Source organism: Lygodium microphyllum, chromosome 28 (assembly GCF_053477565.2).
Source record: "Lygodium microphyllum isolate KBCC chromosome 28, Lygodium_microphyllum_v1.1.10, whole genome shotgun sequence".
In the NCBI taxonomy this organism is placed as follows: Eukaryota; Viridiplantae; Streptophyta; class Polypodiopsida; order Schizaeales; family Lygodiaceae; genus Lygodium; species Lygodium microphyllum.
The window spans coordinates 94,739,305-94,811,393 of record NC_141162.1 but is presented as its reverse complement, the minus strand read 5'-3'; positions in this window follow the sequence as shown (position 1 = coordinate 94,811,393).

Here is a 72,089-nt window from a genome sequence, read left to right as displayed (position 1 = left end):
AGAGTGGGGCTCCAAAGCCCGAGTGGTTAGATGCAGACGACTGGTGCTGACTGAGGGAGGAGGCTACAGATTCGCCAGGACGTTGGAGTCAGCAGCGGGAGGCGACGAGGGCACGAATCGAGGCCGGATCTGTGCATCATCTTGGGAGTGGCGGCCACAGGACATATTTGGAGGACTTTGTAAGTTTCTCTTTTGTTTTGCTTATTTGTTTTTTTGAGATATTATTTGTACTGACAATCATGTTTCTAACAGTTAGCATTTTGTTTTCTTTGCAGCACTCCATTACAAATCGCGATCCGCAAGGCCTTGAGACTTGATATGCAGAGAGGCACGGTCTCAGGGCATTGATCGATCGATTGTATAGACGTGGCGGCCCTGTAAGTCACTCATCTTTCTTGTCCGTAGTTACCATGAGATATTTGAATGCATTATTGTATGGTGGATTAATATGTTGTTTCTTTTTCTGCAAAATCCGTTTGATGCTCCTTTGCGGTGGGACGAGCTTTCGGGGGACGAGGATTTGTAGCTCGCCCTTGGATCCTTAGAGCTCACACACCTTTAGTTTTTAGTCGCCTGATCTATGTAGACATTTTCTATGTATTAGTGATATCGTTTCATGATTGTACCAATCGCATTTTATGCGATCATGTATTTATTTCATGTATCAGTTTTATGATTTCAGTATACATTCTTTTTGTTTGCAAACGCTTTGTATGCAGCAGTGCAAAAACTATTTTGTATGGCTCTCATCAAGCTGCCCTGCCACAAAATTTTTTTTCTCTATTACCGTCGCTATTTGCGTCACAAATTTACTGCTCACGTCACTATTGGCGTCGCTATGAGCGTCGCAAATTCTCTGTAACCGTCGCTATATACGTCGCTATATATGTCGCAAATGCGACACATATAGCGACGATTCTATGGCGTCATCAATAACGATGCTTTTTGCGACGACGGGGGCAAATTTTGTTGTTTGTATTTTCGTCGCTTTAAACGTCACTATAAGGTCTATATCTTGTAGTGGCAGTTTGATGTATGGCATGACAGCCCCACTAGACCTCACAAAGCATTATATAGTGACACACCTGGTATGCCAACATTAGGCTGTTGTGAAGGATTCACAAAGCATTATATAGTGACACACCTGGTATGCCAACATTAGGCTGTTGTGAAGGATATCATGTAATATCTTGAGAGCATTGCACATATGTGCATTGAGAGTCAATACATTTCATTAAGGATAAAGCTAAGTCGAAAGGAGAGCTAAATACGTTAAAAAAACTATAGGGGAGCAATAAACAATAGAGCTAGAAAAGCCAAGATAGACAAAGGAAGAGGCACAATAAAGGAACAAAAAGCTCATGGAACTAGAGAAGGAGCACCAGTCTATTCATGCTACAAATTCTCACAAAGTGGTAGAAGAGAAAGCTAGAGCAAGCAAAGGAGAAGGTGTGCCAATGGGGGGAGAGAAATTCTAAAACCATGTGCAACTTGGCCAATGCAATAAAAAAGGTGATGCAAATGCAAAAGTAAGGTTTTACTAGCACATTGCTTGAAGTGTCAAATCTAAGTGAGTAGAAATTGGAAAATGAGAGGGCAAATGCAATTAAAAAAAGTGATGCAAATACAAAAGTAAAGTTTTACTAGCACATTGCTTGAAGTGTCAAATCTATGTGAGGACTTTATTGAAAACCTTAGAAGGAATATTAACTCACCAAAAAGGAACTTGATATAACTTGAAGTCCAAAATACCCTAGCTAAAGTATAGAATGACAAGGGAAGATCTAGTACTCTAGCTAAGAGAAGTACTCTCAATAAATAACCTAAAACAAATTAGGTGTTTGATTGATTAAGAACCTACTCCAACCACAAAAGAACCACCACTATTACCTAATTGAAATGGAGAAAGATCTAGAGAACCTTAAGAGCCAATGTCACGAGAACCAGAAATCATTGTGAGGGTTGAGGAACCCACTCCTCAAAGGGATGATAGAAGCTATGCAAAGAAGAAGAGAGAATGTGAAAAGAAGCACGAGAAAAATCAATTTTCTTAAAGATTGAATAGAAAAGGGTTATGTTTTGTTAAGGAAAATTCACAAATAATGATATTTACAAATAGGCCGTGAATGCATGTGATATAGAGGGCATACATATAGTGAATTCCCCATGGATATATGCATTATTGCTTAGTAGTATTTCATTTTCTATCTTCTCTCTATTCTCATTATCTCAAAAAGTGTTGTGAAAATTCTACTAATTTTGTGATGCATTTTGTTGATTTTATGATTGTTACCTTGGAAATTAATTGTTGTTTTGTATAAATGGATTCATCATCTACAATGGACAAGGAATTGTATAACATTAGGAAGTTTGATAGTATTAACTTCAGTTTATGGAAGGAGAAAATCCAAGATGTTGTTATTCAAAAGAGGTAGTTAAGGCACATAAGAGACATAGATGTAAAACCAACTCACATGTTGAAAGATGATTGGGCAACCCTTGATTCATTTGCCAAATCCACTATTAGGTGACATTTAGTTGAATCTTTGTATTTCATAGTTGTGAATGAGACCACTAGACCAATGGAAGAAGCTATGTGACACTTGTGAGAATGAAATAGCACCTAGCAAGGTTTATATCATGAAAAAGTTATTTGATTTGTAAACAAAGGAGGGATCTAGTATTGCCTCTCACCAACATATTCACTCAAATTTAGGCTCAAACATTGAAGTATGAAGATGAGATAAAGGAAATCTTTTTTATATCATTACTTGCCTTGTGGGACACCTTTAGAATAGCCACCATCAGTAATTCAACTCCAAATAGTGAGTAAAAGTTTAATGTTGTTGAGGATAGTTTGTTAGTTGAAGAGATACATTGAAAATCCATCAATCAAGGGAGAAATGGTCAAGTATTAGTTGCTCACTCTCCCTCTGAAAGAGACATTCTGATATGGACCCCAAATATCAAAATGTACCAATTTTAAAGGATAGCTGCTCACTCTCCCCCTCTTTGGAAATGGGAGTCTAGACTTCTTGCCAAACTGACAAGCCTCACATACATGATTAGTATTTACATATCCAACTATGGAAGGCCACAAACCACTTGTCTAGAATGCATCTTTTTAAGCCTTTGCCAATTCACATGTCCAGTCCTTCTATGCCATAGTTCTACATCTTTATCTTGTCCATGCTCTATCTCAACATACATAAAGCTTTGAATGATGGGAGTTCCTGCATCTGAAGGAAATAACTTGCCTTTCTTTCAACCAAGAGCAATAAGTGTGCTAGGTTTTCCATTCTTGAAGTCCTCAGTGAAACAATAATACTTGTTAAACCTCACTTGCAATCCTTGATCAGCCATTTGACCAATTGAATCCAAATTTTTAGTGATAGTGGGCACATGTAAGACAAGCTTATTTTCTGTTGCATCTTTAGTCAACAAAAGCACACTCCCAATATGAGTTATCTTGTGCAATGTCTCATCTCACGTAGCCACATACACTTTAGTTTGCATTTGCTACTTTCTATAAAATCATTTTGAATGGTGAGTCATATGGTTTGTAGCACCTGAATCCAAAAATCAGTCATCCTCTCCAAGAGGATGCATCATACTACCAAATATATGCTCAATGACAAAGAGATGACCTCTAGGTGATGAAGCACCTCTAAAACCATAGCCACCACCATTGTATCCACCTATACAGTGCCCAAACTCGATCCTTCCTTGACCCCTCAACATAGCATTTTTATTATGAAAACACTCTCTCAAAGTTACCAAATTACCCAGAATAATGACATGCACCATCTCTTTGTAGACTAGAATATCCTTTGCCTCTAGAGTAAGCCCCTACCTCTAGGCATAAAATCACATTGTCCAAAGGTACTACGGTCTCCTGCAAAAGTGTCTCCATGGCCATAAGATGGTCCTATAAGTATTGATCCTTTATATGGATGATATGTTGATAGCTAGGAAAAATATGTACAAGATCAATTCCCATAAGAAAATGTTAATAGAAATCTTTGTAAATGAAAGGTTTGGGACATGCAATCACATTCCTAGCATGCACATAATCAAGGATAGGATAAAGAGATTCCTTTGTATATCCCAAAAGAATTATGCTAACAAAGTGTTGTAGTACTTCAATATGGAGCAAGGGAAGGCAACTAGTACTCCATTGCCTCGATATGTGAAACTTAGTATTAATGATTATTCCAAATATGGTGTGAGGAGCGGCCTCAAATGGGCAAGGTTCCATATTCATCATGTGTGGGACAATCCACTCTAGCCAAAATCTTCTCAAAGTCAGCATTATTATTAGCAATAAATTTTCAAAATCCTTGCTCATTTAATCCCTCATATTTTTCCTCTTTTGTATACCCTTTTATCTACATGTCATCCGAAAAAGGCATACTCAAATGAGGCATGTAATGCCTCAACACTTTGTTCATGGTATTCATCATGTGTGGAATAGAATTCATTGCTCCATATGGTAGAGTGCACATGCACACAAATCCGAATGGTGTCTTTATGGTGGTAAGATCTTTGCTTCCAAGTGCAACTAGAACTGATCATAAGCAAAGTATAAGTCAGTCAAGAGCATACTTCTCTCCCAACAAAAGCCTCAGCAAACTCATCAATAACAGGACCTAGTCCCACATTCTTGATGGTCACTTTAATGGCCTAATACATATCTTATTTAAATTCAAAGGCTCATTTTTCTTCAATAGTATAAACCAACTGTTCAAGTAAGGTGATGCAAAAGGCTCCAATATCCCCATATTAATATTTCTACAAATGCTCTTTGGGCATTGGAATTGGTTGGCAAGTTCCATGGTACATGTGGAATAGTAAAAATAGCCATAGGAGCTTCTATACCCAAATCCACAAGGTCAATCTCATGTGGCTAAAATGCAAAAACCTTGCCATGCCTAGACAACATCCCCTCAAAACATCATTTCTTTGCAAGTAAAAGAGAATAATCACAACCAATTTTCAGCTCTTTGAGAGAATCTGGAGTAAACTTGTGACCAATCTTCTGAAGAAAAAGTTATTGAGTATGCTAGATGGGGCAAGAGCTAGGATGGTAAGAGGACTTGTGGCTAATCCTTAATCTAAAAACTTTGTTTTCATAAATAAGTCAATGATGTATGACTATCCAAGAATAATGGGATAGGAAGATGAAAAAAGTGCTACTTATCTTGGACATCACCTATAGTAATCTTGACATTTAGGCAAGTTGCATACAAATCCCCTAGAGAATTTTTGATAGCCCTCATCCTCCATCCATGATCTTCACATTAGTCGTGTCGACCGGCCATTTTCCAAACAATCTCATACAAGTTATTGACCACGACATTGATGTCAAAGACCATGATCACAATATGTGCAATACACGGAATTTTAAGATCTCCAACCTTAGCAGTTGTCTCAATAGTCACATGAGCCCAATGATTACATGTGTAATGGCCCCTAGGTATCACATCTAAAGTCTTCTTATCACTTTACTACATTTTTTCTACTCCCCTTTATGTATTTTTACAAATCATTGCTTTTTCAACCATAATAACCAAATTTCAAGCATCAAAAATATCATTTTCAACATCAACAATTTCTATTATAGCTCCCACATCATTATCATGGATTGATGTCCATGGTCCTCTTCACCTTCCATCTTAGTATGCGTTGTCTCTCCAACAAACTACCTCTTTCTCTTGAAAATATTAAGGGTTTCCTTATGAAACTCTCTCTTGACAATGCCAAGAATCTCTCCTAAGTGAATTCTACTATGCTATTCAAAATGAGCTCCTCAAGAAACTTTTTCAAATCATTTTTTGTTTCAATACCTGATTGCAGTTTATACCTCAATTGTTTCCCCTTTGCCTTTGTATGCTCCTAGTTTTTCTGTTTTGCAACATCCTCCATTAGTATGCTCAAGTGTAGGCCTACTAGGAATGCATGAGGTGGCTAATTTGAATAAGATTTATCACTTCCTCTAGTGATCCTCTTAAATATTCCACGATTTCCATCATCCCTCTTCCTTTTATCTTCCACAATAAGATATGTACTACATGATGTAGAAATGTATGTATATATAAAAAAAGACTCCACTGGAGCATCCCAACCTAACATCTCGCTATAATACTCTTACTTGCATCATTCAATTTAGCTTGAGGGTTGCATAGCATTAGACCTTATTTTAGCTTACTTAATGGACATAGCAACACAACCACAATCTTTTTCAATCTGCAAACCAAAAGTTGTAGCTTCCACTATAGCATAAGCATTTTTTACAACCATATCATCCACCAACTTCTGCATTTCACCCTTTCCAAAATTTGGATTGAGAGGTAGACTAGTCTCCTATAAGTGGATCTCACCATCCTTGAAGTAAATCCCATTCTTTTCTAATGCATCCCCGTAAGTCTAACAATCCATATGCTCATGCTCAATGCTATCACACCAAATACTTCATTAGACAAAGCCTTCCCAAAACGGGGCTCTTGGTGCAACAAATTGACCATGTTCTTCCATACTTTTAAACTTGAATCGCAAGTCACACATGCCCTTTGACTAGTTCATCCATTACATCCTTTTTTACTAGAGTAGCTTTAGAAATAGGTTTCTTTTCTACATGCTATGTGACCTTGCTAGTGGCCGAAGGCATAGGCCCAACAGGCATCTCAGACTTTCTTTGTTGTCTCTTGTCAATAATAGATACAACATCCTACCACTCTATTTTTAAACATGCTCAATAGTTTCATCCTCCAAGAGCTCTTCCAAGCTCAACTGTAAAGTAGGATCTATGGCAGGAAGAGACAATTCTATTTCCTCATATTCTAGAGCTTTTGAGTAGTATTGAATTGGTCAAATCTACACTCAAACTAGCGCAAAAGCTCTATAGCTGCAAGATCTTTATTGGGTTTCATAACCCACTCCATGAAATCCCTATTAGTAATTAATCTTGCATCTTCTATGAAATAATCTTCCTTCAAATCTTTCTTAAAGACATCCCATCCTACATCTTTCACATAAATTTCATTTATACATGACTTCAACTCATGTACTATGAGCTGCACCAAATAGTGGCTCATCCTATATAGACATATGCTATAGAAATCCATATTCTCAAGTATTTGAAATTATTCTAACCATTAAGAAATTTAATATAGCTTTCCATAACTTGTAATACATTTGTTCACACATTCATGCTTTGCAACAAACTCCAATGGATGTTGTTGCTACTAGTATGGAGCCCCAAGAGGAACAGCAAGAAAATAGGAAAACTACTACAAGAAAATCTATCTTGTCACACCAAAAAGCTTGTTATTTATGCTTTAGAGACCACATGGAGGAAAAAGAACACCAAGAACAAAGGAACTTTGTATGCAGCATCATATAATGACTCTCCCATGGATTTATCACAACAAATCTTCAACATATTCTTCATATTCCTTACAAAAACCATCAAAGAACCAAAAGAACACAAACTAATGCTCAACTTTGAATGGAATTCATCACATAGTATTCATATCTAATAGTCTTCATAGTCTTTCTCTCAATCTCTCTCATATAGATACAATGTTTCTTCATAAGAATTGACTATCTCTCATACACTATCTCCCTCACATATGCTCTCTCTCAATAATACATGAGTATAACAAAGAATCACACTCAATAATCCTCTCTTGGTCATAGATGCACCTCCCAAAAGTTATGTTTGATATGAAGAGACACCAGAGATACTACAGTGATCTCTCTCAAGGCTCACTACTATCACTATCACTTTAGTCTTCACTTCAAGTCTTCAACAACTACTTTCTTTGCTTCTTTGAGTTAATATTACTCCATTTCCAAAATAGAAAGTTTCACCAAGTCAAACATCCATTAAATAGAACACTCAAAAAAGTATATAGAAGACAATAGAAGGTCAATATAAGAAGTACAAAAAACCATTCTGCTCAACAAACTAAAACCAATCCAAACCATCCATCTAGCTCCCAATCATTCTTCAAATCACTCATCCACAATCACAAGCTCTCAAATAGAAAGAAAATAGATCAAAACATAAGCAAAACAAATCCATTAGAACCAAACAGACACATCAAAAAATCAAACAACACATCATAACTCAATCAAAAACCATCATGAGCTTCTCAAATCTACTCAACCCATTCCAACAAACTCCAACAAACTTCTAAATCATCCAAAAAACAATCAATCAACCACAAAATCAAACAAAAATAACTCAAAATCCAACTAAAATAGCTAAAAATATAGTCATTTCAGCACTCAACATATCCCCACACTTAGATAAGGGAGCATCCTCTTGACCTTGGAAAAAACATAATAAAAACTCTAAACAACCATTCACTCCAGTCATCACTTTCAATCCATCAGCTCTAATTCCATCGGGGCCACAAAATAACGTGAATTTGAACAAATATATGAAAGGAAAACTAGGTAACCAATCCTTTAATTGAGAAAAAGAGAATCCAACAAACTATTAAAGGGTGTAATAACTTTTCTTTCTCATCTGCACCAAATCCACAACTTTATCTTCAATCAGCATCCAGCTTTAATCATCTTCAACTCCAACTTTGTCTCATCACGATAAGGATAAATCACATACACATACACATTGCACACAAACAGAATATCCACAAAACGGTGAACTCACATTCACTAGACAATGTAGTGTGAATAGCATATGCCTCCAAAAATGGAGATAAAAAAGAAAAATTTTCATTAAAAATCAAGATACATCTAAAAGCTAATACACTTGCTTGTGAGAATGAATATATTTCTTTTTAAACTACATACTAAGCTTCAGTCTCTCCAATGATAAGTTGTCATCCACAAAATAGATAGGAATATTCTGAAGAAATTGGAGACAACACATCATTTCCATCAGGACAACAAACCCTAGTAGAAAAACTTTGAGCAAAATAGTACATCATATCCATTTAAGCTCTTGATACATCCTCATTAGGACTGATAAGAAGAGGAGAAATAGATTTCCTTGTATTTAGGTGCGACTATTGATGCATAAAAGCTAAATACTAATAAAAGTGAGTAGCCAATCTCATAGAAACATCTTCTGAGTGAGAATATGTCTAAGCAAACTAAAGATAGGAATGTGAGCATGCAAATGAAGTCTCCCATGATCTTGAAATAATAGGCCAATGGTTTGGTCAAAGAATCCTATAGAGTCCACTATCAACAATAGGGTATATCACTACCAAATCAATTAGTATCCATGGCTGATGGTGGAGAAAGGTTTATATAATTAAAAGGCTCGAGATAAGTGAATCGCAACCAAACAATGGAGAGGAGGATAGGATAAATCATAGAAAGTGGAAACATTAAGCAATATGAATGTTGGAAAAGGAGGGAAAGAAAACAAAAAAATATGAAGAGATTCGACAAAAAAAGTGGATGGAATAGGCTAAACAATTGGAGGATCAGGAGGAATAGGTGTAACAATAGGTTCAATCATAAAGGAACATGGGGCGAATACAGGGATATAAGAATATAATGTAGGGTGAAAAGTAAGCATAGGAATGGAATCAAGATTAGTGTTACGAAGGGAGATATAAATAGGAAGATGTTGAGTAATCTTCTTATAAGAAAGAAAATCAACATGAACAATCAAATAAACAAAAGATCAATAGTTAAAGGCTTGAAAGAAAGCATATGTGAATAAATAATGTTTTGCAATGTAAGAAATGACTTTTGAACATAAGATTGGATATTAGATTTAAAAAATGTACTCCACCATCGATAGTGAACTAGCATATCCTCTCCAAAGGTGGATGCCAAATATAACATTTACACCATGAAGTCTTCTAAACATAGGTCTACAATCCATCTGAAAGGCTAAGCTCCATCGAATGAACATACATGGCTGCTTGTAAAATAACATCCCCCACATAAAGATTGATATCCTCCTTATCAAGAGTCTGTAACTCTCCTATGATATACATGAATGACAATGACTATGCATAATGGCAAACCAAATCATTAAGAGCATGATCAAACATTGATTTTAGTAAGTTAGTAGACCAAACATTATGCCACCTCTCTTCTGGTGCTTTCAAATCAATAGTGCTAAGAGATATATACAAGGAAAAATTCTACTATAGGTATTTAATCCAAAAGGTAGGGGGAGGCGATCCAAGATCAGCAAAGTGAAGGAAGCCTTGATGCAAAAAATCAATGTGTTATTGAATGTGGTCCACCTTAGTAGAAAGAGCATCACTTAATTTGGCTTGTTTCTTTAGGCTTTCCAGCTCCTCTATGGAAGATTGAACAAAAGAGACTATAGGAGCAAGGGGAGGAATAGAAAGTTCAATTACTTTACATTTCAACTCCTCCATTATCTTTTGTTGTGATGCAATAGTTTCTTTGGAATGCTACAACTCACCCTCACAAGTATCTAGCTTAGAAGCTAAAAACCACCATCTCAAAGAGGGCAGAATCACACTTCTATGTCAAGGAAGCTTGAACATCTTGGACAAGAGCTAACTTATCTATCATCATAGTAATAGCTTTTTTCTAGACACCCAACATATATATAGCTTTAGTCATCTCTTTGTAAATATCACTTAGAGTGGCTCTTTCTAATGCTGAATTCTCAAAATCTTTACTCAATTGACTAGTCAAGGAATCCACCTTTTCTTGGAAAGATGTATAAAATCATGTATATGTGGTTAGAAGCAAGAACTAGAGGATAAGTAGATGAGAAGTGATGGAACCTAAAATGGGCCAGCACTGGCTAAGGCACTAGCCGGACCTCATGCACTCAATAGACAACCCCACCACACGGCCTTGCGGGCCAGGAGTGTCTGTCAATGGATACACTATCTTAAACACTAATCATTGCACGTTTATAGTCTGGATGCTCCCTTTCCCCGTCTCCTCAGAGGGAGATTATACATATATTGGCAATAAGTGCTACATATCACAGACACAAGGGCACCCCACCGGCTGATTGCCGTGGCCCTATTGTAGCTCTCCTACATCTTGGGGATTGGCCCCTTGATGTGCTGCTTCCACACATAGACACATTCGAAATAAACTCCCCTCTTAGTGCCCATATATTTAACATTCCAGTAATGCACTTATCCTCACTTATCCATCCCCTTTGACCCACCGTCTAGACCTACAGCCAGGTTGCTCACTCTCTCTACGTAGGTCAAGTCCTAGAGAAACCAAGTGCTATGCATCCAGGAGCTTGTAATTGATACCATTTAATGATGCTTGATGCAAATGTGTATATGATTAAGTGCTCAAACAATTGAAAAACAACCTTGTGCATTGTGCAAATCCATTCTTTTCATGTTTCCATACACTAAGCATAATTGTTGCGATGAGAGAAGACATCAAGCCTTACACTCGTGCTGTGCTTCCCTTTATTTCACTTGACGTCATCCTATATGAATAATGCAAAAAATACATCAAATTTTATATTATATTTCAGCACTCAAACTTCCCTCCTCCCCTACCGTTTAAGGTTTTGCCTCGTTGCATAGGTAAAGGGGGGATTTCATGTGTATTTCGCATGAAATAAGTAGTAAATACTCACAAAAACATATAAATGGGGATAATCTAAGGCAAACCCTCATGCTTTATCCTCATTATACACTCACAGATAGATCCATAATTTTCCTCGTCCATTCCCTATTTTTTTCCCTTTTAAAAAGTATTTTTCCCTATTTTTCCTTATTTTTTATCAATAAAAATGGAAGAAAATTAGCATTATTTCAAAGCTATGGCTCTTGAGTCTTTAAACAGCAAACATGTAGATTTTATTGGTGTTTTGTTTCATGCTTTTCCGATTTTAAGCCCAAAAACCCCATTTTTACTCTAAAAACTATGCTTTTTGGGTTTTTCCCATTTATTTCCCACACTTTAAGTGTATATTTTTTGATTTTTTTATTATGAAAGACTAAAACCAGCAGCAAACAATATATCCATCAATTTTTAGTCCATACGAACATTGCTAACCTCATCAAATTTAGAAAAAGAGCAAATTTCTTTGTAAAAATGTCATTACAGTGTATCTTTTATTATTTTGGGTTTTGAAACTTGTTGCAGGTCTGCAAACCAGGCCCCATTTGATGCTCAGCCCACCTCCACACTGCCATCTTCAGCCCACCTTCGGTTCGGAAGCAATCCAGTACCGCGCCGGATGAGCATTCACCAACCGGGCTTCATTCTTCTTCACACACAGGAACTGCCCCTTGCAGGAGAGAGAAAGACTGAAATCTGATTTCCACAACCAGGCAGCCATTTGACGCGCGGTTTGGAGCAATGGGAGCGAACATCAAGTGCAGATCATGTATCCAGTCAGTTGGGGGGGTTGCTTACAGCCCCCATAGCCCCCTCAATCATTGGCAGGATAGCGCCCTCTCCTTACACGTCGCGTGAAAATTAGCATCCCTCTCCCCCCCCCCCCCAAAATCTTTTTTTTTTAAGGGATCTCTAAAGGGAGTCCCCCAAGGGTCATGCCCTTTGGCATCCTTTAAGTCCTTTTTCACTTGACATTTGGCCTTCGCCTCCCGGGCACTCCCTCTCCCGCATCCAGTATCCGAATTGAAGTCTGAAAAATCATGGACGTCCTCTTAAAGTCCTCCACTACCAGGCATCTCCCAGGGTCTCATTTGACACACTAAATAATTATGAAAAATCATCAATTGTCATCAAGTGGGTCTTTTAAGCCTTTTTCGGGCATTGCCACTTAAAATCGTATTGATTGCAACCGTTGCCTTTGAGAAGTCTATTTTTTCCCTGAAATTTAAAATTTTTGGCTATTTTTAAGCACTTATCGGCATCAAAAATCATATGTCATTGGCGACCATGAGATAGGGCGACTCAACCCGTCGAATCCCACGAACAAATCTGCACATAATCACAACCATAAAGAGCATCAAGCTGATACAAAATAGATACACAACAAAACACAACACAATTCTCACCCTATCCCCTTGTCAAAACCAAGGAATGAAATCCACGAGGAGTAGGCCTAGCATAACCTGACAAAAAGTCAAAAGCTAGTCATTAACCAACTGCTCCAACATAGTCAAGCTAAAAAGATCTATCAAAGAGGGCATCCTTAATGGTGGTTTGAACTACCTACCTAACTAAGGACAACTCAACTAGGAGCTCCTACTAGGTGAGGACTCCTATAGCATGATCAACAAATATTATCATTTAGCACATTGGGTCTTTAGCCTCTTATTTTCCATATTCGGGCATTTAAAATTGAGCGAGCTGAGCGTAGTGACCCAAGGAGAGCAAGGCATTGGTCTTAGGTCCTATCTCAGTACCCGAGAACCTACCAAGCCCACACAAGGCGACACTTAATCCTTTTCTAACGCTCACTTTTTTTTTTGCTCCAACCTTCTCATTTTTTAGCTAGAGGCCACCCCTTGGAAGACAAGGCATCGGCCCTGGGTGACTCGTCCCCAAGAACCTACCAGGCCTTCGCAAGGCGATAAACAACAGCTGAAGGATTTTTCTTTCTTTCCATTTCTATTTTTATAGGGGTTAGAATCCCTTTTTACAAACCTCTGTATATTCATATATTGTCTTTCAGATATTTAGGGTTTTGTCTCTTTCCATCATTATTTTAGTAGGCTTCTCTAACTGCCTTACAATTAACAGGAACTCCCAGAATGGCCACCTAGCACATCAGCAGAATAGGGTCACTAGAATTCCCATCTAAAATAGGTCTTACAATGCCGGACAATGCCTTGCAGGAGGCAATGAATGCTCAGGCCTCCCCCAGACATACAGAGCCTAAACCTGGGGCTTCATGCCTCGAGTGCCAGTCCCCACCAAAAAAAAGAAAGCAACCCTTACACGCACATATATCATTAATTGTTTGAGGAAAAAGACTCGGAAAGGGGATGAAACCACTTGGAATGGCCACAAGAAGCTCATTCCCAACAAAGGTTCCCTCCAACGACTTCGTCAACCTGTTTGATGCAATCACTACAACAAAAAATCATTAACTGTACCCGCACCAAACAGACAAATGACCCTCTTGGCCTAAAGAAATAGAACATTTCACTACAAACTAGTTGTCCCTCTTGGCCTAAAGAAATCAAGCAAACCTGCTCATATAGATCCCTCCTTGGAAGAAGGCAGATATACAAACACATGCTCCACTCCAAGGGGAAGAAGGCAGATATACAAACACATGCTCCTTGGAAGAATGCAGATATACAAACACATGCTCCAAGGGGAAAGACAGGGTGCTCAGTCCTAAACTAAATGCATCAAGTTATGACCCATACCTCCTGCATATACAGCAAGAGACGTACGCATAACATGTCATCGAATTAACCTGTGGGTCCAAGATAATAGTGGTAAATGGGTCTCGACTACTCTTCTCATTACCCATATCAACCATCGCCTACCATGTAACGTGTGGTCTGATAACATTCCCCACAAGCGACTGGGTCCCATCTCATTATCAATAACAACATCCGAACTAGGACCACAGTTGAAAAAGAGGTCCTCCTCATAAGCAAAATTGGCTAATGAATCTGCAAACTAATTCCAATAACATGGAATGAGCTGAAGAGATATGCTCTCAAGTTCATCAAGTGTTAAGGTTATAGGAGTTCGATCATACATACGAAGGAGAGGATTTTGGAATGTATATGTCCCATTAAGTTTATTTAGGATCAACTGGGAATCCCCTTTTACTAACAACCACCTGATGCCACCTTTCTTGGCAATATTCAATCCCATAATCAGGGCTTTATACTCTGCCATGTTGTTAGTGAATCCCACCCCGAGATAAGCAGCTAATCCCATTGTAACTCTATGTCGGGGATCTCAGATAACTACTCTAACACTCCCTTCTCTATTAGGCCCCTTGGACGCTCCATCAAAGTATAACATGTACGTCCACAATCGGTTTACAGAGTTAGCCATCAGGAACTCCTCTATTCATAATTATGATAATCAAAATTCAACATATTTAGAGGATGAATTGACAGCTCCATCCCACCTTCTTCATTAAACTCAACACGTATGCTTGTCAAGATTTGTAAACAGTGATTTGGCAGAAAACTTTAATCTCCCACACAAAGGTATCGTCTTCTTGCTCAACCACTTTGTATCCCTTGCTCCACCAGATAAGCCTCCCTTGATGATATCTTTGCTCTAGATATGGGTGCTCCAAATAAGGGATTAACCACCCCATCAACCAGTTTAAGCTCTCATGCAGGTCTCAAATCAACCCCATCATGGACCTGCAATGCATTTAGTGCGGTAGCATATTTAGAAATAATAAGGTTTATTCTTATTAAGATTAAACTTATTCTTAAATTCCACTCCTTGTAGATCAGCTAATAAAACCGTGGACTTATTTTTACATATCTGAACTATCTTGTAAGGGCCATCCCATCTAGGTTCCAGCTTTCTTGGAAATAGCTCCCTATGCACATTGTAATAGAGAACTAATTGCCCTTTTTTAAAGGTATACTTCTTCGCCTTTAGATCACGTAACCACTTCATCTGATGTTTAGCTACCTCTTGGTGCAACAAACTTTGCAATTTGAGCTCGTCCAAGTGGCCTATAGTTGTAAACCGCTCAAATAAGGCATCTTCATCACCCAAAGAATGATTGATTGTGAATCTTATGGTCGGCGAATCAATTTCTAAGGGCAAGGCACACTCCTCCCCATAAACTAATTTGAATGGGGTGTGACCAGTGGCTCGTTTAAACATCATATTATACGTCCAAACCGCCACATATAATTTTGTATCCCAGTCCCGTTAGACTATCTTGGATAGGATACCCACAAGCTGCTTATTGGTACTTTCAACCTGTCCATTGGCTTGTGGGTTATAGGGGGTCATCTTGTTATGCTTAATGCTCCATGCTTCAGTCAGGCTTCTAATTACCTTATTCAAAAAGTGAGTTTTACAATCCGATACTATTTCCTTTGGGGGACCAAAACGGCAAATGATCTGCTCAATTAGGAAATTAGCAGTCTCTTTTGCATTGTCTTGCCTCGTCGCCCGTGCTTCTGACCACTTTGTAAAGTAATCAGTTGCTACTATAATGTATCTTTTCTGAGTAGTAGACGATGGGGTAATAGATCCCACAAAATCGATGCCCCACTTCTCAAATGGAAGGATAGCCATAATAGGCGTAAGTGGACGCTTCCTATTCTCTCAACTGTCATGTCTTTGACATGTATCACATCTCTTAACATAGTCAAATGAATCCTAGAAGATGGATGGCCACCAATAACCCGCTCATAAAGCCTTCTATGCCGTCAACCGCCTAGCAAAGTGCCCTCCACAAGCGGAGTCATGGCACTCTTCCAAAATAAATGGAACCTCGTAAGGCATCACACATCGGCGATAGATATCATCAACACCTTGCCGATATAATGTCCCTACGATCAAGGAAAATTTCAATGCTTGTTGTTTAATCTTCCTCTTCTCAAGTTTTGATAAAGTAGCTCCAGTCTATCCCGTACAAAGATAGTGCGTTATAGCAGTATACCAGGAGGGAATAGATGCCATATCAATCTTAAACAATGTTTCCAAGTCACTTCCTTCAGCCACCACGACCTCTTTTGGCTCTCCAAAATCCACAAGACACTCAACAATGCCCTGAAGCTTTGGCGGCTTGCTCTTAACCTCATAATCAAACTCCTATAAAATGATTAACCACTTTGCCAAATGATCAGGCGATTGTAACTTATTCAACAACAATCAAAGCCCTTCTGTCTTCGTATAAAAAACCACCCTCTCATAAAGAATGCAGTGCCTAAATTTCTTGGTCGCAAATACCATCGCAAGGCACAACTTCTCCATATAGATGTAGTTAATTTCCGTTATGCCCAACTTCCTAGCAAAAGCTATCGGATGGTACCACTTTTCCTCCCAAATTTGGGCCAAACAGCAACTGATACTATACATAGTTGCTGCTAAAAATATATAGAACATTTCACCCCTTTTAGGTGCTTTTAAAACGGGTGCTTTGACAAGCTCCTGCTTTACATTGTCAAAAGATACTTTGCAAGCATCACTCCATGAAAACTGACAATTAAAGGACAATAGGTTCGTTAGTGGCAACGTTCTTTCTACCAAGGCATTGATAAACCTCCAATAATACCCTACCGATGACAGAAAGCTATGCACTTCCTTTGGAGTACGTGGTGGACTCATACCGGCTATGACCTTGATCTTTTCAGGATTAGTCGCAATCCCTACAAAGCTGACCACATGGCCTAATAAGAGCCCATAAGGAACACCGAAGACACACTTCCGTGGGTTGAGAGCTATAAATTTTTTTTTGCAACACTCAAAACACTTCTGTAAGATAATTAACTATCTATCCCTTACGGTGGCTGCCCCTAGATCGTCAATGAATACTTTCAACTCCTTGAGGGAAATGTCACCAAAGGTCTTGTCGGCTGTTCTCTGCCACAAACCTGGTGTATTACATAATCCAAATGCCATCACATGGTATGCAAAGGTACCAAAGACAGTAATAAACATCATTTTTAGCTTGTCTTGCTCAGCAATCACCATTTGGTTATATAAACGAATAGATTTCCCTACCCGCTAGTTGATCCAAAATTTGGTCAATAAACGGAAATGGGTAGTAATCTTTAACATTTTTCTTGTTCAACTCTCTAAAATCTACACAAAGCTGGATCTGATTATTCTTCTTCTTCCTGATCACAACTAGTGAGCACCATTCAGTATGCTGAACAAGGAAGATCAAACCTGCTTTTCACAACTTTTGTAGTTCCTCGAACAACCCGTCCCTTAATTCAAAAGGCATATGCCTTACTTTCTGATGTACAGGGCAGGTACCTTCCTTTACATGAATAGTATGCATAGCTAGACTAGGAGGAATACCCCTAAGTTTGTCATAGCTCCAAGCAAAGATGTTGCGGAACTCCTGAATCAGGGACATGTAGTCCTCTCTCTCTTCCAAACTGAGCATAGAACCCAATTTGATTGGCTGCGAATCATTAGGCGTACCAAGGTCTAGCTCAATAACATTCGCATCTCTTATTTGATCATGAGGCTAGGATCATTCAAGGTTATCTAATAAATATCCTCTGTAGTGGACCCTTCCTTAGATCCATCGCTCGATGACGTCTCACTATTAGATGGATCATCTATTGTTTCTAGTTTAGTGGAGGATAAAAGAGCTCTCTCACTCTGAGGAGACTCAGGGTAAGCATCCACTATCACACAATGGGCACCTCGACCTAAAATCACTGGACCAGCAGGTATATCGACTTGATAGTCTGTTTGTAAAATCCATAGCCTTCCTAGAAAAACTTGATAGCTAGGACGTCCTGCAAACCTTATCACCCTAAAGTCCAGATAGCATTCCACACTTGTAACAATAACGTGGACTTTAGTGATGCAACCTTCCGGTTGTCTTAGACTATCATCCGCCATCCTAAGAAGTGTGGAGCTGTCTTTTTGAATTTCGAGACCCAAACTCTCCATCGATTCTGAACTTATGATATTGACAAAGGATCTAGTGTCCACAATAGCGACGTGCTCCACTCATATTCCATCCACATACGCTAGAACCCTAGGGCAATGCTTTTCAGCATGATCGAACCAATCTTCTCCCACTCTAGCTATGCCCAAAGGTTCTACTATATACCCAATACACTGGATTTTCTTGAATTCCTTGCGTACTCCTAGAGAAAGTTTAATCAATTGCAGGAGATTCACATATGGTTTGACTTCGCAAAGAGAACTTGCTAGGTCAAAGTCATGCTAGTTAGCCAAAATTCTCTTCTTGCGCCAAACCATTCTTTCCTTTGGTCGTTGGACTGCCAGCTTTAGTGCCTCTTTTTTGACTTTTGTCTTCTTTCTCCCCCCCGTGCCTTCCCCATGAGAACCCCCCCTAAGAAAAAAAAATTCAAATTTTTTTTACTCCCTCACTCTCCCCCAGCCAACTGCATGGCAGGGAGAGAGAGAGTGAGTGAGTGAGTGAGAGTAATGAAGAAGGAGGGGCATGCAGCCCCCCGGATGGCGGGCACCGTCCTCCCCCCATAACCATCTCCCTTCCCCCCCCCCCACCTTATAAGGGGGCAGAAGCTCCCCCCCCTCGAACGAAGTAGATGGCAGCCCCCCTACTGGCCATGACGCACAGGCGCCCCCTCTCGAGCCTCATGACAGGCGGCCCTCCTCCCTGTCCTACATACACAGGCGGCCCCCTCCATCATTTTCCGTTAGTGCAGCGCCCTTCAGACAGCGTTCCTCCCCCCTCTTCATCATCGTGAGAAACCCCCCCCTCCTGGGGCTTCTGACTAAAGCCACCCCCCTCCTTGATTGCCAGTCTTTGCGAGCTCCCGTGAGCAGGAAAGAACGAGAGGGAGAGAGAAGAGAAGAAGAGAAGAAGAGGGAGAGAAGGAGAAGGAGAGAAGAAGAGAAGGAGAGAAGGAGAGAAGGAGAAGGAGCAAAAAGTGAAGGAGAAGAAGAGGTAGAAGAGGAAGAGGAGAGGGAGAGAAGAAGAGGAGAGAGAGAAGAGGAAGAGGAGAGGGAGAGAAGAAGAGAAGGAGAGAGAGAGGAGAGAGGAATTATGAAAACTCAAGTGCGTGAGCTGCATGAAATATTCACTAGCCTAGTACATGAAATATTGTCACACGAAATCTTGCAAATATGGGATGATTGCATGGGAGTCAAGGGGACAAATAGAATGGAATCTCCATGGATTGACGCACATGAAATGATAAGGTTTTCATGCGCAAGGATGATAGAGTACATTAAAGTAACAGTTAGATCATGCACATGTCAATATATGTTAACTTGCACACACAATGGGATTGCACGATAAACATTGTTAGAATAGTAGTTCTAAAAGAAATTTTGTTTAGAGATCCTTGTCTGAACTCTAGCCGATAGATGAAGATTGGATAACCTATTGCGAATCAGGTTGGAATCTCGTTAATGTACTCTTGGTGGGTTAGCACTTGGCGACATGTGATATTAGATAGCTACTCTAGGAATTGGGTTGATCTTCTACCCTAAATAGGTAGCCAAGATTAATAAAGGTCAAGATGAAATCACTTAGTTCATTTAAAGGATCTAGAAGGAACTTGTTAAATCGACCTTGTGAAGCCCTAACCCAAGGGGGAGAGCAAACTTTAGGGTGGTTGATTTATGCTAAGCACGTTGCTTGGAATGATTGAAATGTTGAAATGGCTTTAACGAAGGTTGATCTTGTTAAAGATGGATTGTTGACCCAAGTTATGCTTGGTTGTTTGGAAAAGGTTGTAAAAGTGTTTTGATACATCCAAGTTAAATTCTAGTTGTGCATGCAATGGGATTGTGATGCCTTGAAGCAAGAGGTTGTGTTGTTTGTTAATGTGGTTTTGGATGTTAACCCAAGTGGGATGTGATTGATGATTGCATGGCCGGGTCTGAGATGACTAATTGCCATGGAAACAAAAGGGATGTTTTCCCTAGTAATTGTTTTTAAGATGGTTGCTTTAGCTGTGGTTGATTTCCTAAAGGGATAATTAAGGAAGGATGGCGCTAGCTACCCCCCACAAACCACCAAACCCTAACCAAGGGGTTGTGAATCTGCACCAGGAATGTGGACCAAACCCACTGCGAGAGGTCTCTTCGTGGAAATTACTTGGTGTAGGAGGACGCTTGGGTGCCAATGGGGGCTCTGGCCATAAATCCCAATGCCTCCGAGCCCTATACAAGTGTTCTACGTGACTCGAGATGGGATCTCGAGGCCTTGATACTAGTTACAAGGCGGAATCTTGGTAGGATAAACCTTCGAGTTTTATTGCCGGGAAGACGGAAGGATTTTTTTGTGGAGGCAGAAAGGAACACTTAATTCTCTTGTATGGGCGGGAGACAAACATTAATCTGAAGATAAGTTAAGGAAGTGTTTGATCTTGTTTTATCTTGTCTTTGTGTCAGTGCCTTAAATTACGTAAACGAGCCTGTGATTAACGGATTAATTAAGGAATCTACTTTTATGTGTCAAACATAATGTGATAGGTAATTAGATAAATAAAACAACCCCCGAGGGAAGAGTGGTGGATGTGACCAATGGGTCTATCCTATGGAAGGGTGGTCTCGGTTAGCCGAGAGCTTTCCTCAAAGGAAATGTTAATGAGAAATGTTAGGAAAGGTCGGACGATGACCTTAGATAATGTTGGTTAGAACCGTGATTCATATTGTTTTAGGGGATTGGAATGGGACTATGCCCTATGGGCAGAGAGGTCGAGCAATGCATCCCTCTCGCTTTCCATTCTCTTTGAACCAAGTGCGGTATGAGTCTTCTTGGGTCCAGTTGTATCTACGCCAAGTGGAGCGGCTATCGACCGATGCTAGAAGGCTATTAGAAAGACTCAGCTGCTAGGAACCCGGCGATCCTAGTGAGAACAATCGGATAAGTTATGTTGCGAGGCAGACTCGAGAGACCCTAGTTGGAAAAACCCGTGTCATTCCTTGGGAGTGCCGGGCGGCGTCTTCTAGATTGATCTCTCGATGGGTTGCTAAGACGTGTCTCGCAATTTGAGGGGCGGGCATGTTACAATGTGCGGAGCATGGAAGAAGGAGAATAATAAATAATGAATAATGAAGGAGAAGAAATGGAGTTAGAATAAATTCTATTGCTTGTCTCCCTTCCATTGTGCATCTATCTTGATTATTTGTATGTGGCATAATTCTTGAGTATAGGGGTGATGGCCTAGTATACAACTTATTTTCCTTAAATATGCAAAACAACAAGATAGCCTCAAGAAGCGAAGAGATGGCATCAAGTAATTGTGTTGGCCTCTAAATAGCTTATGGTTGCCCTTATGCCTTGAGAGTAACTTAATGGTCTAAGATATAGATGGGGATCTGAGTGATGCTACAGTTGACTCATGCCCCAAATGGTGAGGTGGTTGGTCTTTCATAGAGATGGCCTCAAAAGTGCCAATTCCATGTATCCTTGATCTTGCTAAGGTGCATGGCCCAATTAAGGATGTGTGATCTTGAGTATGCAATGCTGGTCTTGAACCATAAAATGGTAGTTTTTCCTTGAGTGGCAAAGTTATGACTAGCACTATGTGGACAATGTTGAACTACTTGAGCACTAACTAATAACAAAGATGAATAGCCCTTTAGGCCTTGAGTAGGCGGTGATGTGACTTGGGCCCTCAATGCACTCCAAGTAGGTTGGATGATGTTTCTTGAGTGGCAAGGTGGGGGTGAGCTTGGTAGGTTGTGTTACAAAACATTGTTCATACACAAAGAGAATAGTGAACTATGGGGGAAAGAAGAAGAAAATGAATCAGGCCATGATAGCATGAAAGAGACTTGATTGACTTTAGTTATTTTTCCAAGTACATTGTTTTAAATCTTTATAGCTTGGACATACATCTCACTCTTTACTTATGGGATTCAGTTACATGTGCCTCTAGCACTACACACACACAACATCTTGAAGGCTTGGTCTCAAGCCTTCAAGCTAATCATGCAATTCTAATTAGAGAAATTTCACCATAAAAGTGATCCAAAAAGGAAATGGATGCCATTGTTGAAAAAGTAAACTATATGCTAGAAATAAAGCATGGGCAATATGTGTAGCTAGTAGGTGGCCCCAAGGGTGGTTGATGATTTAAGGAGTGGCAACAATTGGCTCCAAGTAGATTGTGGTCCTAGGATTGGTGTTGTGACTAGTTTGCTAGGCTCACTTAGCTATGGTGTTGAGCTAAGGAGTGGGCCCTAAGTTGGCATGTGTAAGGGGCCTCACGTACGGTCATATACAACTTGTGAGTATCAAGAATGAGGAAAAAATGTGACACCCATAATACCTCTTTAGATCAAGTATGAAAACTACCTATATAACTACACTTCATGAGATATACAACTTCATGAGACATTTTAATTCTAGTTTATACATAGAACTACTATGACTAAGGTTCTAACCATGCTAAGGAATAACATAGTGCATCAAGCCATGGATAACACAAAGCTTCAACAATGTTGGATGGACCTTTACAAGGTACTTGTAGCCAACCCTAATGAATCTATGCATATACAATATGTAGACACCTCTAATGAGCCCTTCCAGATCAATGGCTATTGCCTAAAGAAATATTTTCCTCCTTGGAGATCTTGATAATCATAGCAAATAGCTCCTATTCCCCTTTAGTGTCGCTCCTTAGTTCTTCTCACACTGCTTCTAATAGTCATTATCATGTGGATTTTATTAACGAAGTGGATGATTTCTATTGTACTCTCTGTTCTAGCTCATGGCCTTGTTCTATTCCCCTTTCTTCCAATCCAATAGACGTGGCATGTTTGATTCTGAACATTGACACTCTTGCCATTGAAAATTTATATATAAGTTTTGGGAGAAATGACTTCAATTCCTACCAATGCTAACTTACTATTTGAGAAAAGAAGAAAACACCCTCAAGCATCGGGTTTTTTTTAAAAAGAAAAAGGGAAAATATATACAAACAATCTGTCATGGGAGAAAAGGAAGAATTTTTTTTGTCATAATAGGCCTGGCTCCAAGTAAAGGTGTCAAATACCATTGGACAAGAAGCCAGTTGTAGAAAAGGTGGTGACACCTTACAAGTTTAGATACATTATCTCTCCTGATGATATTTCTAGGATATAGTTTTGAAGCCACCTTCCTTTGTGCATTGTGTCCCTATTACTACAATAGCATCTGACTCCTACAACATATAGAAGATTTTCATACAGCCCACACTCCTAATTTCTTGGCTACCTCCTTGGGTATGCCTCTTCTTCAACCAATGTTTGACATCATTGACAAGCCGAAGGTGATCTTCATCAACCATTGAGAGTGATGTGAGATTTTATCCTAATAAGGTGGGGATATGAGTATGGGTTGTCCTTTGTATTCATCCATAGAGTGTGAGACAAAGGGTATGGTGAGTGACCAATCTATTTTCCTTCAATTCAAATGAGAGGTATGTTGTGTGAATGGAGTGTTGCATGCACGGGTTGGGCCTCTCAATGCACAAAGCATGATTTGTTTTGTGCAAGGCACTATAATGCTTCTTGGTCTATCTTCTTGCACCATATACAGGCATAGGGCAGGATGTATTATAGCACCATCAATGCTGTACAAGGGATACAACCTTCGCAAAAGTGACAATGAGGAATACATCAATGGGTATCAGGAATTGGACTACCCTCCTATATCTATCAATTGAGCATGAGATAAAGGGGGTAGAGCAATAAGTAACTGACCTTTGTATTTTTACCAAAATAGAGAGGTGAGGATTGAGGAATGTTATGACAATTGGTGCTCTTGTTTCCCTTTGTACACATGGGATGGGCCTTTGCAACCACAACATAACACATCACTCTATTATGTGCAATGCACTACAAGGATCTCTAGCCTTCCTTCTCTCATTTATGCCAATTAGGTTGGGCCGCACTGATGCACCATCAATTGTGCATGTTGGTACACTCCCTCCGAGCTTCTCAATCTTGTTTATTTCTAAACTAGGTGTAAAATATGGGTTTTTCAACTCTTCTTTGAGTAATGTGAGTCATGGAACAAATGACTAATCTATCATTCCATGTTGAGGGTTGATACAATTGTGTTTTTGACTTTTTTTTGTTAGATTTTTGGGTGATTTTGGTATGATTTGAATGATAATTGATTGTTTTGGAAATTTTTGAGTGAGTTTTTGATAAGATTGAATAGATGTGAGAAGCTCATTATGTTTTTCAGTGGAGATATGATGTGTTGAAAGGTTCTATTGAGCTTTTGTTTTGTTTGGTTTTCCTTCTGTATGAGAGGTTGGAATGATGATAGATGGAGTTTGAAAGTGTTTTGAATCTTATTGAATGATTCTTGATGGTTTTGAATTATTTTAGTTGAGCTAAATACTTTTTGTAACCCTTTGTTGAGCTTTCATAGACCCTCTGTCTCTATTCTATTTATGTTTTGTATGACTCTGTAGGTGTTTTGTGGGATGGATGTGTAGCTTGGGGTAGTTTTCTAACCTTGGAAAGAGATGAATACAAGTTCAAAATAACTCAAAGAAGTGGAATAAGTAGGTGCTAAAGACTCAAGTGAAGATTGAAGTAATAGTGATATTGTTGAGCTATGGAAGGACACTGTAGTGGCTCTGGTAACCTTTCATATCAGACATATCTCTTGGAAAGGGTATCCATGACCAAAGAAGGCTTATGGATAATTATTCTTTATTATTCCAATGTCCTATTTATGTGAGAAATATGGATCTAGAGCATGGCTATGTAGAGTTGAAGATAGAATGTCCCACAAGTGAATTAGGTTCCAAGATTGAGAATTGGACACATAAACATAGTCTTGTGTGGTTAGACAATGACTCAGACAATTGACCGAAAGGACAAAAGTACCATCATATTGCATTCAAAATGAATGGAAAGAAAAATTCTTTATAGCTTCAGGATAGGTCCACTTTTTTGCCTTGTCCTTATGGAATTCTGGATAGCCTGCATATCCTTTACCCAAACTACTCCGTACAAAGAGGCTACACTAGGTGTGATTGCCTAAATCTCAACACCCCTCCTCAATCACTACCTAAAAGGCACAAAGTGTGTAGAGGCTTTAGTGAGTCACCCCTTGTAAAGTATGGGCACACCACAAACATGGAAAACACTGGAGGTTGTCATAGAAAAGGCTAAGTGTGGGTGCCAAAAACATGCTAGACATCCAGAGGCAGTAACAAGGGCCTCACAAAGTGTACAGAGGCTGTAATGCCAGATTACATGAGGATTTTACAAAGCTTACAAGGCTTCAAAATATTCTATCAAAAAATTGGGAATAGAAGGACTGGTGAGGCTTGTCCTTCTGCTCTTGATGGGCTTCTTCTTCTTCTTCCTTTGCTCCATGATCTTCTTCTTCTTTTACAATTGCAAGATATGCCTTTTGAGATGTCTTTTTGGCATGGCAAAACTTCTCAGTGTCCATTCCTTTTGCATAAGTCACAAAATAGCTGGTCCTTTTTTCCTTTGTTTGTGTTACTGACATACAATATTTGTTCATTCTTAAGAAGTACTTAACTCTTCTTTATTTTTAATCTTCTTTTCATCTTCCAATAGAAAGGCCTTAATGTCAACCAATTTAGGGTTTGGCATGTTGATTTAAGTGGTTGAAACTATGAATTCAATCATTAAACCATACTTTCAGGACTTGGACTATACACTCCAATCTTTTTCATGTATCATAGGATGTGTCACAACTATCCACATGACGGATGTAGCTGTCATCCAACTCAAGCTTTATAATGGCTTGAGCCTTTTCATCTCCTTTTTGCCAAGCAACTGCAAGAGTTTCATCCCAAGGCTTCTTCTCTTGTCCATTGGTGATGGCCCATAGGCCCTTCTTCATCTCACGGTGAGCTTGATGCGAGTTTGCTAGGTGTGAAACGTGAGTCCTTTGAAGCAACATGTTGTGAGTCTTTTCCCATATTGGATGGCTGCAGCAGTAGCAAATTAGCACCAAATTCTTAGATATGAGTAGCAAAAGAGTTGATCTTGAGTGTACTAACAAGCACAAGTCCCAAAAAGCACTAGGTTAGTATCAAGAGATACTAGATGTGAAGAACTAGATGTCAAGCTTGATGATGATTCTTTGATGTTTGTCTTGTAGCCTGAGTCCCTTCCTTGCTAGTTTGATGCCCAAATGTTTGTTGAGAGTTGAGGTTAGAGTGGCGAGAACTCGAGTATGTGAAGTTGAGGTGTTTTATGAGCTTGAAGGAACTTGGCTATGGCTACATCTTTAGGGTTTCAGGATAGGGGCCTGATTTTTCACTTATCACAGCTCATAGAGATGGCCACTTTGAAAACCCTTTGAGTGGGAGACAACTTAGGTGTAGAGCTTCCAAATCCCTATGGTGTCAGTGGGAATCGCATTGCATGGAGAGAGAATTATTGTATGGACAAAATCGACAGGCGTAGATTAGGCTGCAACGACTTAAAATTCACACAATGCTCGAGTTTTAGACCACTAATGTCTATGTTTGAGGTGTTAGCAAGAAGCGCCCTGAGGTCAGAAGATATACCCAAAAGAAAGCTTTAGATGAGATGGCTTGGTTGAAGAGATCTAGAGGCTCTAAGGTGGGTAGGTGCAGTCTCACTATGGTAGCTACCACAAGGTGGAAGATGAAAGTGAAGTTGAAAATGAAGTCATTTGTAGTAGATTCCCTGTTTTCTTGGTGTTCCTCTTGGGGCTCCATGTTTTGCACAGCTAGGGAATAGTGCCATCAATAGGCATAAGAGGAAGGGGCTAAAAATGAAGGAAATGACATTGCTAAGAGGAGAAGAATTTAATGGATGCTCGCAAAGTTCCTTCTACCACTAAAGAATTCAAAATTATCATTGCCAAATCCACTTTCTACAAGAAAATTACCCCACGATGGTGGAAACATATTACCATCTTGATACAAGCTCTATGTGGTGGACTATTTCCTCTCCATGTTGAAGCAACAGAGACATGCACCTTGGTGGAAATTTTTTTGGGAGCAAATTGAAGAGTAGAAATAGAGGGAATGACCATCCATGGAGATTTGGCTTTCATTGAAGAGTTTCCAAACATCGTCAAGTGGGAAATTGTGAAGAAGCTTTAGGATTCATGGTCACTTGAAGTTTATAACAATAAGAAGGAGAAGAGTTGAAATATTTTTGTGGATGCTCAACAGCAAGATACATGGGATGCTTGGTGCACTAACAACCTTCTATTTGTCCAATTAGCAACCCACTAGAAGCTAGTAGATAGAGTGTTCTTCAAAACCCTTGCTATTGAAACCCTCCAAAGTTGGTATTATCAAGACAATGGCACTATGGTGATCCTTAGAAGAATGAATTTTGATCATTTTAGAATTTAATATCTTCCCCTCTATAGTGAAATGAAAGCTGAATTTAGAGATGTTGAAAAGAAGGAAGTAGAAGAAATATTGGCAAGAGAGTCCTCTAGAGATTGAGGCCCTTCTGATTCTATTCTCTATTGAGTACAGACAAACTAGGTGGAGCTAACTCCCTAATGAATGATGCGATCAAGAGATAAGCACTAGAACGAGTCCAAAGGTATGTGAGAATAGAGAAGAAAAAAATCAAAGCCGAGAATAAGCTTGCAGTAGCAAAATCATCCTTTGACACCCTTGCAACACTCTTTACAGAAGTCCCCATGGCAACTCAAGGTCCCCTTCCTAGTTAGATCCATCCTAGAAATATTGATGGTAGGCCAGCAAATGTAGTCCCATTGCCCATATTTAAGGGAGAGTTCAATGAAGACCCTGATCTTCATATAACTGAGTTCATGGTAGCATGTATAGCCAACAATTCCAAAACCCCTGAGCATTGATTGGTAATATTCCCAGCCATTTTCAAAGGCGCAGTGTTTCAAAGGTATGAGAGACAAGCAACAGGAACTTTTGGCACATGGGACAACCTAAAGTTGGCCTTCCTCACTAAATTTAGGCATGAAGGTTTTGAAGAACGGATGCGAGAGGAGTTCATGAACCTAAGTCAATCCAGTGGTGAATGGGTGGAAGCATATGTCTCTAGAATGGAATCCCATACTGAAGAGATGGACAAACCATCACTTGAATGAAGGCATTTGGAAGGGATGTAAGTTTGAGGAACTAAGGAGACCAATCAACTTGCAAGTCGCAATGGAAGGTGCAAGACTTTATCATGAAGTTAAAGCAAGGTTATCGATGACCTCAAGAAGAGGAGTCTTTCCTCCTCCCATGCTAGGAATGGTATACCCACCAAATGTAGTCCCAAGGATTGTTCCCTATCCCTACCCTCAGATGCAAATAGTACCACAATACAATGCACCAAATCCACAGTGGCCATAGATGGCAATACCTCAAATGATGGTTCAAACACAAAAATAGTGACCTCAAATAGTTCCCCCAATGGCAACTCAACAACAACAGTGGAACCCTACCAACTGGAACTAACAACCCCTAGTCTCAATAGGAGCTCTGAAGAATCAAAATTAGAATGGAGGACCCTCTCCAGGATCAACCAAACCAATTAATGCAGTGATTATAGAGACTTTCCAAAACCCTACTACAAGTATTCTAGGAGGTGAAAATTTGAAGAAATGACTATCAAATTCAATTGCAAGCATCAAGAAGGAGTTGATGGATGTGATTACAGAACGGTTGTAGACACTGAAGATGAATGCCGCCAACATATCTAGTCCTGCAGGAGGTGGAAGAGATGTGACGTGATCTAATATATGGTTTGGAAAGTGCCATCAAGGGAGATATTTAGCCACTTAACGTATCCAAAAACCAACCATCACTGGAGCCTTTTGTTCAACTATTTAAGGACGACCTATACAGACGATATTTTCTCTTTAAAGGAGATGCGTGACAGAAGGAAGAAAGATGAAGAAGCAAGATTCAACTTGTTGGAATCCAAGATGACCACCTAGGATATCAGACCAAAGCCTAGAGATTTTGGTCCTAATGTCAGCCCAAGGAGATTTCCCTCTCAAAGTTACAAAGAATGATAGTCTGGTGGTGGCCAGATATTAGAAGTCAAGTTTTACAAGTGGAGAAAAGTGACATATCTCACCAAACTATCAAACTCTAGAAGGTCCATGGACTACAAACCCTTGTGCAATAGATGCAAAGGATAAGGCCACACTACAAAAGACTATCCTAGTCTAGCTTTTGTGAAAGCTACCATTAATACCCAATAGAAGACCCAAGAACCTGCCTCCAACTTGGTGGAATTGGAAGTTGCTGCAATAACACGTGCTAAGAGAAGAGAACCCACATGTCCAAGAGAGAACATTCCCTCTGCTAAAATGGTGAAGTGCAATCTCCCCAAGAAGAAACATAATATATAGAATATAATGGTATAGTACAGAGCCATCCAATAGTACAGAAGGATACAAAGGTAGTTACAGAGATTGGGATTAGAGGTCCAAGAGATAGAGGATGTAGAAGTACCTCTAGTAGTAGAAGAAATGAGAATATTGTCACAACTAGAAGAAAGAGGGAACATAAAAGTGGAGATTGCTCTATTCCCTAGCTGATTGGAGATGCCTATGGATCCTATCAAAGAATATGACTTAGTAAAAGACCTAGAAACCTTTAAACCAAACCTAACATTCCAATAGTTATTGGTGCTATCTCCTAGTTTCCAAAAGAAATTCATAAGCATATTGATAAGAAGATGTGGCCTTTGGATGTGGCTAACACCTTCCCCTAAAGATTGTCATATGGATTGAAGGATGCTTTATAGTGGATGCATTGATTGTTGATGGAGGTTCATCAAGTAACATAATGATAGATGTGGCAATGAAGGATCTAGGCTTGCAATGTATGTAGCATATGCAGTGGCTTATCAAACTAGTAGACCAAAGTAGATTTAAGCCTTTGGGCATTCTCCCATATGTGAAGACAACCCTCACAAGAAGAGACTATGGCTGACCTATCTGGTGGTAAAACCAAATTCCTATGGGACCTCATGTCCTCTACTATTGGGAATTCCATGGCTTTTTTATCCAAGGGCATGAACAGATTGGTTAAAAGGAAACCTAACCTTAGGCAGAGGACCCAACAAAATGGTATTGAAGTTGCATGGATCACAAAAAGATAATGGATCCACTTCCATTGAAGGCTTAATAGACTCTTCCAATGAAGTAACAGGTGGCACATCAGGAGATGAAGAAGTTGTCAAACAAATTTTTCCCAAGAAAACAGAGACATAGTCCCTACTCGCGAAAGAAGTAAATTCTTTGTCAATGGGTGAATAAATCTTGCCTAAAACTAAAATGACTTCAAAAATCACTTTTGTGACAGTGAGATAGAGGCATGGATGTAATGTTCTCCCTGTTACATGGTTGTAACAGAGACAAAGACAGAAGTAGAGCCAACAATAGGAGCAAACAAGATGCAAAAGAAAAGGCAAAGGATACAATAGAGAATCTGTTCTTCTCTTACAGAGTCCCTACAGAGGCAGAAGCAAAGTATGAAGAGGACAACGATGATGATAGTATAAAAGAATATTATAAAAGTGCAGTGGAAAAATCCATCCAGCTTGAAGAGGATACAAATGAGGAAGATGCTCTAGAGAGTATAAAAGCCAAAGATTCCATGATATTAGATAGAATGACTATGGTACCCTTTGGATTGTGGCTAATGAGTCACATCATATGCAAAATATCCACAAGAAATGGATTAAGAAGAATAAGCCTTCCTTTAGAAATGGCTCGTCACCCTAAGTTACCCTTCTTAAGAGAGGATGATGATGATGCACCTTGCCACCAGCCCTACTAAAGCCCAAGAAAAACTTAGAAGGTTCATGTTGTGTGATGTTCTTGGAGACATCCTCAGAAGATGAGTCCTCAAGACAAGAGGTAATAAATTTCCAAACCAAACCACCCAAATAGCCCTGATACCCTTTCAAAAATCTCAAGGAGCAAGTAGGGTCCTCATCAAAAGAGGAGTTCGGTTTTAGTGGAGCATGAGAAGAGGAGACCACTTCCTTAATGAAGGAGTCAAATCTATACCTAGAAGCAGTCCGTGGGACCTTCATTTGTGAAGTGGAAGGTGAAAAGCAATTAACATTTGTGGATGCAAATGGTACTGAATATCACCTGAAGGTGGGTATTAGTCTTCCAAAAGAGGAGTTGTCAGTCCTGCATGACTTCTGAAAGAGAACTTGGATGTGTTTCCATGGGCGTATAAAGATCTAAAGGGGATTGATCTCATGGTGTGTCAACATCACATCAACCTGGAGCCTAATGCTTGCCAAACAAACCTATAAGGCAAAGATAGAGGTGCATGAATCCAAATTACCCTATCCTAGTGAAAGACAATTTGATGAAGCTCCTTGAAGCTGAATTTATCTATCCAATGGCCAATAGTGAATGGGGTTTTTTCCATCATGGTAGTACCCAAGAAGAATGGAAAGCTGCAAATATGTGTGGACTTCGGAAAGCTGTAAACTTTAAGACTAAGAAGGATAATTTTTCTAATCCTTTCATAGACCAACCATTGGACACAGTGGTAGGCCATGAGCTTTATTCTCTCTTGGGTGTGATAACCTTAAAGTAGAGGAAGACTAGGATGGAGCAAGTAGTGATGGTCAGGAACTACCTGCTATCTTCTCCTTCATTATTCTTCTTCCATTCTTACAGTGTCTTACAAGTGGTATCCTCTAATGATAGATACCTTCAACTTAAGGACACTTTACATATGCTTGTACTTTAGATACATACAACTATAGGATTTGACTTAGGATATGTCATATTTATCAACACTCCCTCTCAAGCTCAGAATGAGATTGCACACATAAGACTCCAAGTGCACTCTTGAAGTACTCAAACTTATCTTTACCTAATGCTTTGGTAAAGATATTAGCAACTTGGTCATTTGTTTTCACATGGACCAAGTCAATCTATCCATCAATGACTTTTTCCCTAATGAAGTGATAGTGCACTTCTATGTGTTTTGTCCTTGCATGGTAGACTTGGTTCTTTAACAACATAATGTTGCTAACGTTGTCACAATACATAATGACTCCACCATCAATCTCTATCCCCATGTCGTATAAAATTAATCTCAGCCATATATGCTCACATGTTGCTAATGCAATGCCTCTATACTCTACTTCAGTGCTTGATAGAGCAACTGTAGGTTGCTTCTTACTGCCCCAGCTTACCATGGATGAACCAAATGAGAATGCATATCCACTAGTAGATCTTCTATCCATAGAGCTACCTGCCCAATCTGCATCCGAGTATCCAAACAATGTAGGCTTGAATCCTTTTTCATAAAACAAGTCATAGCCAATTGTCTTCTTCACATACCTAAGAACTCTTCTCACTACATCCAAATGTGATTTGCATGGTTTTTGCATAAATTGACTTATCAATCCAATAGCATAACTCAAGTCTGATCTTGTAATGGTCAAGTAGATAAGACTACCAACCATCTTTCTGAACATATGACATCCTCGACATAAGATCCATCATCCATCAACTTAACATTTTGATCAAATGGTGTATCAATCAGTTTGCATCCTGTCATGACATATTTTTCCAATATCTCCAATGCATATATTACCTTTGTATCATCCATATACCATGAGGGGTGTCAATAACCTCAATACCCAAGAAGTATCTCAACATCTCAACAAACCAAGGTCATTTATATCAAACTCTTTATTTAATCCATGCTTGACTTCAACAATCTCCCTCTCAAATGTACCTATAATAATGAGGTCATCAACATAGATGACAACAGCAACCATACCATCTTCTGTATGCCTCACATAAAGTGAATAATCAGCTTTGCTCTGTTGAAATCCCATACTGCATAAGAATTTGTTGATTCCATCACACCATGCTCTTGGTTCTTGCTTTAGCCCATATAAAACCTTCTTCAACCTGCATACATAATGTGGGTATTTTGGAACTGCATGGCCCTCTGGATGATCCATGTACACTTCTTCTTCTAAGTTACCATTCAAAAATGCATTTTTCACATTCATTTGATAAAGCTTCCAACCATAGATAGAGGCCAAGGCAATCACGGATCTCACTGTTGTTATTTTACCTACTGGACTGAATGTTTCTTCGTAGTCCAAACCATAAGTTTGTGCATATCATTTTGCAACCAACCTTGCTTTATACCTTTCAAGGGAACCATCCTTTGACCTTGTAAACCCATTTACATCCAATGGATTTCTTGCCATGAGGTAATTTCACCAAATCCTAAGTCTTTTTTTTCCTTAGTGCATCCATCTCTTCATCCATTTCTTGTGTCCACTCTTTGCTCTCTACTTCTTCTTCAAAGCAAGTAGGCTCCACATGTTGTACATAAGAAACTATGTATTCATAATGCATCTTCATGAACACATTATAAATCAATCTATCAACCAGATACCTTATCCTTTTTTACCTTCTCAATTGAGGTGCACTACTATGTGTGTCAACTAATCTAGTGTGTGGTGGAACATACTTTCCTACACTTCTAGTGCCAGGTGTTTTAACATGTGGAATGCTATACTCATCATCTATAGATTCATCTTCTGAACTTTCAGCCATAGGTCTCTTTCCCTTCACAACTTCTACACTCCTTTGTGCACTTCTCAATCTACCACTCCATGGACTGTAATTGCCATTGCTTTCCACATTCTCTTGAGGTCCTGAAGCATCTTCCACATGCTGATTTTCAGCCTTGTTGTTTGCTGAAATTTTCCTTCCATTGCCATCATCATCACTGCTTTCATAGGAATCAACATCCTCTACAATTTTGGGCTTGTACTATGATTCATATTCACTGAATCTGACATCCTTGCTTATGTATACTTTTGCAATTTGCATGCGATGATAATTACATCCTAGGTTGGGTTAAGTGCTAAAGGAAGGATTAAGTCAATGATGGACTCATGGCATTTGCTCATGCGTGGAGTTCTTTATCAAAGTTTGAATGCATCTTCATTAAAAATATTAAATCTTTGATTTCATTGTATCATTATAGTTTAGGGCAAGGAAAAGAAAAGATCATTGTAAATCTTATAGCTACATAGAAGGAAAAGATTTATAGTCTTGAAATTTCAAATTTGCATGGAATGATACATCGCATACATCTTGCAGTTCCTTGCATCTTTTAAGGAAAAGTGCTTGCTAATTTAGAAGGAAGTATTTGCATCTTTAAAAGGGATGATCATCTCTAATCGTGGGTTAGTTAAATCAACTACCCATCAAACAATTATCCATCCTGTAAGACCAAACACTATAATTGTCTTTGGTCAATTTGTCTCCCACAATCTGAGTGATCTATGCCATGTCAGATATTATGACTGCTGCAAATTCAAAAAAACCAGCAATACAAACTGTCCACAAATGGTATTCAACAGCATGCCCCAATCTGGAACATCAATGGTCCAATCTGAGACCAAAAAGCATAAAAAATAGCCCAAAAATGCATGTAAAAATAGCTTCCAACAATATGATTGTCATACATGTGTCCAAGAATTGTCATATGCATCCATCTATGATGCAACATTTCATGCATTCAGTTCCCAACAAGAAATATCCAATTCGGATCCCAAACAAAGTCCGTATGACCCAAAATGCATCAAAACACAAGTCTAAAATTGACCATTTTTCTTGCAATTTTTCTACAATTTTTTTTTGGTGCCACGCTAGAATACATATTAATCTAAAGCTACAAAAAATTTCCCATAATTTTTTATTAAAAAAACAGCCTCCAAATAGCCTCCTGTAAGTTGCATAGAAACTACCCTTGACTTCTACACATTCTTAGAATAGATGTTGAGTAGATTCTTCATGATGTTCACACAACATGCATTTGTGAGATTCTGCCACTGTTTTATCAATAGCAAATATGGTGCAAAATGGACATAATGCTCAATATGTCCATATGGTCAGCATGCCTTGGTTGTTTTTAATAACAGGTGTTCTGCTAACTTAGAATTTGGAAAAGATGGAGGAAAAAAATGCATTGTAACAAATGGCAAGTGACCTTGATTGCGGGAAGTGATTATTGAACTTGATAATATAATAACAATATAATTACTAGTATGTCATGTTTGTTTGTTGTTGTCTTATGCCTTCTTGCCACATTTGACAGTCGTTGATGCATTTAGAACAACAACATGGTTTAGGTTTCCTTAACCATTCCAATGGGGTATTCCAACCTTTCGTTGGAAGACTATGGCTGTGATGGTGGTTGCATCAGTTGTAGCATCTATAGACTTGGTTGCCACATATCGTGCTTCATCATTACTTGTGGCTGACAGGCCTCCAACTCCAGGGATTGTTAGCAGAGCTATTGGGTTGGAGGGTTTGACCAGTATTTTGGTTGGTCTTTGGGGTATTGGCGCAGGTGCAACCACTCTAACAGAGAACGTCCACACTATTGCAATCACACAGATGGGAAGTCGTTGAGCTATTGAGTTGGTTCCTGTGTACTTATTATGATGTCTTTTGTTGGTAAGATTGGTGCATTCATTGCAATGATACCTCAAGTGCTAGTTGATGCCCTGCGCTATGTGTCATGTGGACATTACTTATAGCCCTTGGTTTATCCAACTTGCAATATAGTGAAACTAGAAGCTCACAGAATGTTATCATCGTGGGTTCCTCTCTTTTTCTATCTTTGTCTATTCCTGCAAACTTTTAGCATTACGCCACAGGTCCAAGGTTTGCAATTGTAGCAAGCTATTTACAACACACAGAGTCGTTGCACATGGTCCAGCTCGAACAGGTTTCGAAGGGCTTGACTTTTTCCTCAACACAACCCTATCCATGAACATGGCCATTGCATTTCTAGTGGCATTTGTTCTCAACAACAATGGGCAAGATGGGTTGGTTTATGAGTAGGCCTCGAGATCATGCTGAAGATGATTGTCCTGAAGATGATTCCCCATTTCCACACCAGCTCTGATACCAATTGATAAACTTAAAGTAGAGGAAGACCAAGATGGAGCAATAAGTGATGGTCATGAACTACTTGTTATCTTCTCCTTCATTATTATTCTTCCATTCTCATAGTGTCTTACAAGTGGTATCCTCCAGTGATAGATACCCTCAACTTAAGGACACTTTACATATGCTTGTACTTTAGATACATACAACCATAGGATTTGACTTAGGATATGTCATATTTATCAACAGGATGGATTTAGTGGGTATACAATCAAGTCCTGATTGCAGAAGAAGATCAATCCAAAATAACATTCACAACAGAATGGGAAACCTATGCTTACAAAGTGATGCCATTTGGGCTCTATTGTAATACCCTTGCCACATTCCAATGAGTGATGATGTCCAAATTCCAAAACCATCTGCATGATTTCATTGAGATGTACCTAGATGACTTCTATGTCTATAGCCTAATCCATGAGCACTGGGGACACTTGGAGCAGTGCTTTGACTGATATCAAGAGTATGGGATTTCTCTTAACCCCGATAAATGCATCTTTTGAGTCTCTTCAAGAGTTCTTCTGGGCCACATTGTCTCTACATAAGGTATAGAAACAAACCCTTGAAAGTTTGAGAAGATTGTAGCTCTAATAGCACCAACCAACCTCAAACAATTGAGGGGATTCCTCAGTCATGTGGCCTATTACAGGTGGTTCATTGCACACTTTGCAACAAAGGCAAACCCCTTGCATAAGCTCCAGGAAAGATGCAAAGTTTACATGGACCACTGATTGTGATGAAGTTTTCAACATCTTGAAATAGTGTTTGATTAAAGCACCCATCTTGCAACCTCCTAATTAGATGAATGAATTTCATGTGCATACTGATGCTACGTAGAAAGGTTAGGAGTAGTCTTACGCCAAAAAGGCTCCTCACAGCTAGATTGAGAAAGAAACTACACAATGACGAAGCTTGAATGCTTAGCAATGGTATTTTCCTTGGAGACTTTTTGACACTACCTGTTGTCAACTCACTTCAAATTCTATGTGGATCATGAGGCCCTATCCTTCCTGATAAACAAAGAAAATGTGAAGGAAAGAATGATGAAATGGCTCCTTCTATTCTAGGAGTTTGACTTTGAAGTGGTTACCAAGCTTGGTCACTCCTTCTATTCTAGGAGTTTGACTTTGAAGTGGTTACCAAGCCTGGTCACTCCCATGTCCTGGCTGATCATCTATCACCACACAAATCCGTTGGAGCAATAAAGAGGAGCAGGATGACCTATACATCCATACTCATAGGAAACACTGAAGTCTCAACAGACAGTGATGATTGAAGAGCTTATACTTGGTGGATGCTTGAAAAAGCATATGTGTTATCTCTTATGTTTTTGATCTTGGATTGGCAGTGTCAAATGCTCAATGTTTGAAGATAATGACATGCTAAAATATGTCCAAAAGTTTTTCAACACTAATACAGGACAATGTTTGATCCACCAATGCTTTGGAATGATGGATATGACTATCAAGAATGCTTGAGAAATGTCTATGCAATACCCATGTACACCTGGGCATGATTAAAAGGGAAAAAAAACTATTTTTGGAATGCATTTACAGATCTAGAAATTACAGGCTAAAATCTATAATTTGAATGTATGACAGTTATCACTTGAAGGTTGAAACGTACTGACATCCATTTGGTACCTATAAGGCTTGAGTCATGCCATTGAAGCTGGAGGCATTTTTGTGGGACATTGTGAGTATTAAATGCCCAAATTTGGATTGATTTGTTGTTGATTATAGTAGGGCGTTAACTATTTTTATTAGCTAGAAGAATATTTACTTCCATACATGACGTACATGCACTACTACAATGTGTCCAGATTGACATGTATAATGGATACCTACATGTAATGGAAATTGTCTGAGATGCTGTGGGGTATGTTGAGGCATAAATACCCTTGCTTTGGCTAAGAAAAGGCTACTGGTTGTGCACAGGTTGCAGTTCACAAATTGCTTGTATGTTCACTGCTAGGTAGTGTGTTTACATACAGAGATGCAGTAAATGCAGTCCATACAAATAGTTTGTTATACCTAGATGTATTGCCACTTGACTTGGGATATGGTTGACATGTTTATGGACTAAAATACTCAGATTTGAATAGTGGGTATGCCTGGTTGGTGCCTATACATACGGGAATGTATGCCTATGGTTTTTCTATGGATTTGAGCCTGGATTGAGCACTGATTTTCTCAGTTTACAGAGGTTATATGCTGCTGGAAACTTCAGGGCTGAAGCTATTTATGCTATAGTTGGGTTATGCCCTATTGGTCAACACGGGGTGCTCCCGGCTACTCGGTATGATGTCATGATATACTTGGACTATGCCACATGTCTTGTTTATGCTCTGGAATTCTTTTGAGCTGAGATTAGAGCTCGATTTGGGTTTGACTGTCACTTCTTTGCAGCTGGCATTTCATTTATGACATGGTTTATGCCTAGGCTACCCTGTACGGGTTATGATGTCACGGTGAATGCTTTATGCTTTGGCTGTGGATGGCACTTGTTTGAGCTTGTCTTGATATTCATTTGAGTATTCCCTTGAGCAATTGGACATTGACTTGGATTTTTCCGTTACGACTTGGCTTTTTCCATTACGACCTTGGATGCTATTGAGGCATTGTCTTGGTTACCTGTCTTTGGTAATTTGACTTGGTTTGCTTGAGCTGTTGAGCTCATTTATCCGCCTTTTGAGCTAGTGGAAGCATCTTGTTAGCTTGACCGACATTGAGCAAGAGGTTTATGCTATTTGAGCATTTTGCAGATACTTGAGACTTTGGAATCTCTTACACTTACATGTTGCATGGTTCATGCACTGATATCTTTCACTTGCTTTTGACTTGTGAGCATACACCTACTGGTGTTAGGTTTTGCAAGTGTTATGTATACTTTGCCCTATTGTCCAGGGGGTATGCCTACTCACTGACGGATGCTTTGGTGACATGTTTGGGTGTTTGCTCAGGGTCTTGATGACTATTTGGTGTTGATTTATGCTCGTTTATGGCTGGTCATGTCTTGGTTGTCATTTATTGACTTGGTGCAGTGATTTGGTTAGAAATCGACTCTCACAGTACCCTGCTATCATTTATTACAACAAGCATATAACTCCGGACTGGAGCCCCAAGAGGAACACCAAGGAAAAGGGAATTTTCTTGCAAGAAAATCTATCTTGTAACATCAACAAGCTTTTATTTCATTCTTTTGATCATCAAAACAAAGAAAACAACAATTCTTCACGCAGCATCATAGTAGATATCTCCCATGGATTTGATAGAATCAACCATAATCTTCAACATCTTCATAGACACCATCAATAGAACAAAGAACACAAAGGAATACACCATCTTTGAATGGAAATCAATCACATATTATTCATCTTCAATGTCTTCATAGTTCTCTCTCTCAATCTCTCATATACAGGTACACTATTTTGATAGAATTGACTATCTCTGGCTCTCTCTCTCTCTTTCCATCAATAGTACATCATCTCCTCACTACAATACTCTCATAATAACCCTCAATAATCCTTCTTAGGTTGTGAATGCACCTCCCAAGAGGTATGTCTGATATGAAGAGTCACCAGAGCCACTACAGTGTCTTTTCATAGCTCACTACTGTCACTGTCACTTAGTCTTCTCTTCAGTCTTCAGCAGCTCTTTCTTCCACTTGTTTTAGCTCTTTTGAACTTAAATTCATTCTTTCCAAAGGTTAAAAAACTTTCCCAAAGTCACACATACATTCTACAGAACACTTACAGAAGGTCTACAGAACAGTTACAGTACAATATCAAAGCAACTACAGTACAGTTACAATACAGAGATAGAGCAGAGACAGAGGCTCTACAGAGGGTCTACAGAGGGTTATAGAAGGTCATCAGAACCTCATAACTCATACTCAAACCATTCCAAACTATAAAAAACTATTCAATAAGCTTTCAAAAGATCTCAATCTTCATCAATCATCAATCTATGCTTCATACAGAAGACAATCAGAACAAAACAGAAGCTATACAGAAGGTATACACAACCAATTAGAACTTCAACAGAACATCATAGAGCTTCATATCTCTACTGAGAATCAACATGAACTTCCAAAACATAATCAATATCATCCAAAACACTCTCAAATACTTCTATTAACAACCATACATCACTCTAAATCCATCAAAAATCAATCATTCAGTCCTAAAATACAACAAAAATCAGTCAAAAATTCAGTCTTTTTTCACTCTCAATATATCTCCACACTTAGAAAGGAAGCATCCTCGCGACCTAAGGAAAAGAAGAATATAAGTTTGTTAAAGAGCTCAATTTTATCTTCCGTAGGATCTTCAATAATCTCTCCAAAACACGACCCCAACTTATCACCTGTATCTGATAGAAAAAACTACTAAAGGGAAACTTCCATTATTCATTAAATTATCTGATTAATCATTTAAAAACCATAACAAATTTTTAAAGGATATAAGAGATTCTCTTCAGCTTTCCACGATAGGCTTTTCATCCACCATCAATCTTGTGAAAAAAGCTCGCGAACAGATTATTCTTAATCAGCACGAACTCATCACATATAATTATTACAACACACACACAAACACTAACACAACCATCTGAATGACACCTCCAAAAAGAGATATATATCATTAAGAATCATCCAAGATACATTGCAAAGGCATCAATGAAGATGATCCCTTTTGAAGGCTTGGTGGTTTCAAAAATGATCCATAGAGAAGGATTCATCTACAAATGTCTTTGGAGAATTTTGAAAGCATTGCAGGCAACACATCCTTTCTAGCAACACAAGGTATCTGCTAGGTAGACATAGGGCATAAAAATACATGACATCTAATTGGTGGGAGTCAATGTTCACATTGACATTCATACAAAGTTTTGGAATGGCCTTTTGATAATTATGGGAATGCCTATGCATGTATGCTAGATACCAAGCAAAATGAGCTGTCAATCTCACCGAAGGATCTAGAGATTATGAATATTGGTGAGCAAAATGAAGGTAATTCTGGTATGCTTGACTAGTAATTGTCCAATCCTCTAGAATTATTGGCCAGTTTATCTGAGGTCCTGTAAGAGAGTCAGTCGAGCTCCATCCTCTTCTTCTTGGAATTTGCTGATCAAACCCTTCATATCCACTAACCAACTGAGGGGGTTGAGAAATAGAAGTGGCAGGAGAGGGAAGTGGAATAAGTAAAAGAGGATGATGAGATGGGTAGGCAAAATCATAAAAGGAGAAATAAGTTAAAGAAGGAGTGGCTGAAAATTTTAGGGAATCAGTTAGGAAGGGTGTCAATTGATAAATAGGAAAGGTAGAAGGTATATAGATAGATGGAGAAGGGCATGGTGGAGAAGGGGAAAATACTCTATCTTCGATAAAAGAGCAATAGGTAAATATGGGAATTTGAGAAAAAGATTGAGGTTGGAAAAGAAGGGGTAAGACTGCTGTTGAATTGGTTTGATAAAGGGAAAAATATGTATCATAACGGTGAGCCATTTTTTGGTAATAGAGTAGGCTAGGAATAGAGGGACTTAAGACAGATCTTCTCTGATAGGCATAAAAAAAGGTTGAATCAAATGGATGGTTTTTGGAAAGGTGAGCTAAGAGATCCACCCTCAGTTGGTTAGTGCTCTGTACATAGATAGAAGCTATGTTCTGACGTTGATTCAAGACCACAAAATCAATCATTGAGTGCCAGGAATTATTAGGGCAAGTAGCCACTTTTGAGGAGTAACTCTGGAACATGTCATCTATTCGCAACTCCAAATAGTTGACATACAAAACAGCTTGTAAAACCACGTCTCCCACATACCAGGCCATATCTACTTCATCTGGAATCAACAGATCTCCCCATAGATACATATAGGACAGCAACATGGTATCCGTCGTCACAGAATCTTCAAATACCATACGGGCCACTTCTGTCAGCAACTCAGGAGACCAAGCCCCACTCCAACCATCCTCTAGAAGAGAAAGATCCATCGTTGAAAGCTTCATGTAAAAGGCCAACTTCTGCAATTGATAGTGGACAAAGAAAGAATGGTCCGGAGGAACATATTCTTGAAAATGCTCAAATGTAGACCATAACAAATCCATCCTGCACTGAAATCTTTCCACTTTATCTTGGAACAATGGATACAATGTAGCCTGTCTTGGAGAATTGCCAAGTCCTGCTTTGAGAGAGAAGGAATCAGAGAAACATTGGGGCTTGGAGGAATAGACCTTGAATGTGTCAGTTGGTCTTGCAACTGCTTGATTTGGGAAGCTTGTGATTCCACTGTGTCATGAGCAGTCTGTAAGGCTGAGAGTTTTATATCTAAAAGAGTCTGAAACTCTTGCGCTTCTTTGGACATCCTCTCCTTCTCCTCTGAGATTTTAGTGATCTCTGATTGAGCTTCTGTTAACTGAATCTTCAAAGAATATATCTCTTCTCTTTGGGTCGCAATCAGTTGGGTTTGTTGCTCCATTTGCTTAAACAGATCTGCTAGTGTGTCTTTAGCATAGGCTAACTCTGATGTTGCCTTATGCAACTGGTCTTTGGACTGCATCAGTTCTTCATAAAAGGAAGCATACAGCTGTTGAACATAGGCTGTCACACTGAAAGTTCAATCGAACTCTGGATGTCTTTATAGAGGAATGGAATGGCATCTCCCGATACTAGACTGTTCAATGAAGGGACTGATATGTCCAAGGAACCCTCTCTATGTGCTTTGAACAAGTTGTTACATGTGAGATAAGCAGGGAGGTCACTGCTAGATGTAGCAGGAATTGTAACTGAAGGAAGAACTGAAGGAGCTTTATCTGCCACACGCTTCAAGCGCTTTCGCTGAATAACCAGGGGAGGACGAGAATCAAGATCCTCTATATCAATAGGTTCTGACTCTTCTGAAGGTGGTGGAGGAGGTACTGGATCAGATGGAGGAGGTGGAAGCACACCCTTCTTTAGGCATGAGTACGTCAAGAAAGCATACAGGTAGGACCCATATGTGACATTTGTGACATTTCCCCTGGTTACTTTGACAAAATGTTGATCCATCTTGGTAAGTAGGTAAGTGCTCCAATCAATAGCCACTCCTTTTAACACCATCTTGGAAGCAGTAAAGAGCTCTTTTGACAAGTAATGGGATGGTGTTTTGGCAGGCATAAACCTGTCTTAGAGAAACTGGTAGACCAACTTCCACACAGGATCAGTGATCATGGAAAAAGAGACTCCTGAAGTGTTGATCACTTTCTTGACATCGAGAATTTCCTTGGTCTGTTTCTGTAACAGCTTGAAAATCTCATCGTTGGAGAATAATTGGCGAGCTGTAACAAAGGGGTCTCCTTTGTAGGGAAGAGACAAAGCCTTCCCTAACCCTCAGGGTGTCAATGCCATGGAAGTACCATGGACCAGTCCCGACTTCTTGCTGTATGAGGCAAGGAACTCATCACACATGGATGGATCTTCTGGAATCAAGGGGAAGGAAGCAGCCACGAAATTCGCAAGTCCTGCTTTCGCTATAGGCTCAAAAGCCAGTAGGGAAGAGTAATCCCTACTAACCAGCGGGACATACTGGATAGGGGGAGGAGCGTGAGGCGCCATTCAGATGGAAAACACACACACCACAACACAGACAGTCACAAAGAATGCCTGCAAAACAACCAAAGGGCTATCAGAAAAAAAAATCAATCAAAATAAGGACACACATACATACATAGACGTAACTAACCCATTTACCACCCCAGACAATACACATCCTAGAAAAATTCAGCATGACCTCGACACATATGCGACCAAAAAATTCACACGATGCAATAAACAGGCACCCAAATCCCTGTATCAGGCAAGAAAGAAAGAAACTACACACCGCACCCGTAATCGTAACACATAGACAAATCACAATATCATAAAAATGTACATCAAGACTTGAGCATAACCTTGACCATCAGTATCAACTAAAAGACTTTTACGCACCCTTCCCATGAAGCATGTTTATTAAAAAGGGAAAAAAGTGCAGTGAGGGGGAATTATTTTAATGAAGGGTTCATTTTAAGAAATTATTAACAATGGGTGACATTTTATTAGGTTATAAACCTTAATTAAAAAACGGCGGTTCCATCTTAAAATTTTAATTACAAATTATTAGGGTGAAACGGTGCTTTATCGCAACCCAGACTACGATTCCCAGACTAGGTCTCTAAATGCAAATTCCTTAATTAAAAATTTATAGTGATGTGGAGCGCTTTTTTGCCAGCGCGTGCTTCTTCGTGACGGCTGGTTCATTTTTATTAACAATTAAGGTGCCTCTTAAGCACACGTAGCGTATGCAAAGTGAACGGCTGGTTGATTTTCACAATTATTAAATTGTGTGTTGAGCGTGAATACGTGTGGAAAAGGTGGGTGAATAAATAGTTTACTTTAGCAATTAAGTGTGGTTAAGGGGGTAATGAAAATAAATAAAGCTCACAAAATAAATACCTAGTAGGGGTGTGTATGCAATGGCCTGAAGGTGCGTAGAAGAGTCCCCCAAAAGCAATGAATGTAGTCAAACAAAATCAAAGACCACTAACTGAACAAAAAATAAAACACCTTAGTGTTTGTGCTTTATTTTTATTTTTTTAATTTTTTTATTTTATATTTTGTTTATTTTTTATTTTAGGTGTGTTTTTTTTGTGTATATTGTTTGGTTTGGGTAAATTTTTTTAATTTTTTAATTTTTTTCTATTATTTTTTTAAAATAAATAATTAAAGCAGAATATATAACACATGAATATGTTATGAAGTGAAAAAATGAAATTTCAGCCATTTAAGAAGTGTCCACAATGTTTGTTAATTCAATTTCATGATTTTCAGATGATTTTTTTTAAAGGATTTAAAAGGAATTTTTATGAAGTGTAGTATGAAAATTAGGGTGTGGTGGCTTCAAAGAATATTTTTACCTGTTATGGAAATATTTTTAAGTGAGAAATTAGTGGAAAAGGGTAGGGGGTGGGTGGAAATTTTTGGATTTTTTTAAATTAATTTTGGATATTTTTACTAATTTTAAATGAATTTTATCCATTTTTCATGTAATTTTGAATGAATATTCAGAATTAAAAATTTTTGTAATTTATTTGTTTTAAATTCCACCTTACAAATATTCCAAGTAATTGCAAAAATAGGAGGAAATTTTTAGAAAATTTTTGGTAATTTTTTTGAGTTTAAATGAATTTTTAAAATTAACTAAATCAATGAAATGATGTAAATCAGGTTAGTTGGGTAAGTGAGGTCAAGGCAGGTCAATTAAGTCAAGTTAGTCTAGGTAAGTCAGTTAAGTTAGGATAAGTCAATTCTGGTCTGGTTAGGTTAGTCTGGGTTGATTAGGTTAGTCTGAGTTAGTCTAGTTTAGTTAAGTCAATTAGGTTAGTGTAGGTTGGTTAGTCAAGTCCTAACTAACCAGGGTTAGACTAACTAACCAAGGCTAGCTAGGGGGGGTAGGCATCTAACCATGGTGCAGTTAGTAGGTGTGGAAACTAACTAGGGGTTAAGTTAGTGTGGGTAACTAACTGGGGTGAGTGACGGGTCAACTAACCCTAGGTTAGGTTAGTGGGTACTAAACTACAGTTAGGTGAGTAGGGTAGTAACCCTAGTTAGGTTAGTGAGGACTAATTCTAGGTATGTTAGTGACTAACTTTAGTTAGGTTAGGGTAACTATAGTTAGTGACTAACATGGGCAGTTAGGCAGCAGGTGGTGGTGGGAGGAGAAGAGGGAGGAGGAGGTGGTGGGAGGTTGGAGGGTGGTGGAGGGAGTGGAGGTGGAGGGTGGTGGTTGAGGAGGAGCAGGAGGCTGCGGGTGTGGCGGCGATTGCTACGACGGTGTCCGGCGGCAACGACGGGCATCCGCCGCTTCGCCGACGACGAGCGGAGAGACGACGGCGTCCGAGGGGAGGAAAGGCGTGGAAACGGCAAAGGGCGGTGTTTTCCAGGCGCAGGCCCGTCAGGGAGGTGGCGTGCTCTGGGTGGCGACGGGGCTGACGTGGGCGGCGAGGGAGAGGCAGAGGGCAGCCGACTGGCGTAAGGCGAGGCAAAGGGCGGCGTTTGTTGACGTGGGCGGTGAGGGAGAGAGAGGAGGAGAAGGAGGAGACAGGAAGAAGGGGGGAAGAAGAAGAAAAGGGGAAGGAGAAGGAGAAAGGGAGGAGGAGAAGAAAGAGCAGGAGAGGAAGGGGAGGAAGAAGGAGGGAGGAAGGAGAGAACGCGTCAGTCGACACAGGTAGGTTTTTTTTTTCTCTCTTTTTCTTTTTCTTTTTCCTTGCTTCTTCTTTTTTTTCCCTTTGTTTGTTTTTTTGGTTTTTTTTTTCTTTTATTTTTGCTTGTTTGTTGTGTGTGTGTTTTTTTAAAAGGACTAGGTTGTGTTTTTTTTTTGTTTTTTCATATGGTTGTATTTTTATTTTTTATTTTTTATTTTTTTGTGTTTGTTTTTGTTGTTTTTTAAAATTAAAAATAAATTCATAATAATAATAAAAAGAAAACTAGAGGGGCAAGAAATACACCCCCGGCCCGTGCGCATGCGCGGGCAGGGGTAAATTTTTTTGCAATGACGGGGTCAAATGAGCAGGGACAGGGGACGCGCTAGCCACGGACGCCACAGGGCGTCCCGAGGCACGTAAAACCAAAAACAAGCACGTTCACGCGTGAGGCGAGAAATGCGGTTAACGGGAAAAATGAAGAAAATTTAATAAAAGCCAAACCGTTTGTCGGATCAAAAATCTGTAAAAAGGAAAAATATGCCGGGAGACGAGGGAAAAATGTTGGAAACATGCAACACGGGTCCCGGGACAAAATCAGGGTGTTCACATGAAAAAACGCAAAAAAACCCCGAAAACACATGTGTATTAATACCAGAAAATCCGTGCATCGGAATGAAGTGCAAAAAGAAGGAAAAGTATGCGAAACAATGTGTCCGACAACCCTATCGTGACAAAACACGGTTTCAGGCGAGTTAGGATGTATTCATATGGGAAAACCCCCAAAAATGGGCCTAAAAATGGACTCGAAAATTAATACGGGAAGAACCATGCGCCGGAATAGAGGACAGTAAAAAGAAAAAATGTTCAAAAAAAAGGAATTCACAGGACTGGCACATCAAAACTCAGTGTGGGGGAAATTAGGAAGGGTTCACATGGAAAAAACACGAAAAATTCATTAAAAAATGCTCGAAAAAATTAATAACTAAAAATTCGATAGTCAGAATTGGGGAGAGGAAAAAGGAAAAAAATGGGGGAAAGGTTGACAGGACATGGCTATCAAATCAAACTGGAATTCCGGTGAAAATATGGTAGGTTCACATGAAACAAAAGGTGTAGGGTTAGAAAAACTTGGCCTATATTGCCGAGGAGGGATGTTGACTATCGAGGTTCCGTCTGGTGTCATTGTGTCGGCTGGAGGAGGTAACAAGGTGTCTTCACAGCACTTGTCCTTCGTCCTGTGTGACAGGGACCACGTGGCAACACCCAGGGAGGTAGCTAGTTGAAGGAATCACAGGAAATTCGTCGATGGCGAGGGATATTGCACTCAACTCACGATCACTCAAATGGATTGAAAGAGCAGGCACTCGCCCCATTACTAATGTCACTCAAGAAAATCATGATGAAAACCCAGAGCTCACACCCGGTTTAGGAATCGACAAGGGAATGGTATAGAAAGTATGCTAGGGTGCACAATTGATGGTGCATCAGTGCATCCAACCCGTCTGGCATAGGTGCAAGGAGAAAGGCCAGGGAGCCTTGTAGTGCAGTGTATCGAGCAAAGTGATGTGTCCTATGCTGATGGCAAAGACGCAGACCATGGGTGCATAGGGAAACGGGGACTCCAATGGTCATAACATCCCTCAATCCTCACCTCTCGATAATTGATTGAAGAAACACTAGTCACACTCAGCCCACCCTCTGTCTCACACTCCATTGAAAGATACAGAGGGAAACCCTTTCCTAAAATCCATTGATATAATCCTCACTGTCACTTGTACAGAGGTTGCATGCCTTGTGTGCAATTGATGGTGCAACCGTGCATCCCGCCCTGTGCCGGCATACAGTGCAAGAAGGAAGGCCAGGGAGCCTTATAGTGCAGTTCACATAGACAAATCGTGCTATGTGCATTGAGAGGCCCATCCAGTGCGTGCAACACTCCGTTCACACAACTCACCTCTCATTTGATTTAAAGGGAAAGACTGGTCACTCCCCCCACCCTTTGTCTCACGCTCACTAATAGATACAGAGGGCAACCCATACTCATGTCCCCATCCTGTTAGGATGAAAGCTCACATCACTCAAGGGGTTGGTGATGAAGATCATGTCGGCTGTTGTTGTCATCAGGATCTTGAAGACGAGGAGTACCCAAGGGAGGTAGCCAACAAGTCTTGTACTTCAATGACTTGTAAGAAGAGTCGTCTGTTAAGAAGGGCAGACAGACTGATGTTATAGAGATATCGCACCAAGGGAGGTGGCTTCAAATTACTTGCTAAAGAGGTTCGGCTAGTGAGTCAGCTCTCCTAAACTGCGGGGTGTGGCCACTTTTTCCACAGCCAACTTCCCGCCCAATGGTGTTTCCACCTTTTCTTGGAATGAGGCCTATTATAACAGAGAATTTCTCATCAGTCGTCCTTTAACATCTGCTTTGTTCATCAAGAATGACAGGGCTTCATGATCCATGTAGAACTTGAAATGCGTTGACAGTAGATAGTGTCGAAACTTCTCCAGTGCAAACACCATTGCCAAACACTCAAGCTCTGTCACTGTATAGTTCCATTCCCTATCAGTGACCTTTTGGCTTGCATAATATATCGGTTGATCTAATTTAGAGGAGCCCTTTTGACATAGGACAACACCTAGCCCTTCAACTGATGCATCTGTGTGCACATGGAACTCCTTCGTCCAATCAGGAGGTTATAAAATAGGTGCTTGGATCAGGCATTGTTTTAGGATATTAAAGGCCTCTTCACAGTCATTCGTCCAAAGAAAATCAGCTTCTTTCCTTAGGAGCTTGTGCAAAGGGGCTGCCTTGGATGCAAAATGTGCAATAAATCTCCTGCAGTAGCCCACATGGCCAAGAAATCCTCTTAATTACTTGAGGTTTGTCGATGTTGTTAAAGTGGCAATCTTTTCAATCTTTGCTGGGTCTGTTGCAATCCCTTGTGCAGAGACAATATGACCCAACAGAACTCTTGAGGAGACACCAAAGACACATTTGTCGGGGTTGAGAGAAATCCCATACTCTCGGCATCTGTCAAAACATTGCTCTAGGTGTCCCCAGTGCTCATGGATCAAACTATAGACACAAAAGTCATCAAGATACACCTCTATGAAATCATGCAGATGATTCTGGAAGGCAACCATCATTACTCGTTGGAAGGTGGCTAGAGCATTACAGAGCCCAAATGGCATCACTCTATAGGCATAGGTCCCCCATTCTGTGGTGAAGGTTGTTTTAGATTGGTCCTCTTCTGCGATTTGGACTTGGTTATATCCGCTGAATCCATCCAAGAGGGAATACAACTCATGGCCTGCCACTGTGTCCAACAGTTGGTTTGTAAAAGGGATAGGAAAATGATCCTTCTTCGTCTTCGAATTGAGCTTTCGAAAGTCGACACATATTCGGAGTTTCCCGTTCTTCTTGGGTACTACCACAATGGGCGAAACCCATTCACAGTTAGCCACAGGATAAATGAACTCTGCTTCAAGAAGTTTCGATAATTCAACCTTTACCAGAGCTGAGTAATTAGGATTCATACGCCTTTGTCTTTGCCTTACAGGTTTGGCGTCAGGCTCTAGGTCAATGTGATGTTAGTATACTGTGGGATCAATCCCCTTTAGGTCTTTATATTACCAAGCAAACACATCTAAGTTCTCTTTGAGTAGGTCTCGCATGACCACTAATTCTTCTTCTGGAAGATTGAGGCCCGCTTTCAGGTGACATTCAGTACCATTAGTATCCAAGAATGTTACTTGTCTTTCACCTTCCAGTTCACAGATAAATGTCCCATGGATTGCTTCTGGATAGAGGTCTGACTCTTTCAAGAGAGTAGTATCCTCATCTGATGTTCCTCTAGAACCAGTGTCCTCCTTCTGAATAGATGACTCATTCGTCTGTTTAGGTTGCTAGAAGGGTATCAGAGCTTTGTTTGCTTCTGTGTGAGTGGTTATTTCTTCAGGACTTAGGGATTCATCTTCAGAGGATGCGTCCAGGAATGCCACATAGCACGGACCTTCTAGGGGCCGTGGCTTTGATGACTTTGGCTTCTGTTGGCATGGTACATCATCATCATCTTTTCTTTGGACTGAACAGTTAGGGTGATAGGAGCCATTGGTGAACTTGATTTTTATGCCTTTAATCCATTGCTTATACAGATTTTGCATACTTTGTGGTCCATTGATCAACCCGAACGGCACCATGGTCATTCCATCCAGTATCCTGAGATATTCGGCCTCTGAGGTCTCTGTAGGGACATCAAAAAGATCATCCTCTATCAGAGGGAATTCTTTATCTGCACTTTCATAACCTACTTCGTTTTCTTCCTCATCATTTTCATCCTCTTCCTCTGGAGGCTTTGCCTCTGCTTCTGTAGAGGCTCTGTAGGAGAAGAATAAATCTTCTGCATCTACATCTGCTTCTGCTTCTGTCACTGCTTTTGACTCTGATTCTGCCTCTGGCTCTGGCTCTGTATCTGTTACTGTCTCTGTATCCACTCTGTCTCTATTCGGTAGCTGCTCTGTATCTGCTCTGCCTCTGTACTGTCTCTGCTCTGTAACTATATTGTCTATGTATTGTCTTTGCTCTATCTCTGTGACTGTCATATAACAGGAAGAATAGTATATCTATACTTCTATTTCGCTGTCAAAGGTGATTTCAGAAGTTAATTCTAGTTGAGGCAGGAGATATTCACCCATGGACAAGGATTTTACTTCCCTTGGCAGTTGGCTTATAGTGCCCACTGTTAGGGACTGTGCCTTTGTTTTCTTAGGAAATATCTACTTAACAGCCTCTTCATCTCCTGATGTACCTTCTGTTACCTCATTGGAGGAATCAGTTATGACTTCAATGGATGTGGATCCATTGCCTTTTTGCGATCCATATAGCTTTAACACTGCTTTGTTGGGTCCTCTGCCTAGGGTTAGGGTTCCTTTGAACCAGTCTGTCTTGGCTCTTTCTTCAAAAAGCCAAGGTCTTCCCAACAGTAGAGGGTATGAGGTCCCATAAGAATTTGGTTTGACCACCATGTATGTTAGCCAATAGTCTTTTCCTGCAAGGGTTGTTTTTACATATGGGAGGATGCCCAACGATTTGACTCTGCTTTGGTCTGCCAATCTGATAAGCCAGTATGTAGGTTGAATTCCTTGCAACCCTAAGTCCTTCATTGTGACATCCGTCATTATGTTTACTGATGAGCCTCCATCAATCAATGCATTTGAAATAAAGCATCCTTCGATCCATACACTAATCTCTGGGGTTCCAAGATCTAGGAAATCATTAGCCACATCTACTTCCTTTACAGGCTCTGGGGCCTTATTGGTCTTGGTCGCTGTTGAAGGAGCGATCCTTAGTCCACGCCTTCTTGTTAAGATGCTTTTGAATTCTTTTGGCAGCTGAGAGATAACATCAGCAACTGTCAGAATGTTAGGTTTGGTTTAAAAGTGTCTAGGTCTTTGACCAAGTCATAATCTTTGATAGGATCCACAGGCTTCTCCAGCCGGCTGGGGAATGGGGCTACACCCATTTTCATCTTTCCTTTTTCTTCTAACAATTGCAGCATTGGCACTTCCTCTGTTTCTGGAAGTGCTTCTGTATTATCTATCTCCTAAGCCTCTGGTGTGCTGTCTCGAGGACTGTCTCTGTAACTCTCTGTGGCACTGTAGTGCTATGTACTATACTGTTCTGTTCTGTACTGCTCTGTCCCTCTGTAGGTAAGTTGAACTTCACAGTCTTGGCAAGAGAGTTATTTTCATCCTAAATCACTGGTTCTTTCTTCTTGGTGCACGTAACAGTAGCAACTTCCAACCCTACCAAATTGGAAGCAGGCTCTTGTACCTTCTGTTGGCTATCAGTGGCATTGGCCTTTACAGGGGCTAGACTGGGATAGTCCTTTGCATTGTGGCCTTCTCCTTTGCATCGGCTGCATAAGGGCTTGTAATCCAGAGATCGTCTAGGGTTTGGACAATTTGGGGAGATATGTCCCTTTTCTCCACACCTTTAACATTCCACCTCTGATCTCTGACCACCGCCAAACTGTCGTCCTCTGTAACTTTGAGAGGGAACTCTGACCGTAATTAGGACCAAACTCTCTAGCTTTGGTCCAATATCTTATGTTGTCATTTTGGATTCCAACAAGTTGAATCTTGCATTTTCATCCTTATGTCTTCGTTCATGCATCTCTTTCAGAGAGCAAATATCCTCTGTATGGTTCTTCCGCAAATAGTAGGAACAAAAGACTCCAGGAATGGTTGGTTTTCGAGTACATTCAGTAGCTAAATGTCCCGCTTGATGACACTTTTCGCACCATATATTAGAGCGCATCACATCTCTTCCAGCTCCCGGAGGAGTGGATATATTGGCGGTATTCACCTTCAGCGTCTGTAGCTGCTCTGTAATCACATCCAGAAGCTCTTTCTTGATACTTGCAACTGAGTTGGATAAGTAGTCCTTCAGATTTTCACCTCTTGAAGTACTTGTAGTAGGGTTTTGGGAAGCGTCTGTAATTACTGCATAAACTAGTTGGGTTGATCCAAAAGGTCCTTTGTTCTGGCTCTGATTCAGAGCTCCTATTGAGACTTGGGGTTGTTGATTCCAGTTGGTAGGGTTCCGCTGTTGTTGAGTCGCCATTGAAGGAACTGTTTGAGGCCACTATTGCTGTGGTTGAACCATCATTTGAGACACTGTCATCTGCAGTGACCACAGTGAATTAGGTGCATTATACTGCGGCATTGTTTGCATCTGGGGATAGGGGTAGGGAAATGTCCCTGGGACTGCATTTGGTGGATATACCATTCCAGTCATGGGAGGAGGTAAGACTCCTCTTCCTGGAGTCATTGACAACCTTGCTTCAACTTCGTCATACAATCTTGCACCTTCCACTGCAGCTTGCAAATTGATTGGTCTTCTCAATTCCATGAACTTGCGAACTTTTGGTTATAGGCCTCTAAGAAACACTCCTTTTTGGATTCCTTCATCCAAATGATGGTTAGTCCATCTCTTCAGGATGGATTCCATTCGCGAAACATAAGCTTCTACTCTTTCTCTAGAGGACTGACTTAGGTTCATGAACTCCTCTCGCATCCGCTCTCTTCAGAACCTTCTCGCCTAAATTTAGTGAGGAAGGCCAACTTCAGGTCGTCCCATGTGCCAAAAGTTCCTGCTACTTGTCCCTCATACCATTGAAACACCGCACCTTTGAAAGTGGCGGGGAATATTGCTAACCAATGCTCAGGGGTTCTGGAATTATTAGCCACACATGCTACCATGAACTCTGCTACATGAAGATCAGGGTCTTTATTATACTCTCCCTTAAAAACTGGCAATGGGACTATATTTGCTAGCCTGCCATCAATATTTCCAGGACGAATCTAACTAGGAAGGGGACCTTGAGTTGCCATGGGGACTTCTATAAAGAGTGATTTTAGGGTGTCAAAGGAGGCTTCTGCTGCAAGCTCGTTCTCAGCTTTGATTTTTTCATTCTCTCATCTCATGTACCTCTGGACTCGTTCTAACGCTTGCCTCTTTATTGCGTCATTCATCAGGGGGTTGGCTTTAACCAGTTAGTCTGGTCTCAACAGGATAGTATCAGAGAGGGCTTCAGTCTTCTGATGGATTCTCTGGCCAACATCTCCTCTACTTCCTTCTTTTCAACATCTCTGAATTCAGCTTTCAAACCACTATAGAGGGGAAGATATTCTGTTCTGAAAATATCAAAACTCATTCTTCTTAGGATCATTGTTGCGTCATTATTATAATGCCAGCTTCTGAGGGTTTCAACAGTGTATGTTGTGAAAAATAATCTGTCTACCAAATTCAAATGGGTTGCTAATTGGACAAATAGAAGATTGTCAATGCACCAAGCATCCCATGTATCTTGCTATTGAGCATCCACGAACAAATTCCAACTCTTTTCCTTCTTGTCTTCATGAACCTCTATAGACCATGACTCCTGAAGCTTCTTCACAATTTCCCACTTGATGATGTCTGGAAACTTCTCAATGAATGCCAAATATTCCATGGATGGTCATTCTCTCTTTTTCTGCTCTTCAGTTTGTTCCCAAACAGTTTTCCACCAAGATGCAAGTTTCTGCTGCTTCAACAAGAAGAGGAAACAATCCACCACATAGAGCATCCATCATGATGGTGATATGTTTCCACCATTGTGGGATGAACTTCTTGTGGAAAGTGGCTTTAATTATGAGAAATTCCAACTCTTCAGTGGAAGAAGGAACTTTGCAAACATCCATTGAATTCTCCTCTTCTTGGCAATGCCATTTCCTTCATTTTCAACCTCTTCTAGTGCTTGTTGATGGCAAGATTCTCCGGCTGCGCACCAAAAACATGGAGCCCCAAGAGGAACACCAAGGAAAAGGGAATTCTCTTGCAAGAAAATCTATCTTGTAACATCAACAAGCTTTTATTTCATTCTTTTGATAATCAAAACAAAGAAAACGGCAATTCTTCACGCAGCATCATAGTAGATATCTCCCACGAATTTGATAGAATCAACCATAATCTTCAACATCTTCATAGAATCCATCAATAGGAAAAATAACACAAAGGAATACACCATCTTTGAATTGAAATCAATCACATATTATTCATCTTCAATGTCTTCATAGTTCTCTCTCTCAATCTCTCATATACAGTTATACTGTTTTGATAGAATTGACTATCTCTAGCTCTCTCTCTCTCTCTCTATCAATAGTACATCATCTCCTCACTAAAATACTCTCATAATAACTCTCAATAATCCTTCTTAGGTCGTGAATGCATCTCCCAAGAGGTATGTCTGATATGAAGAGTCACCAGAGCCACTATAGTGTCTTTTCACAGCTCACTACTGTCACTGTCACTTAGTCTTCTCTTCAGTCTTCAGCAGCTGTTTCTTCCACTTGTTTTAGCTCTTTTGAACTTAAATTCATCCTTTACAAAGGTTAAAAAACTTTCCCAAAGTCACACATACATTCTACAAAACACTTATAGAAGGTCTACATAACAGTTACAGTACAGTACCAAAGCAGCTACAGTACAGTTACAGTACAGAGACAGAGCAGAGACAGAGGCTCTACAGAGGGTTATAGAAGGTTATCAGAACCTCATAACTCATACTCAAACCATTCCAAACTATCAAAAACTATTCAATAAGCTTTCAAAAGATCTCAATCTTCATCAGTCATCAATCCATGCTTCATACAAAAGACAATCAAAACAAAACAGAAGCTATACAGAAGGTATACAGAACCAATTAGAACCTCAACAGAACATCATAGAGCTTCATATCTCTACTGAGAATCGTGATGAACTTCCAAAACATAATCAATATCATTCAAAACACTCTCAAATACTTCTATTAACAACTATACATCACTCTAAATCCATTAAAAATCAATCATTCAGTCCTAAAAAACAACAAAAATCAGTCAAAAATTCAGTCTTTTTCCACTCTCAACACGAACTGGCATGGATTTATCATGTTGAAATCTTTTGAAATGCTGTACTTTCACTAGTACTTGGTGGACAGCAGCTTTGGTTACACTTTTCTCGCCATTTTCTCTCAATTTTGGTGATTTTTTTGTCATTTTTTGCAGTAAACAACAAGCTGTTTTGAACTGTCTATAGTCTTCCAGCCTGCATTATGACAAGTTTGTCCACTGATCATGCTATTTTCAACATCACTAAGCTTGATGGTACGAATTAATCTTATTGCAAGAGCCAGATTTGGCAGGTATTGGTGCAAAAATCACAGATCAAACCATTGATGTTGAGCGGGCATCCGCCTGCAACTATGCTAGATGAGGAATGGCTTGAGCTTGATGAGTTATGCAAGTCCACTATTGTATTGTCTCTCACAGAACAGGTTCATTACAATGTATTTGAGGAAGAACAGAGTGCATGGCAGCTGTGGGGTAAAATCAATAATCTCTATGACAAGAAAAGTCCAACGAGTTAAATGTATTGGCTGAAGCAGTTTATGGATCTGCACATGAAGGAGAATGTGACTATGTCTACTCACTTGAGCCAGTTCCATGCTATACTCAAGAACTTGAATTCACAGGACATCACTTTTGCAGAGGATGTCACTCCTTTTGTCTTGCTTGGTACTCTTAATGAGTCATGGAATGTATTTTGCATTGCATTATGTGCCTCTACTGCTACCTTGAAATTATCTGATATTGAGAGTGCTCTTCTGCAGGAAGAGGTTAACTATAAGAATTTGGATGCCTGTCATGTGTCGCATGCTATGACAGTTAGAGGCAGGAATGATGGATATGGAAAGCATGGCAGTGGCAATGGCCGTGGATGGGATTCTTAGAAATCTTGGTCCAAGTCTCGTGGGAAGTCAAGTAGCAAATCCCGTGGTAGGAATGCAGATGTTACTTGTCAGCATTGTGGGAAAAAGGGCCATATTAGGCCACAATGCCATGAACTGTGCAATGAAAGGCGCAAAGATAAGGGGAAGGACAAAGTACAGGATAAGTCTTCTAATCGTAGCATAGTGCCTGCAAAGTCCAGTGTTAAAATTGAAGAGATAAATGTTATGCAGCCTGAGGATGTTGATGATCATTATACCCTTGTAGCTTCTTCTAGTGCTTTGCAGATGACAGAGATATACTCTATGTATGCACAATGTTGGCTCTTGGACTCAGGTGCACCCTTTCATGTGACACCTTGCCGAGAGTGGTTTCATTCATACCGTACTATTTCGGGTTTTGTGCCCTTGGGTGATGACAGCTCTCTTGATATTGTGGGCATTGGTGATGTTAGGATGCAGTTTCCTTCTGGCAGCATTTTTGTTATGCAGGATGTACGCTATGTACCTGCTTTGACACGCAGTCTCATCTCAGCTGGACAGCTTGATGACACAGGTTATCATGTATCTTTTGGAGACTCTGCGTGGAAGATCACTCGTGGCAGACTTGTGATTGTGAGAGGTGCCAAGGCTGGCAGCCTCTATCCCTTGATTGTGTCCGCTTCTTCCCTTGATCATGTTTTGTATGTGGGTTCTATCCCACATGTATCTCTTTGGCATGCCCATTTGGGCCATATGTCTTTGAAGGGAATGAAAATGCTTTTTGGTTTGAAATACTTACCGCCCCTTGATTATGCATGTTTTGATTCATGTGAGCATTGTCTTTATGGCAGGCAGACTAGGTCTACGCATAAGAAGTCTGATAGGCCACGCATGAGTAAGCCCTTGGCATTGGTACATTTGGATGTCTGTGGGCCCATGCCTTGTTAGTCTATGGGTGGTGCCAAGTATCTTGTTACTTTCATAGATGATTTTTCACAGAAAGTTTAGGCTTATCCCATTAAGCTGAAATCTGATGTCTTGGCTGTGTTTCAGAGATGGCTTGCATTAGTTGAGAACCAGTCTGGGTATAGGCTAAAATATATAAGAACAGATAATGGGGGTGAGTATGTCTCACGTGCTTTTGAGTAGTTATGTGATGAGAGGGGTATTAAGCGTTAGTTGACCGCCTCCTACACCCCCCCAGAATGGTTTGGCTGAGCGGATGAATAGAACCATCCAGGAGTGTGTACGTAGTATGCTTAGCCACGCAGGCCTACCATAGAGCTTTTGGGCTGAGGCAGTTAGTACATATGTGCATGTCATAAATAGATCACCTTCTAGTGGTTTGGATTTCCAGGTTGCAAAGGAGGTATGGACTGGAAAACCTCCCTCTTATGCGGATCTCCGTGTCTTTGGATGTGAGGCATTTTGTCATGTGCCCAGGGACAAGAGAAGTAAGCTGGATCCTAAGAGTGTCAAATGCATTTTCCTTGGTTATGGGGGTGCAGGCGAGATGGGTTACCATCTTTGGGATCCGAGGTGCGAAAAGTCATCCGTAGTCATGATGTAGTCTTCCATGAAGACAAGATGCATAGGAAGCCTGAGAGAGTTGTTGAGATCTGCAGGGTCATAATTTAGGAGGAGCCGAGAGCTCCCGCACAGCCAGTTGGACAGCCTATAGCTGTAGCAGATGCTCATGGTCAGGGTGTTGGACAGGCAGCTGGGCAAGCAGCAGAGCCTACCGTGAGACAGTCTACTAGAGACAAACATCCACCTGATAGATTTCAGCCCTCGATGCATTATGTCTTGGTTATAGATGCAGGAGAGCCTTTCCCTATGATGAGGCTATGTACAAGGGTGATAGTCACTCCTGGGAGAGGGCTATGCAGTGTGAGATAGACTCCTTGCATAAGAATGAGACTTGGGATTTGGTTTGCTTGCCTGAGGGCAAGAAGGCTTTGCCATGCAAGTGGGTGTATAAGCTGAAAAGTAACCCTAGATATCCCAAGTCGGCATACAAGGCTAGACTGGTAGCAAAGGGTTTTAAGCAGGAGCATGGTGTGGACTTTGATGAGGTCTTTTCTCCTGTGGTTAAGATGACCACCCCGCGCTTAGTCTTGGCTTTGGTTGCTCAGCTTGACTAGATGGATGTCAAGATGACTTTCTTACATGGGGACCTCCATGAGAGATTTATATGGAGCAGCCTAAGGGCTTTGTAGAACCTGGCAGGGAGCACCTAGTGTGCAAATTGAAGAAAAGTCTTTATGGATTGAAGCAGGCACCTAGGGAGTGGTATCATAATTTTGATGCCTTTATGCAATCACTGGGATACAACAAGAGTGCTATGGATCCATGTCTTTACATGAAGAAAGCCTGTGATGGTTCTTTATTGATTTTGGTATTCTATGTGGATGATATGCTGATCACAGGGAAAGCTCATGATGAGCTAGATGCTCTTAAGGCTCAGCTCAAGAAGAGCGTTGAGATGAAAGATCTGGGACAAGCCGCTCACATACTTGGTATGCGCATTAGACGCGACAGGCATCGGGGACTCCTCTACTTGTCACAGAGGGAGTACATTCATAAAGTCCTTGAGCACTTCTACATGCAGGACGTAAAGCCTATTGGCTGTCCATTGCCTTCTTATATGAAGGTATCATAGGCTGATTGTTCGTAGACAGATGAGCAGAGGGCCGAGATGGCCAAGATTCCCTATGCATCCGCAGTGGGTAGTCTTATGTATGCCATGATCGCCACTCATCCAGATATTGCCTTTGCAGTTGATGTTGTGGCACGCTATATGGCTACACCTGGTAGGAAGCATTGGGATCCCGTGAAGGGTATCATGAGGTACTTGAAGGGCACTGTAGATATGTGCATATGCTATGGCAGCCAGGATACAAGAGTCGTGGGGTACACTGACTCTGATTATGTAGGACATGCAGATAGTAGGAAGTCCACTTCCGGCTATGTATTCACCTATGCTAGAAGTGCTGTTTCTTGGATGTCCAGGGTGCAAAATGCACGGACCTTTCTACTACAGAGGCCGAGTATGTTGCACCCACTGAGGCTTGCAAGGAGGCCATTTGGTTGGGTCGTTTAGTTGCTGACCTTGGTATTGATGCTACCCCTACACTGCATTCGGATTCTATGAGTGCTATTCAGTTAGCCAGGAATCCGGTCTTCCATGTGAAGATGAAACACATTGAGGTGATGTATCACTTCATATATGGGGTCATTGAGGACAAGTATGTTGATCTTGTCAAGATCTCGACTGACTAGAATCATGTAGATCTGCTCACGAAAAGCCTCTCTACAGAGCGCTTTGCCTTCCTCAGGAGGTTGATGGGCGTGGGATGAGATGACATCTTTCCTCATCCTGTTGTACATGTGTATATGTTGTACTATCTTTTTTTCCTTTTTCTTTTTCACTCCTCACTAGGGCAGATTCGCCTTTAAGTGGGAGGTTTTTGGGGGTAAAGGTGCCTCCGCCTAGCCACCCATGTATTACTACACTGACAGTCACTACCACTGCACACTACAGGTGGCGGGCGCACATCACCGCCACTTTATTCTTTATTCTTTTAGTGACAATTTGAATAAAGGAAGGCCCGGCCACACATTGTGACTATTGGAGTTCCCATTTCTTGTCTCTCTCTTTCTTGCTCTTGCTCTCACGCCATAGCTCTCGGGTGCAAGCTTTGATCCTTCTCACCTTTCAGTATCTTGTCCCAAATTTCACTTTGAGGACAAAGCTCTTCTAGGCTAGGACGACTTGTAATACAATAAAAATGCCTTAATGTATTAGTCAATATTTAGCCTACTAGGGTTAAGTATAAAAGGCTATGTTGTAACTTGCCAAGGATCTTTTTTCCATTTCTAACATTTAATGTTTGAGGTCTCGACCTCTCACCATCTAAGAGGGTGGATACTCCTTGCCACCATAGCATTGGGGTGCATACCATACTGCAGCCTCTCATCAACTTATTCTCAACCATTAATGGTAACATGATTTCAACCTAGCCACCTTGGCTATGGTTTCTTGGCAATTTAGTCTATTTTTTGTATTTCCAGTTTTATAGTTTTTTGTGGGAATTAGACTCTTTACATGATACATGAGATTTGATAGTTGGCACCATGATTCTCTGTGTTTTTGTCTATTTTCAACATATTCTCTTATATATGTTTTTGATTTTCTGAATATTAGTGTTGTAGTATGATTTTCCATATCTCTATATCATTATTTTTTGAGTTTCCTATGAGTTGCATGATGCAGTATTAGGTATTTTCTACATTGCCTATAGCAATGAGGTGTATTTTCCTATGAGGCACTATAGTCCTATTATGCATTCAACATAGATTACGGGCTACAAGACTTTTGGTGATCCTACCATTGCATCCATGTTTCTTTGTGTTAAAACACTAACAAAAATGACCTTGTTTGGCAGAAATTTGAATTTCCTATATGAAGGAGTAACACATTTCCAAAAGCAAGATGATACAATCCTTACTATGCTATTCTATATCTCTGGATTTAAAGCCTACTCAAAAAATGCATTTCTTTGATGCTAGAAATCTGCAAATTTTTTAATCACAACCTAAAGCAATGAAAATTGCATGAAGTAGTGATATATTACCTAAAGAGAACGATGGGGTTCATAGGGTTAATTTCACCTTTCTGCTTGTGTGCGGACAATTACTTTGTTGTTTTGTCTAGCAACAACAAGTCTTAAGAATTAAAGAAATCATTTGCAAAGCAACAATAGTAGGAGTTTCAGAAGATTGAAGGAGGAGAAACATGAATATTTTTAATCCTAGATGAAAATATAGACAGGTTGTTCATGTAGCACTTTCAAAATGCAATAATTATTATAGGAATACCCTCTCTATAACACAAACTTTGGCTAAATCTAGTGAGGAAGAGGAAGCACTACCATTTGCCTACTATTGGAAGCCTATGCAGGATTCACAAGAGATCATTCATGTTTCATTTTTAGTTTTGAAGTTTAAACTTTCAATCTAATTAATTGCAATGTGTAAATCAAAGGAGAATAAAAAGAGATGCAAAGTTCTTTTTGAGTCTAGACATACTTCAAAGAATTGTTCTGATTTTCATGGGTCTTATGAAGAAGTAAAATCCTATAAGTATTTCTGCATGCTTGATTTATATAATGAGTTTGATGGTATCTCTACAAGAGGTTTTCATCAACAATAGTAAAGAAGGGTTTAAGTTTGAAGATGGATAAAGCATGACGGAAATTGGATTCTTTTGAGAATATTCTTCATGATGCTTATGAATGGCATGATGATAATGAAGGCAATAAAGTCAAGTCTTGTTCAAGTACTAAGCATGTTGGGAGATTGCTTGTAGTAGTTGAAAAGCTCAAGGAAAGATATGAAGATGTTTTGGATTTGGATTCTAATTAAAGTTCAAGTGATGATAATGATGATGGGTATTTACTTGTGGACTTGCCAAAGATTGAGGTAAAGGGAGCAAGATAGAACAAGAGCCAAAATAGACAAGAATCCTTAAGTGCCTCAAACCTAAAAGAGCAACTTGCAACGAGAGAGTGGATCATCACACACTTTACATCAATAATCTCAAGGTATTTTTTATATTTTGGTATTTTTAAAATTTTCATAATCAATTTCCAATTAGCTTTAATCAAGAAGAAAACAAGCCTAAGGTTATGAACAATGAAGATGATTGAATTGGTGACCAAGAAGATCAATTATGTATTCAAGAAGATAATTTTATTATGGATGATAAGTTTGAGGATTATGATTTTTGCAATGAGGATGTCATTGTGGATGATTTTCTTGGTTCCTTATTAATGTTGAGGAAGATAACATAGCTATTAAGTTGGATTTCAATGAAGTAACTTTGCAAAAACTTGAAGAAGTGCCACTACTCATAGTGCAAAATACACCATCTTTGGATATATATTTGTTTTGAATACCCATGTTTCCAATATATAAGATAATATTTCAGGTCATTGCATTGCTCAATTTGAAGAACAAGTTGGTGTTTTGCTACAAAATTGAGGGATTGCAAGATTAGCACTATAATTTCTTTGCAAGATGAGCAATGTTGTAAGATTGGCACTACATTTTCTTTTTAGGACTTGGTTGAATATCAAGAATCACATAATGCAATGAGTTTATATGGTTTTTCTAAAGTTCCACATGAGGCACACCCTCTGATTCAATTTCCAACAACTAAGATGATTCATTGACTTTTTGTTGAGCTTGAAAAGGAGAGAAATATGGCAAACATTGCATCAATTGAAGCTCTATGTCGGTTATCAATCAACTTTAAGAAGAGGTTTCTCAAGCAAAGAATGCAATGAATTTCCAAGTTTCTCATTGTTTTGAAGTCATAATTCTCTTGAGGAAGTTGTTTTGTAGAGGAATAATAAAATTGCTAATTTGCATACTCAATTGGGATTTTCTTATGCTTCAAGTCAAGATGCTATTCTTGAGGATCTTTATGTATTGAATGATTAGGTTGTTGATGTTTCAATTTATATTGATATTTTTGAAGTTCTTGAGGACTCTGATCAATATAGCATTGAAGTTGAAGCAAATGGAAGTATGCAAGTAACTACAGTGGAAATCTATGTAGTTCATGTACAACAGAATGGTTGATGGTATTCATATTGATTGGTTTTTGAGCATGAAAGTAATGATTGTGTATGAGGTAGATGCTTGTAGCAAGAGTATGTTACAATTTTATATATTAAGAAGTGCTCCATTATTTTACTTTCATACCTATACTTCATTGATATATGAGATCTTCTTCAGCTTGGAGTTTCATTCAACATGGATTCATCACTTACAAGCTATTCTTGTAATCTTACTTTATCAATTGTCCCAATTTCATCTTTGAGGACAAAGCTGTTTTAGATCAAGATGGCTTGTAATAAAGCATAAATGCCTAGCATAAATGCCTTAGTCTAGGGTAAGTATAAAAGGTGGAGGTGTAACATGTGTAGGATCTTTTTGCCAATTTACAAACATTACTTGTTTGAGGTTTCAACCTCTCACCAACTAAGAGGGTGAATACTCTTGGCAACCATAGCTTGGGGTGCATACCTTGCTACAGTCTCTCATCATTTGATTCTCAACCAATATTGGTAATACCATTTCTTGCCAAGCCACCTTGGCTATGGCTTCCTGGCATTTTATGTCTATTTCTTGTATTTTCATTTTAAAACCTTGCTGTAGAATTTAACTTTATTACAATTGTCAAATAAAGTTGAAGTTGCTGATGATATTGCCAATACACTTGCTACTATATTTGCTCAAGTTAAAGATATCATTGCAAAAACCCAACAATCATACACTAAACAAGCTAATAAGAAAAGAAATGCCATGAGTTTCAATGTTGGTGATTATGTATGGTTACGCATTGAAAAGAGAAGATTGCAAAGTGTTGAGAAATACCCTATTATTAAATTAATATCTAGGTTTTATGGACCTTTCAAAATAATTCACAAGATCAATGACAATGCATTTAAATTAGAACTACCCAAACTAAAATTCTTGAACCTAAAACTATTCTAGACATTGACTTTATGACCACTAGAATTGGCCGTAGATATTCTAGATATTTGGTAAGTCTAAAAATCATCCTATTGAAGAAGCCCACTAGATGCATGCCCGCGACCTAAGTGCTTACCCATCACTGCTTGCTCCACATTGAGCTAATAGCAATTGAGGACAATTGCTATCCCACCCCGCGAGTATGATGCTAGGAGGCATATTCCATGGTGGATTCCGTGAGGTTTTTCGGTGGATTTCGTAAACTAGAAGTATATTCCACAGTGGATTCCGTGAGGTTTTTTGGTGGATTCTGTAAAACTATATTTATTTGACGGGGCTCGTATACAAGGTGGACTCCTTTTGTGAGAAATTGACGGGGATGCTTGTCCTTTTCGGGTGTCAGATTAATTTAATGTGCACGTAGGTGATTCCACAGCTAGTGATTTTGTAAAATACATATCAAATTAATGGACGTTTATGAGTTTAGAGTGTGTCCTCGAATTAAATTAAGGTTAGGATAGAGTTCCAACCTATTTAATTATTTGTAGTTGAAGACTGCCAGGTATTCACTTTTGTTGAGTTTATCTTATTATTTTCTAACAATTGTGAATGCTTCAATTGATGTGTAGAGTAGGTGGCGATGGCATTGGGTAGCACTAGGGCGATGGCGTAAATTCAAAATGCCTAGAAGATTTACTATTTCTTATGGGCGCACGCCTTATCACTAAAGGCATAGCACCAATATTTATTTAGGTGCATGTATTTATTAAAGCGCTTGACAAAACATTTACTATCTTGTATGCACATAGGCGATCGGTTTAATATTTCATTATTTGACACTGTATTTGGGCACAACCCGACTTTTGGATGCCCAAATGCCTTACTCTTTATTTGGGCAAAAGCAAACACAAAATCCAAAAAGCATGCTATATATAAAGTGGGATATTTTTGAGCTTGGAGATAAATAAATCTATAAATGCATGCCTTGTGAAGCACTCACACGAGGCATGGGGGGGAGGATTGCATCCAATTTGTCTTTTTGTCTCATATCGTGGCAAACTCTCTTTTTGCTTTTATGAAGGTTTTGTAGAGTTCTTTGTTCTTGGGGACCTTCCAGCATTCACTACGCACACATACAACATTCGATCTGCGCAGCAATAGTATAACCATTTTAATCAAATATGCTAGGTCTAAGAATTCATCATATATAATGATATACATAATATATCATAGAGAATGAGGATATAAATCCATAACAAAATACGTAGATTACTGCTCCAACTACAAATAATAATCACATTGACTCAAAAATATATCAATGATGCTCGAGCATCGCCATTATAATAAATGTATGGCAATGTACCACACAATTTAGATTTTGAATAAGACATTACATCTTGAAAGATATATGTAAGATAAGCCACAACAACTTGTATTTTGTTGATTTTCCAGTTCTTAAAACTAGTGATCATCATGTCGTTGTCATATTCGATGTTTTTGAGGTTGCTATAGTACTTTTGACTATTTTTCAGCTTGCTATAGTACTTTTTACTAATGTAGAAACTATAGAAACTATAGTACTTTTTGCTAATTCAGCTTGTTACTGTAGATACTACAAAAATTCAGCTTGTTGTTGTAGGTACAAGAAGAATGCAAGCTACTGTTGTAGGAAGTTTGGTTTATGCTGTTGTAGGAAGTCAAGATATTGTTGCAAGAATTCAGAGTCCTACTGCAGGAGTTGCTGAAATTTAGGTTGCTGATGTAGGAAGTTTGGTTGTTGCTAATGTAGGAAGTTAAGATATTGTTGCAAGAATTTAGATTCCTGCTATAGGAATTGTTGAAATTTAGGTTCTTGTAGTCCATTCTGTAATCCTCTTGACAATTTTTAAGGAAACTGCCCAAAACAGGCTGCTGCACAAGAATGGCCATAACTTGAAGAAGGAATGTCCAATCATCATGGATGAGCTATAGAAATGTAGAGGACAATCCCTAGTATCCAATCATGCCTCAAAAATTCAATTTTGATGACCATAGAGCAATTATTTTTATGATAGAAATTTAATACAACAAGCTATCATGTTTAGATATTACTACGTTTCCTGCAAAAGCCATGGAAAAGAATCAATTTATGATGATGGTTTCCAAGTAGACTCCTCCATGGGCAAACCTCTTCATTTAATAAGGTACTCCAGTAGCGAACGGTTCCTTTAAACCTTTTCTCTTTTTCCAATAACCTTTTCAGGCTCATAAATGATAAGACCATCTTCATCCGTGGGAGGTAACTCTTCTAAAACCTTTATGGATGGACCCACATATCTCTTAAGTTGGGAAACATGGAAGGTAGAATGAATCCTTGTTGAAGAAGGCAAATCAAGCTTGTATGTGAGCTCACCAACTCGTTTGAGGATTTGATAAGGCCCATAGTAACGATGAGCCAACTTATTATGACTGCCTTTGAGAGAAGCATACCTAGATTTAGGCACTTTGAGGAATACCCGATCCCCTTCTTCAAACTCCAAAGGTCTCCGCTTTTCATCAGCATAAGCCTTCATAACATGTTGTGCCTTCTGAATATTTTCCTTGCATTGGTGCAAAAGAGCTTCCATTTTCTCAACTTCAGCCTTAGCTTGTGGATTCACATCTTCATGAAAAAGGGTTGAAGGTATTTGCACTTTGTATCCATAAAGTGCTTCAAATGGTGACATACCAATGCTCATATGATGAGTATTATTATAACAAAATTCAGCAAGATGTAACCAATGATCCCATAAAGCTTGAGTGTCATGGCAAAAATGACGAAGATAGACTTCCAACCATTTATTGACATGCTCCATTTGGCCAATGATTTAGGGATGATATGCCGTGCTAGGAGTCAAAATTGTTCCCATAGAAGTGAATAAATTTCTCCAAAATCTTCCCATGAACTTAGTATCATGATCAGATACTATCTTCAAATGGCATCCATGAAGCTTAAAAACACATTCCATGAACTGTTTAGCCACTTGCTTTGTTGTAAATTGAGCATTGGTAGGAATAAAATGAGCTGATTTAGTCAACCGGTCCACCACCACATAAATGCTATTCCACCCATGCTTTGTTGTAGGTAAGCCCACAATAAAATCCATTGTAATATCAGTCCACTTGCCTTGAGGAATAGGAAGTGGCTGAAGTAAACCACCAGATAGAAGAGAGAAATCTTTACTTTGTTTACACGGTAGACATTGCATAACATAATCCTTAACATCCCTCCAAATGCCCTCCCAATAGAAACTCTTATGGATATTGTCAAATGTTTTGAACAACCCACGGTGTCCCACTAAGGGTGAAGAGTGCATCTCATGTAAGATACGGTCTTTGAAAGAAGATTGTGGTGTCAAGAATACTCTACCACGATGCCATAAAAGACTGTTGTGCCATTTAAAATTTGGATACTCTTCTCCTTTGCCTTGCTGAAATTCTTTCATCATCTTTGATGCTTGCTCATCAAGAAAATGCTCTTCTTGAATATCATGGATCCAATCCTTATGCACAGTTGAAATGGTAGAAATAGAACATGTCCACATTCTTGATAAAACATCTGCCACCACATTGTCTTTTTCAGCCATATAAGATATTTCAAAGTCATATCCTTGAAGAGTAGCTAACCATCTTCATTGCTTGGGAGATAAATTTGGTTGTGAAAGAAAATATTTTAGCATACGATGATCGCTTTTGACCTTGAAATGGCTGCCATGAATGTAATGATGCTACTTTTTGATAGCATGCAATATTGCTAGCATCTCTTGCTCATAAACATGTAATTGATGCTCCTGGTCATCAAGCTTTCGGATCTCATAAGCTATGACTCCATGATCTTGACATAAAATAGCCCAAATTCCTCTTCCACTAGCATCCGCACATATGATAAACTCCTTAGAGAAATCTGGACAAACAAGTATGGATGCTGAAATTAGAAGAGATTTCAGCTCATTGAAACTTTGATCGGGGATAGAGTCCCAAAAGAAAGCTTCCTTTTTTAGCCTAACTGTCAATGGAGCCACCACATTAGCATAATTCTTGATGAACCTTCTATAGAAGGATGACAACCCAAGGAATCCTCTCAAAGATACTACATTCGTAGGAGTAGGCTATTCTTTGACACATTTTACCTTATTTGGGTCCACTCTAATCCCTTGTTCTCCCACAACATGACCTAAGTATTCAACTTCATCTTCCACGAAAGAACACTTTGTCATCTTAATAACGAGTGTGTGTCTTCATAAAGTGTCAAAGACCTCTCTTGTATATGCTTCAAATGCTCATCCTTGGATTTACTATAGATTAGGATATCATCAAAGAAAACAAGAAATATTTTGAGCAAGAAGGGCTGTAATATTTTATTCATGAGGGCTTGAAAAGTAGTGGGTACATTGGATAGTCCAAATGGCATAACCAAGAAGTGGTACAGCCCTCTTTCAGTTATAAAGGCTGTTTTAAACTCATCTCCTTCCTTCATTTGAATTTGATGATAACCCGATTGAAGATCTATTTTGGTGAAGACCTTTGCATCTTTAAGATCATCCAAAAGATCATCAATTTGGGGAATAGGATACCTATTCTTGACCGTTGACTTGTTCAAATCCGGATAATTAATACACATGCAAAATGATCCATCCTTCTTTTTAACTAAGAGCACATGAGAGGCAAATTGTGATTGACTTTGCTAAATTAAACCCATTTGCAGCAATTCCTTGACTTGACGCTCTACTTCTTCCCTTTCAAACTTGGACAAGCGATAGGGAGGCTTGTTGATGGGTTTTGTCTATAATGGTCAACCTCTCGCTTTGGAGGTAAAGATGATGGTGGCTAAAATAAATCCTTGTACTCCTCCAATAGCTCTTCTAATCTTGGATCCCTTTCCTTTGAAGAAGAAGATGGATGATTTGTTGATTGTCCTTCATCTACTTTCGCAAGCAAAAGAGTGAAGATACATGACTTTGCATTGATCTCTTTTTGCAATTTCTTCATAGAGATGAGTTCTATTTGTTTGTGGTCTATGCCTTTCAACTCTGTGTGCTATCCTTGCCAATTAAATTCCATTAGAATTTGCTCTAAGTCCAAGGTAAAATTTCCAAGTGTTTTCAGCCAATTACAACCAATGACAATGTCAATAGGTCCCATATCCAAAGTGATCAAATCCACTTTTATTGTACAAGAGGGTGATAACTCAATTGAGGTACATGGACACACTTCTTTACTAGACTCATATGCACCATTGGCAACTTGTATTTGCAAGGAAGAATCCATATCAATGGGTAGCAACTTCAGCCCATTCAAAGATTTGGTGTTGATGAAGCTATGAGTGCTGCCCATATCCACTAGAATATGTGCAACCTTGCCATTAATGAAACCTTTGAGTCTAAGTGTATTTTTCCCTTTGCAATCGGTCCATGCATTATGTGAGATTGTATACAAGGAAACATGAGAATCATGATTACTACCTGGATCAAAAGGAAATCCATCCATGGGATCATAGAATTCTTTGTTGGTGGCATGCTCTTCTTCATGAATCTCTTCAACCATTGGGTATGCATCAACATGCAGTAAATTTCCCTCTTGATCTTCTTCTTCTTCAACTTCCATTGCTTGAGTGAACACTATGTTGATTTTTGAGTTCTTAGCTTTACACTTCAGCTTATGATCTTGTGACCACTGCTCCCCACACTTGAAGCATAATCCTTTTGCATGCATTTCCCAAAGTTTGTCATGAGGAAGGAATATGCTATTAGAACTATTTTGGGACAGTTTAGGAGCATTTTTAGCTCTTGAAAAAGTACTTATTGGCTCATCCACATTTCTAAAAGTTTGTTTCTTTTTTGGTACAAATTTCCACTCTGTTTAGAGGCATAAACAGTGGGAAATGTTGGCACTTTGCTGTTATAACTGTTTGGATTGTTATAACCTCTGTTTTCTTGTCTAAAAGAGTCTCTTGATTGGCTGAAAACTTGCCCATACTTTGTAGGTTGATTGAAAACATTATTACCCATACTTCTTTGCTGAAAATTTCCTGCATCCCTTTTGTACTTCAAAGAATATTTTTTAGCCAATTGTATGGCCTCATGTAATGTTTTTGGTTGTTGAGCTCCTACCTCCGATGATAGGGTAGGGTCAAGACCAAAAATGTATTTATTCAGCTTAGTAAAATCTAAAATACATTCAACATACATGGAAAGATTCAAGTAGGCGTTGGAATAGTCTCTAAGGGACATTCCCCTTTGAGTGCATGCATACCATCTTCTTTGAAGCCTTTCTTTTTCCAAAGGAGACACAAAGACATCAATCATTGCTTGCTTGAACTCCTTCCAAGAGTCAAAACTTTTCCCAATCTTTTGCATGTAACGCCACCAAGTATGGGCATAACCTTCAAGATGAAAAGCTGTGAAATAAATTTTAGCCTCTTCACTTCTAGGGTAAAGGGTGAAGTATAATTCAAGCTTATTGATCCACTCCTCCCATTCTGAGGGTGATGCATTATCTCCTTTGAAACTAGTGATATTGATCTTCTCTTTATAATCTTTTTCATTGTAAGATGCCTGCCCATGAGATTGTTGTCTCCATGAATCTTTATTGCATGAATTTTGTCTAAAAGTAGGTGGCCCAAAACCATGAGATAAGGGTTGTCCATTTGAAATGCGCTCTTGGTTTGGGATGTCATGGGCTGATCTTCGCTCATCGTGCCTTCCACCTTCATGAACTTGATTGTTGACTACATTTTCTTTTTGTGCATTTGAGGGCCGTTGATAAAAATTCTTGTAGAAGGGGTCACATTCATGATAATCAATGTCCCATCGAGTGCTATCCTATTCCCCTTCATGTCTATGATTATCCTTTGGACTACTAAACTGAGGTCTTGGGGTATGAATACCATGAATTTGTGAAGGATGATAGTTGCCCCTGACTCTAGATGGCTCTCCCCTTTCAAAGGTGTACATTACTAGTTGAGAATTTTCTTTGTTTGGATGGGAAGGATTACCAACAAAGGGAATCGCATGGGAGTCTTTAATATTTTGAGGTTCACTTTGTGGTTTGCTTTCGATTTTCTTTATGGCTGAGATGAGCTCTTGGAATAAGAATTTATTACTTTGCTGCAATTCAGAGATTCCTTGGTTTACCTGTGCCATCCCTTGCAACAAACCTTGATTGATATGGGTAAACCTTCATTAAAAGCCTTCAAATCCTTAGAAAGGCCTTCATTGACATGTCCTAGCTCTTTTGACAGTAGGAGATAATAATTCCTTGCATGCTCTTCATGTATGTCCTGCCATCCTTGATGCGTGCTATGAGCAATCCCAATGATTATTTCTTCATCTACTTGATCAACATTATGGGCTTCAATTGTGTAATTTTGATCCTCTTGGAAGTCTCTGACAGCATCATTCAATGCCTCAGTAATAGGGTCTTTCTTCTTATCCTTGGCCATTAGGAAACAATGTTGTAGTAGTAGACAATTTGTCACTTAACCCCTTGTTTCTCTCTGAATATGGCACCAATCCCAATTTTTAATATCTCTATGGAAATTT